This window comes from Herpailurus yagouaroundi, unplaced genomic scaffold (genome assembly GCF_014898765.1).
Source record: "Herpailurus yagouaroundi ecotype Mexico unplaced genomic scaffold, PumYag 189, whole genome shotgun sequence".
NCBI classification, from domain to species: Eukaryota; Metazoa; Chordata; class Mammalia; order Carnivora; family Felidae; genus Herpailurus; species Herpailurus yagouaroundi.
In genome coordinates, this window is record NW_024412420.1 from 3,992,922 (window position 1) to 4,064,785 (window position 71,864).

The 71,864-nt window shown below is 45.4% G+C and overlaps 1 protein-coding gene and 1 long non-coding RNA gene across 2 annotated transcripts; one reads left to right on the plus strand and one right to left on the minus strand.

Annotated features, from left to right (window-relative positions):
- Positions 1–9,370: 9,370 nt before the first annotated feature.
- DYNLL2 (dynein light chain LC8-type 2) lies at positions 9,371–16,530 on the minus strand. Its single transcript, XM_040497028.1, has 3 exons — positions 16,305–16,530; positions 13,281–13,419; positions 9,371–11,433 (listed from the first exon to the last, which is right to left on the minus strand). The coding sequence occupies exons 2-3, from the start codon at positions 13,410–13,412 to the stop codon at positions 11,296–11,298; spliced, it is 270 nt and encodes an 89-aa protein (XP_040352962.1). The 5' UTR covers positions 13,413–13,419; positions 16,305–16,530; the 3' UTR covers positions 9,371–11,295.
- Positions 16,531–29,300: 12,770 nt separating this feature from the next.
- On the plus strand, positions 29,301–35,637 carry LOC121044734 (uncharacterized). The gene is made up of 5 exons (XR_005797449.1): positions 29,301–29,416; positions 29,801–30,019; positions 32,887–33,024; positions 33,629–34,324; positions 34,414–35,637. It is a non-coding gene; the product is annotated as an uncharacterized LOC121044734 (long non-coding RNA).
- Positions 35,638–71,864: the final 36,227 nt, after the last annotated feature.

Sequence of the window (71,864 nt, forward strand, 5' to 3'; positions counted from 1 at the left end):
ACAATATGCAAAGGGGAAGTGAGGGGAGAGAAGAGAGAAGAAGCAAACCATGATCCATACCTCACATCATACACAAAAATTAACTCCAAATGTACGATGGATCTAAATTTAAAATGTAAAACTTTAAAACTTTTAGAAAAAAGGAGGAAGAAACCTTTGTTACCTTGGGTTATCAAAGTGTTCTTAGATTCACCAAAAGCACAATGCAAAAAAGAAATAAATTAGACGTCATGTTTACTTTGTAAAAGACAAGAGAATGAAAAGCCAAGGCACAGACTGAAAGACCATACTTGAAAATCATATATTTGATAACAGACTCATATCTAGAACATAGAAGGAATTCTTAAAACTCAACAATGAGAAAAACAAACAACCCAATAAAAAGATGAGCAAAGATATATATGTAACAATCATGTGAGAAGGTGCTCAACATCGTTAGGGAAATGTAAGGTAAAACTACAATGAGATACTGCTACATACCTTTTGAAAAGTTAAATATAAAAAGAAAAAAATGACAATAGCAAGTGTTAACAGGATAGGGAGCAACTGAAAATCTCACACACTGCTGGTAGGAATGTAAAATGGCGTGGTCCCTTTGGAAAATAGTTCATCAGTTTCTTTTAAGGTTAAACATATGCTTACCATAAAATCCAGCAATCCTACTCCTAGTTACTTCCCCAAATAAAATAAAAACCTACACTAACACAAAAACCTGTATACAAATGTTTATGAGGCTCTATTCATAATTGCCAAAATGGAATTTTAAATGTCCCTGATTTGGAGGATGGATAAATACACTTTGGTATATCTATATAGTAGGACTACTCAACAATAAAAAAAGAATAAACTATGCTACACAGAAGAACAGCATGGATAAATCTCAAAATAATTATGTTGAGTGGAAGAAACTAAACCAAAAAAAAAAAAAAAAAAAAAAAAAAAAAAAAAATACCATATGATTCCATTTTTAAAAAGCTCCAGAAAGTGCAAACTCATCTACCTTGATGAAAAGTAGATCAGTGGTTTCCTGGGGCTGGAAGGAGGCAGGGAAGGGAGAGAGAGGGTTCCAGAGGGTCATGAGAAGACTTTTGGGTTTCATAGGAATGTTTGATATCTTGATTGTGGTGATAGTTTTAATGGCGTATACATATGTCAAAACTTTTCAAATTGTACACTTTATGTGCAATTTAGTGTATGTCAATAACACTTCAATAAAGCTGCTTTTAAAACTGACTTGCCTCTAGGGCACATGGATGGCCCAGTCAATTAATTGTCTGACTTGATATCAGCTAGATCACGATCTTGGGCTCATGATCTCACAGTCATGAGATCGAGTCCCACGTCGGGCTCCAGTGCTGATTGTGGAGTCTGCTTGGGATTCTCCCCCCCCCCTCTCTGCCCCTCCCCTGCTTGCGTGCTCTGTCTCTCTCTCAAAATAAATAAATAAACATTTAAAAGAATGATTTGCCTCTTTGTACGTTTGGATTCCTCTATGAGAAGGTATAACTTTCACATATACAGTTTGCAAACTGTGATGGTGTTCTATGTGTCAATTTAGGTAGGCCATATAGTTAATTATTCAATCAAGCACTAATCCCAGTATTGCAGGGAAGGTGTTTTGGAGATAAGATTAACATCTACAATTAGTTGATTTTATGGAAGGAGATTATCCTGGCTAATACGGAGGGCCTGATGCAATCAGCTGAAAAGCCTTAAGAACAGAACTGAAGTTTTCCTGAGGAAGAAGAAATTCTGCCCGTGGACTGTAGCTTCAGGTCCTGCCAGAGCCCCAGTCTGCCAGTCTACTTGACCTCAAACTTGCCTACTCGACCTTCACAATCATATAAGCCAAGTGCTTGCAATAAAATCTCTTTGTATGTATATTTTTTATAATATATAATACATTTTATATTTTTATAGTATATATATCCAATATGTCTATTAGGATCATATATTATTGTCCTATTAATCCTATATTATCAATAATTATATATCTGTATGTATCATATATATGATAATGGTTCTGTATAGGAGATACAGATATAGATATCTATATCTATATATGAGATAGATATAGATATGAGATATATAGATATCTATATCTATATCTATGTCATATCTATATCTATGTCATATCTATAGATATCTATAGATATATAGATACTATATCTATCTCATATCTATAGATATCTATAGATATATAGATATATATATAGGTAGATAGATCTATCTATAGATATATAGATATAGATATCTATACATAGATATCTATATTGATATGTTGACATATGATATGTATACTCATATGGTTTATGAACATAACAGCCAGGTGGCAGGGTTGGAGGTTATGCATGGGCTAACATGGACTTCCACCCACCACGGCCAACCTGGCTGCAGCAAATGCTGAGTGCCTAACCTGCCAGTAGTAGAGACCAATACTGAGAGCCGGCACCATTCCCTGGGGTGATCAGCCAGCTACCTCATGGCAGATTGATTACATTGGATTACTTCCATCATGGAAGGGATAGTGCTTTGCTCTTACTGGAACAGACACTTAATCTGGATATGGATTTGCTTTCCTTGTATATAACACTTCTACCAAAACTACCATCTGTGGACTTCCAGAATGCCTTATCCACCGTCATGGTATTCCACACAGTATTGCTTCTAATCAAAGAATTCACTTCACAGGAAATGAAGTGTAGCAGTGGGTCTATGTCCATGGAATTTAGTCGTCTCACTATGTTACCCCATCACCCTGAAATAGCTGGCTTGATAGGAAGGTTGAATAGCCTTTTGAAGATCTAGTTACAGCACCAGCTAGGTGACAATGCTTTGCAGGACTGTAGCAATGTACTTCAGAGACCGCATATGTTCGAAATCAGCAATCCAGGTATGGCAGTTTCTCCCACAGCTAGGACTCATGATTCCAGGAATTAAGGATTGGAAATAGAATGTTATCACTCACTGTACCCGCAGTGATCCACTAGCAAAATTTTTGCTTCCCATCCTTGCAACCGTATGCTCTACCTCTAAAGATATGCTTTATTCCAAATGGAAGAACACTTTCACCAGAAGACACAATGGTTCCATTGAATTAGAACTGCCACTTCGGGCTCCTCATTCCTCTGAATTAACAGACCAAGTAGGGAGTTACTGTACTAGCTGGGGTGATTGATTCTGACCCCCGAGGGGAAATTGGGCATTTACCATACAATGGAGGTAAAGAAAAGTATGTCTGGATATAACATAGCCCTTAAGGCATCTCTTAGTACTCCCAGGTCCCGTGATTAAAACCTATGGGAAACTATAACAACCCAATTTTAGGCAAAACTTCTCATGGCACAGACCCTTCAAGAATGAAGGTTTTGGGGCTACAACCACCTGACCAATTACAGAAATGGGGACTATAATTATTATGACTATTTATTCCTTATTTTATTTAAAAATGCATGTATTAATTTTTGTGTGTTTCTTCTTCTCTTATCCCTCTCATATTTTTACATAAAACATATTAATAATAGCTAACTTTACATTAAATTATTGAAGTTACAGGATTATCAAGAAGAAGAATGAACATCACCCAAAGACTTTGCATCCTCTTCTGGGGAAAGGGTTAGCACATTTTATTTTGTACACAGGATAATTGTATAATGTTATGTGGAAATATGACTTGTTATTGTTTTTATTTGGAGATTAAGTATAGTTTTTTTTAATGTTTATTTATCTCTTGGGCGCACAAAGAGAGAGGGAGAGAGAAATCCCAAGCAGTCTCCTGTCAGCACAGAGCCCTATGCAGGGCTCGATCTCATGAACAGTGACAACATGACCTGAGCCCAAATCAAGGATCAGACACTTAACCAACTGAGCCACCCAAGTGGCCCTAAAGATTAAGTATAGTTTGAGGAGAGGCATATGGTGCTGAGTTGACCAGATGTGGACTGAGATTATCAGTTTCATGTGTTAACTTGGCTAGGCTCTAGTACCTAGATATTCAACCAAATACTAATCTAGATATTACTGTGAAATTATTTTGTAGGTGTGATTAATGTCTACAATCAGTTAACTTTATGTAAAGGAGATTATCCTGGATAATCTGGGTGGACCAACTTCCAATCAGCTGAAAGGCCTGAAGTTTCCCTAAAGAATTCTACCTGTGGACTTCAGTGTTACCTCTTGCCTGAGCTTCCAGTCTGACCTTCCTTACAACCTGAACTATATTCCAGACTGGCCTACCTGTCCCCCACAAGTAAGTAAACCAATTCCTAGTAAGAAACTAGATAGAGGGGCGCCTGGGTGGCGCAGTCGGTTAAGCGTCCGACTTCAACCAGGTCACGATCTCACGGTCCGTGAGTTCGAGCCCCGCGTCAGGCTCTGGGCTGATGGCTCAGAGCCTGGAGCCTGTTTCCGATTTTGTGTCTCCCTCTCTCTCTGCCCCTCGCCCGTTCATGCTCTGTCTCTCTCTGGCCCAAAAATAAATAAACGTTGAAAAAAAAATTAAAAAAAAAAAAAAAAGAAACTAGATAGATAGATAGATAGATAGATAGAACGAACAAATAGATATCCTTCCTACCGGTTATGTTTTACTGGTGAAACTGGTACACAAACTACCTAAAAAAAATATTGCACTCCCAAGAGGCAGAGTTGTTTTTGACCCAAAAGGGATCGCCCAGCATATTCATCAGGCATGATCCCCAAAACTCCCAGGCAAATCCTAGTTGTTCAAAAGATTATCCTGATGAAGGAGTCCATTGGGCAAGTCAGGACAATACACGTAGAAGAGTGTTCTGTCTTTCAGGACATGTCTTCAGGAGTCCCAGTCCTTTCATGCTTATTAAACTACATGCAACACATCGGAATATTGTACAGCCACTTAAAAATACGTTTTTTATCAACTGTATCTGAAAGGAAACACAAATCTCATAACGTTAATTGTTTCTAAGGAGGGAAACCCAGTCAATGCTCGGGGACAGAAGTGGGAGGGAGAATTTCCACTTTTTCTACTTTGGAATATTGAATCATGTTAATCTATCTAAATTAGGGGTTAGCAGGGGTGCCTGGGTGGATCAGTCCTTAAGCGTCTGACTTTGGCTCAGGTCATGATCTTGTGGTTTGTGAGTTCAGACCCCATGTCGGGCTCTGTGCTGACAGCATGGAGCCTGCTTGGGATTCTCTCTCTCCCTCTCTCTCTGACCCTCATCTGCTCATGCTCGCTTTCTCTTTCAATAAATAAATAAACATTAGAAAAAATAAATCAGGGTTGGGCAAACTATGGTCTACAGGTCAAATCTGGCCCGCTGCCTGTTTGGTTTTATTGGAAGACATCCATGCTCGTTTGTTTACATATTGCCCACAGCCACTTCCATGCTACAATGGCAGAGTTCAGCAGTTGTGACAACTACGTATACAATGTCATATGGCCCATGAAGCCTAAAATATTTACTATCTGACCCTTACAGAAAAAAATTGGCAATTTCAATACAGATTTTTAAAAAATAGAAAAGTAAACTGACATTAAAAAAATAAAAGATGCGGGGCGCCTGGGTGGCGCAGTCAGTTAAGCGTCCGACTTCAGCCAGGTCACGATCTCGCGGTCCGTGAGTTCGAGCCCCGCGTCAGGCTCTGGGCTGATGGCTCAGAGCCTGGAGCCTGTTTCCGATTCTGTGTCTCCCTCTCTCTCTGCCCCTCCCCCGTTCATGCTCTGTCTCTCTCTGTCCCAAAAATAAATAAACGTTGAAAAAAAAATTAAAAAAAATAAAAAATAAAAAAAATAAAAGATGCTTCAAGGGGCGCCTGGGTGGTTCAGTCGGTTAAGTGTCCAACTTTGGCTCAGGTTATGGTCTTGCAGTTCATGGGTTCCAGTCCCACATCGGGCTCTCTGCTGTCAGCACAGAGCCTGCTTTGGATCCTCTGTCTCCGTCTCTCTCTGCTCCTCCCCCGCTCAAGCTCTGTCTCTCAATAAGACATTTTAAATAAGTAAATAATCAAATATGCCCCCAAGAGAATTAAAAAACATATACAAGAATGTTTACATCAGAACTGGCCTGGGAGTAGGCATCCCAATTGTCCCAAACATCCATGTGATGTTAGGTCAGTTTCTTTCCTTATCTGGTCCTTAATTTCCTTCTCTATAATACAGGTATATTTGGACATGAAGGGGAAGGCTGATACAAGGTGTGAGGGGTTATTTGAAGGCCCTGACTTCCCAGAATCCTTTATTCTTTCCCCAAGCTTTATTGTCACAGAGCCTAATAATCAGTGTCCTCCTCATCATTGCTTTCCACTCTCAGAGCACTTTTGCATACATGTCATATACTTTAGGGTAGATAGGTATCATCCCCATTTTCAGATGAAGAAATTGAACCTCAGAGTGGAATTGAGCTGGGACTCAACCCTAGATCTTCTGATTCTAGATCTGGGTTCAACCCACACTACCACACTGTTTTTGCATGTTTGGCCTCTCTCTGGAAACTCAAGAGAACAACGTCTAGCAGCCTCACCACAAGCACTGCACACCTTTTAGACAAAGCAAGGAAGGAGAGGCACAGGGACCTGGGGTTTTGATCTTTCCTTATGAACCTGTCTATATTGGCACAGCAGCTGTCTATGCATAGGACTATGCCTGTACGTGGATCTAGACACCAGGCCCATTACATCACAAAGATATTCATACAGGTACACTTGACCTCTGCAAGAGGTGACATGGGTCACTCTTTGTTACCAGGATGGTAGGGAAGCTGTACCTTTAGTTCAGGGGAGGCCTAAGAGGTCAGGACTCTGGGATTCTGTTTTTTCTCCCAAGTCCAGAAGACTTACTAGGTGAGACCTCAAGAAGGGAGGGGCAGCTCCTCAATCTTTAGTATATGGGAGGAGCGAGAAGGGAGGATAGTTCCCTGCCCTTGCTGAAGCAGAGCCTGGGAAAGGGAATAGCAGTGCAACCAGGGATTTACTCCTAAGCTCAGAGAGCTGGGCCTAAACCTCAAAGAATATCAGCGAGACCACTGCTGTCAAACCCAGTCCAGCCTTATGGGTCACAGCGCCTGGACTCCAGTGACACCACCACGAAGCTACACGGGCGGCAAGACACCACCCTGATTCAGTCTTATCCAAAAACGCACCTAACGACTGCTGGGTCCAGCCCAGAGGGTTGCTCGGGGGTATCTGGGACAGAAACTGAAATGCTTTAAAATGCACTTTATGAACACATGCTTTCATTCTTCCATAGCTGGCAGGCACAAAGGGCTGAAGCTTGAGCACACTTGGGGAGTGACACACTCACTCCTCTCCAGGCAGCAGGACGATGCACAGGTTGGGCAGCAAGAGGGCATGAAGCCAGACAGAAGTCTCTTCAGGAAAGGCCGGGCTGTCCTAGGGCAGGGGAGCTGCCCTAAGGCTCACTTACACTCTTCCTTTTTCATGTGAACCACCACCATTTATCAAGCATTTACTCCAGGACAAGTGCTGTTGTGTGTGCTCGAAGGAGGCAGTGAAGAAAAGGGAAAATGGCTCTGCTGTCAGAGTTTATATTCTAGTTGTGGGAGACCAACAAGTAAACAGCATGCATGTCTGCATTGGCAGGTTCTGTGCTGAATTAAACTGGGTAATAAGGTTAGTAGTGAAGTGGGGGGTGGGGGGTGGAGAATGCAATTTCATATAGGATGTCAGAAGGCCCTTCTGATGGGTAACAGGATGTCTGAGTAAAGACATGAAGGAAGTGAGGGGAGAGTTAAGGGGACAGCCACCTCTTAGGCCTAGGCCTGTGGACACTAGAGTTCTAGAGACAGACACACATATCCATGGCAACAGAGACAACTCCCTACCATGTTGGTTTGGTTTGTCCCCCTTCGATTTATTCTCCATTCTGTTCCCTGAGAGGGGCTGACCCTTACAGATTGCTCAGCCTTGCCATCTGCCTTTCAGTTAGGTCCAGCCAAAGGCCCCAGAGATTGAACAGGATAAAAGAGGTAGAAGAAGATGGACAATCCCACTCTTTGCCTGGCCCCAGTTCTGACAGTGGCTGCTTTCCTCTACGCCACAATGTCCATCTGCCTTCCACAGTTCCCTCTGTAACCCATCCTCCCATCCTGCCCTTCCTGTGCCCCACAGGGTCATCCTCACCACAAAGCGCTGCAGGATTGGCCTTCCAGATGCACAGTGTACCTACCTGTGCAGGGATGTGTTGTCCACAGATGCCAGCTGGACTGCCGCTCCCACCAGGGCAGGAAGGGGGTGGGGTTTGGGCCCTAGAGACACCCATCACAGACAAAATGTGGACCACGGCCTCGCTCATCCCTCAGTGCTCCAGCTGTCAAATTATTCATCACACCAAAGGCCAGAACAGAATTTGGGGTTTGACAGCCCCTTAGGACCTCACCGCCCCCAGAGACAGAGCCTTCTCCAAGATCCAGCCCACCAACTTCCTAGCTGAGGGAATTCAATCTACCTATCTCTAATAATTAATAGCTCATTACCCAGTTTATTTCCTTGATTGTACATTTATCACCATTGGAAAAAGCTTTTCAATGTGTAGACCTGCTTTGATTAGAAGGTTGTACACCTTGGAAACACAGAACTTGTGTTGTTCTGGGTGACAGCATCCTAGGCGCACATACACAAAAACTCAGGGCATGTTTTTGAGTAAGAAGCAACGGAAAAGAGTACGTAGCACTTCTGTTCCCTGATGCTTCCACGAGGATTGCTAATAATTGCTTGGCATTCGGGGTGGGCAGATCCTTTCAGAAGTATTGCTGATTTCTTCAGGTGTGTGGGAGCAGGAGACCCCATGTGGAACAACCAGGACAACCTAGGGGTTGGGGAATCACTCACGTTCCCCCAAAAGTGTTTCCACTTTTCTAAAGATCCCCTACTTTTCCATTTCTAAGTGGCTAGAGCAGCATTTAGCTAACAGACAGTGTCCAGGTCTCAGGGAAGCACAGAATAAGGAGTAGGAGGGCTATGAGCTTTGGCCAAAAGTTCTAAGAAGCTAAGAAGCTCCTCAGGTCTAAGACAGCAGCTGGAAACCGCCATGTGGACCTGGGGCTGGAAACTGGGGAGGCAACATCTACTACACCAAACACCCAAAAAGTGGCTCATCTGGCCATCTCCACCAAGATACCTAGAAAGCCCTGTGGGTGAGTACTACTGGTTAGTCCTCCCCCCGCCCCGCCCCATGCCATTAAGGGGCCACAGACTAGACCCTACAACTAAGACCTAATTCGGGCCAATCAGTCTCTCTGCCTGGTCTTAACTCTTCAGCCCCAATTCTATTCCACCCTAGATACCCTCTACCCCCACCCATGTGGCATCACTGCCACCAGGGCAACCCTTTTACCCACCATCCCCCCCCCCCCCAAAAAACCCAAACAGCTCAGAAGTGCATCAATCGACCTTTAATGTCCAAAAGAGGCATGGATGCAGAGCATAGAAGATGTGGTGGGGTCTCAGCCCCTGCTCCAGAAATGAGGGAGAGATGAACACAAACCAGACATTTCCAACTGGCCACACAAGTCTGGGAAGGCAGGGGGAAACACAGATCTGGACAATCATAAAAAAACAAAACCTAAAACCAAGCACTCAATCTTGTGCCCACCGAAGGGTTTGATATAGGGAACTCACTCACCATCCCCGTACCCACCCTCCCGTCAGCATCAAAAAGAAAACTCGGCACACACTAAAGGCTTAGGGAGGGGGCATTCTCCTGCCTCCCCACGAGCCCCAAGGATGGACTTAGAAAAAAAAAGAAAAAAGAATGAGCTGGATCCCAACCACCCCCCTCCCATAGTGTCAACCCTACACATGAGAGTTTTAAATGCGATTTACAAGAATCAGCAGCTCAGTCAGCAATGACTGCCCTCCCTCCACCATCCCTGTTTGATCAACAGACAAGATTTCCCCCCACACTCTCCTTGGAATCTCCTGCCACTAGCGGCCCTGCTCCATCGCCTGATACCCAGCTTCACCACTGCAAGACTAATCCCCTCCAAAGTTCCCCCAAAGGTCCTCACAGCCCTTTATCACTTCTATCCCTACCTCCCACAAGAGGCTGCAACCACCCACAACGTCACTTTCCCTCTCCATGGAGAACCAGTTCCAGGGCAGATGGCATCATAGCCATCTCTTCATGGATAATCCTCCCAAAGCCTTCTGGGGAGCAGATAGCCATAGAGCAAGCAGTGTCTGGGCCAGATGGCCTGGGGAGTTGACAACTATCTTCAGCCCCAGAGATTTTTTAACATAAAGGCCCAATTAGAACTAACTGTGCAGCCTATCTACCCATACACCCTAGAGATTCCACACTGTCCTGCCCCTCCCTCCCCTCTACCCCAAACCAAGACACACACACACACATACATACATATACACAGAGGAGAATCAAGGGAGACATTGATTTGGTTTGATTGCTAAGACTTAACTAAGGTACTACAGTCACCAGAAATTCCCTTGCCAGCCAACTAACAGGGGCTGCTCTAAGAGAACTCCAGAGGAATGAGAAAACCAAGGGCTAAGCAGGGAGCAAACAGAAGGAGAGAAGAATGAATCGGAAAAAAAAAATCAAGCTAATCCTACCTCCAACATCCTCCTAGCAGGAGCTCCAGCAGGAAGAATAAAAGAAGGTAATCCACAAAGACACAGCCCTTACTTAGAAACTCTTCTGACAAAGACAGCAAGACAAGTCTGCTCCCCACTCCCACACACCACAGACAAACACGTCTCAGGGCCCCTTAAAGAATCCACCCCCCACCCCACCCTTTGCCCCAAGCCGTGAAATCACAGTTCAGTGGAATATTCTCCCTGGTACTAGATCAATCCCCCTACCTCCTTCCTATCCCTCTCTCCCTGCCAATCCTGATGCTGCCCCCCCTGCAGCCCCCCTGGCCCTCCCAAAGCAGCATCCGCTGCCAGGAGGAGGCTGCTACATTTACTTCCACCTCCAGAAACCAATTTCCTTCCCCAGCCCTCCTAGGCTTACAGACTTTGTGGAGGGCTTTTTATTTTATATAGGGAGAGAAAGAGAAGAGGGAGGAGTGGGAGAGACTTTCTAGTGCAATACAACCAAAGAAAAAAATTTTAAGTCTTGAAAAATAAACATAAAGCAGCCTTCTTCCCCAGGCAACTAAACAGAAAGAAGTTTGGTTTTGTTTACTGCGACATACACATGAAATCGAGTATACAGTCCATGCAGTAGCACAGCCATTGGAGAGGACATCCTGATGCTGGCCCCAGTGCAAAACAGTCCCAGCAACGCCGCCTGCTTGCCATCGCTGCCGCCGCCACTGACACCTTCACTGTGGCCACCTAGCCTGACTTGAAGAGGAGGATTGCAACTTGACCCAAGTAAAAATAGATGAAGTGCTTTGTCTCGTGTGTAACATAGCTGCCAAAATTTCGGCCCACGATACAATGCCAGGTAGGGTTATATTTCTTGTCAAATTCCTAAAAGAAGAATAAAAGGGAGAGAAGAAAGGTGATTAGGACAGCTGGAAGATGAGAAATCAGAATAGGAATCTGATTAATTTAGTTATCATCCCCCACCTACCCCTAGCCCGTGGCCTCAGCTCCCCAAACCTCAGGAGCTCAGGTTAAGGCTGGCTAGGATACTCCTTCCTTCATTAATAATGGAACACCGCAAAGGCTCTGTTATTTCTCTCTAGCACTTTACACCCTGATCATCTCCCCTCCTCCTAGCTACCCTACTCCATAGCCCACCCTGTGATTCTTTAGGAAAGGAGTCAGGGAAGCCAAAGGCATAAACGACCACTCCAGAGTCACGCAGCATGTGGAAAACAGAAGAGCCTCCCTGACTGGACACCCATTGCCTCCCACATTATTAAACCAGCATTTCCAAATGCCAAGAAGCAAGACCCTACAGCCAAAGTCAGGAGTACCAGGAAGCAGTTCTTTGTAAGTCAACATTAAACCCATTCCTATGTGCCAGACACCGTGTGTGCTGTAAGATGCAGAACAAGGACATCGGCCATGAGATCAAGGCAATTTCCTTCACTTCTCTCAAGGGCACAAGTTCAGCACCAAAGCAACCTAGGAAATCCTTATGACCTAATCAGACAGGCAATTCCCGGTCACTCCATGTATGCAGCAGGAAACAGATGGCTGAGTAGACGCACCCTGCCATGCAGCAGCCCTCCACCATGGGCCTAGCAAAGCTGCCAACCCTGGGACTGTCCCCTAGGTGCTCAACATACAACTTGTTTGGACTCCTCACAGCCCCTATACCACAGGACTCCAAGAGGTATTAGGGAACAGTAGAAAGGGCATGGATCACCAAATCTAGACTTAATGCTGACTCTTACTCTGTGTAAGATAGGAGAGCCATAGTCACTTCCCTGGGTCTTACTTTCTCAATCAGCAAAACAAGGAACCTGGGACAGATATAATCTAAGGATTCTCCTGACCCTCAAAGTCCATAATTCCAGATTCCCTGTACAGGACAGATAAGACCATCACTCAGCAAGGAGCTAGCACCCCCAGCAGCCTTGCTGGGTCTGCACCATTGGCTCCTTACACAGAAAGTCTCTCAGGACTCCAGAGTTTCCTCTTTACCTCCATAGAGAAGCAAAACTCTGGAAAACTTAAGGATACCCTACCTTGGTACCAAAGACTGGATTATGTCACCAATGGACATAGATTCTAAACAAAATCAGAGACCCTGGGTACCACTTCTCACTTCTAGCTCAGCTGCTTCTTCACCATGTTAACCATATCCATTCACTCATTCACTCAGGAATTTTTCAGGGACTAAACCTATTGACCATATTGCTCATCCAATATTATATATTCAAGCCCACCCTTTTCTTAAGAAGGTGAGGAGAAAGAGGTGATATAGTACCTGTGTCCTTTTTAAAAGAAAAAGAAACCACCACATGATAGGGATTATTATAGGGATATCTCACTTTAATGATGCAGTTCCCTGAAAATTTGTGTATGATCTTATATTATCTGTTCAAATATCCTTATCTACATTTTGAATACTTCTGAATTAATGGGGTCATATTTGATCCCAAGTTTCTCTCCCCAATGCCTTGCAATAATTATCTATAAATTATCTATTATGACATAACTATCTATACACACACACACGCACACTTTGGCAGAGTTCCTGTTAAGAATTCCTAAGGTGAAGGCTTTGGTAAGAATCATTCCCTAATTTGTCTGCTTTGCAATCTCCTGGGTTTTGTTTACATGGGTTATACCTGCTTTCCTAAGTCCCCAGTTCAGCTGCCCATCCCCATCCCTGGCTAAAAGGCACAGCTCTCTGGGCGCACCTTCTTGATATAGGCAGCAATGTCCTTCTCTATGTTGTACTTCTCCATAGCCTGCGTGGCGCAGTCAACGGCATCCTGTTGCATGTCCTCAGACATGTCTGCGTTCTTGATCACTGCCTTCCGGTCAGACATCGTGACACTGCAGAAGAAGCAGAGAGGTGAAGCTGACAGCCCCATGCGCTAAGCAATGAGCATTAGCAGCTGAATGTGGAGCCTCGAGTACAGAGAGTGAGGGCAACAGAAAACAAAGACACGAGGTATTAATTAGGAGAAGGAGGTCCTAAGCTTTAAGCAAAGACATGGTTCCCAAGGCTGGGAAATACAAGGTAGATAGTAAAAAAGACATAATTAGCCATCAGTTTTTAATCATTTGTAAAAGGAGGCTTTTCTAACTTTAAATTTATTTCTGATATTTTCAAAAGCATCAATTGCCAAGACATTACAATGTATCTATAACCTATTAGCTGTGTCCTTGGGCAAGTTACTTAACCTCTGTGCTTTCATACCATCATCTTAAAATGGAGACTCAGGGTTATCAAGGGTAAACTAGGTGGCATTAACACCTGAACACAATAAATCCTTAATTTAATGACCATTATTGCATCATTGGTATCGTAGTGGAAACAAGATGGGACTAGGAATCAGTAGGCCTGCCTTCTGGTCCTGACTATGAAGTCTTGTAGTCTAAGGACAAGTCACTTAGCCTTACTGCATTCATTACTTCCATTTTAGCAATGAGGATAGCTCTCTATCCTCTATAAGGATTAATTAAGGTTAATATGAGAACACCTGCAAACAAGGACAGTCTACACTGGGGTCTGTCGGCTAGATTCAGCCCACCATCTGTTTCTGTAAATAAAGTTTTACAGAAACAGGCTACAATGACAGAATGGAGTAGTTAGTTGCAAGAGAATGCATGGCCTATAAAGCCTAAAATATTTGCTACCTGGTCTTTCACAGAAAAAGGTTGTCAATGCCCAGTGATAGTGATAGTGAAAGGCAAGAAATTATTAACAGTCTTTTTTCATATCTCTGCTATCTAAGCCATGGCATTCATCCTACAGCAACCAGAGTTCTGGGATACACCTTGCATGGTCCATTCCTAGAATGACAGGAACCCCGATAAAACTAGTCAGGATCCAGCTAGCAGTCTATACCATGTGAGGTGAGATGCAAGAACAGAGATGAGCTGCAAAATCCAATCTTATCCTTGACCACAGTCCCATCACACTGACCCCCCCCCAAGAGGAATTTTGTCATCCAACCCAGTGGACAAAAGATGTCGTCATTCCAACCCTGTCTGATATTAAGGCGGGGGTGGGGGGAGCTGCCCGCTCAAAGAGAGACCCCTGGGAATGATACCTTGATATGGGAATGATACCCTGATATGGTATCAGGCCACCCTGATCTCTGAGTCCACACTAGCCTGTGAGCTGGGTGAACTGAAAGGGAAAGCAGAACTCATGATTACTCCTTCAGCCTGCACCAGATGCAAAGAAAGCATACATGCCAGCTGCCAGCCACACAGCCCTTGACCGCACCCAAGGCCACCTCTGTCTGGCACTTTCAAACTAAGCAGGGCTGGTTCCACTTCAGCAGAGACTGGCAGAGCAAAGGGTTAGTGGACCAGCATCCTCTGCCCCACACCCGAAAGAAAAAGAGCCTCAAGGAGTCTGTGTGCACCACCTGGTGCTGAGGAAAGGTCCGGAGAACCCTGTTCAAGGCCTGACGAGCTACATGACCTTGGGCAAAACAACATCTTCATTTTAAAAACCAATGGTTGAAATGTGATATGGGGCAACTTCAAGGAGTTTGAGCAGATATACAACAGCAGCAGAGGAAGAATGTTCTGATACTATAAGGCTCTTTATATTTGAAGAAAACTAGTGTCACCTGGTACCCTATGCCAGGTTACCACTCAGAAGGGGGCACTGTTTACAAACGCTAGGGTGGGGGTGGGGCCTGGTTAGAGACTGCGAAGTTAAAGCATGAAATTGGCACCGGTTTTCCCAGCAAACTCACCTGCTCCACTGCCTCATCACCAAAGTCCAAAGGAACAACTTTGTCACAATAATTAAAAGCCACCTTACTCTCTAGTAGGAGAGAGCCTGCAGTTACATAACGTTGGGTCTTGTGACTACAATGCTACGATTCTTCACCCCTGGCCCCCCAGGCGTCTGAGAGGGGAGGCCTAGCCCCAACCTGCCCTGTCCAAGGTGCCAATGAGAAAAGGACAGGGAGGTGCCCGGCCTAACCCCTCCCTCCTGAGAAAAAAAAAGGGGACCTGGGCCTTCAGACAGAAGAATGACCAGAAGGCCCCAGGCCAGCTGCCTCAGTCAAGAGCCAGGGGATCCTGTGAAAAGCGAAGAGGGCACTCCAGGACAGCACCCCATCCTCTAACCCCGGTTTTGCAACAGAAAAGGCTAAGCCTCCGAAAGACGGACCACCCTACCCTCCCCAGCCCCCAACACACACAAACGCTTGTATTTCCTCCCTTGAGATCTCCAAGGGGGCTTATCCCTCCACCGTGCCATCCTCCAGAGAGCGGCGGTCCCCAAAGGCCAGCACCTGGGGAAGGAGAAAGCATCCTCCCCCCACCTCCGCCCCGGCCGGTCAGCCGCCCTCCCCCGCCCGGCCTGGAGCAGCGCCGGAGTGACTGGGCGTCCTCGCTGCAGGAAGGACGCCCCAGAGGGTGGCGGCGGCGGCAGGAGGCGCCGCGTCACGCCCGAGCCCTCTCCACCCCCTCTCCCTCGGCCCCAAACACCAGAGGCCTCCACGCAGCGCAGAGACTGTAGGGGTGGGGGGCGGGGAGGAGGCGGGGAGCCGCACCTCCGCAGCCCAGGGCCTCCAGCCGCGCCCAGGGGTCGCCAGGACACGGGGTGGCGCAGCCCCGGGAAGGAGGGGCGCCGGGGGCGTCACGCCGAGGCCAGCCCTGCTCCGGGCCTCGGGGCTGGGCCCGACGCGTGGGCCTACACGCGACAGGTGCGGGCCTCCGCCCCGGGGACGCCCGCACCCACCGCTCACCTTCACGGAGGCTATTCTTTGCGGGGCCCCGGGGGAGCAGCGATGGCCTGAGGCAGGGCGCGGGCAGGGGTGGTGTCCCCTCGGCTCCTCCGGCAGCAGCCGCCGCCGCCGCGGTCTCCGGTTCCCGCAGCCCCGGGCCGAGCGCTCGCCGTCGCCGTCGGCCCTTCGAGCTTCCCGGCCGCCCGCGCTCCGCCTCTCGCCCGCCGACCCGCCCGCCTGCTCCGCGCTGGCGCCTCACAGCTCCGCTCCGCTCTGCCGCTGAGCGCGGCCGACGCGCGGCCCCCACTGAAATAGCGCCCCGCCCCCGCCCCCCCGCCGCGCGCGCCGCCGTCCGCCCTCCCCATTGGCTGCGCCCGCCCGGCCCCGCACTGCGGGCTTCTCCCCGCGCCTCTCTCGCCCCACATCTTGTTTCCTCCCACAATGCCTCGGGGCGGAGGGAGGGGGAGCTGGAAAGGGTTGGGGGAGGGAATGTGGCCTTAAGAAGAGAAAGAAGGAGAAGAATGCAGACCCTACTACCAGGGCTAGGAGGCCAGGCCTAAAAAGGAATAAAGAGGCAAGGCTTAGACAGAGGGAGGGGTATAAAGACCCCAATCCCAAGAAGAATAAAGGAAGAGAGAGGGAAGGAGATTCAGACCCGGGGAGCAGCTGGGCAAGGGGTAGAGATCCTAACCTGAGGAAGAAGCAGGGAAGAAGGTGAAGTCATCAGCCTCAGAGGAAAAGACAGGACCCCTTTCCTCCCCCCAGATCTGTAGGAAGAAGAGGAACAGCCTGCTCCACAGAGAGGTATAGGCACAAACAGCCCCAAGGGCTCCCCCTCCCCTTACATTCAGGAAAAGTCCCTTCCCCACGCAGCTCAGCCTTTGTTCCCGAGTCTCAAGGCCACAGGACCTAAACTCCCAGCTGGAGCTCCAGCTGCTCTTTATCACCAAGAGCAATGGAGGCCGACCCTAAGCACAGTTGTGAGAAGGGAGGTTGGTCTTTGGCGCGCAGGCTCCTGGGATAGAGGTGAGAATAAGCCATTTCTAGTCAGTCTAGACTGGAAGGGGGAGTGAATAGAACCCCCTAGACGTGCGAACCAAAGTATGGCAGAGATGTGAGGAGCTTAAAATTCAGGCCATCCATATTTCTCACCTTACAGAGGAGAGAACCAAAGCCCTCACCAGATCACCGGCAAGTCAGGCCTGGTCTTAGCTTCTAGGCAGCAGCCCCTCTGGTGGCTGAAGGGGCTATTTGTGGGAGTGAGCCTTAATGCATGTGCCCATTGGGAGGGTGCCTGCCTTCCACTCTACCCCACCCACCTCCAGAGAACAGGAAATGTCTGCATTTTTCTTCCCTTCTGTTTCACAAAGGAAGTATCTACCTAAAGGGGTGGTGAGACTCTGTATAGGGAGCTACGCATTTAGGCCACACAGTGAGGATTAAGAAGCTCCCATTCCCATTTTCCCTTCACTGTCCCAAACCATGGTCAGGAAGTCAGACTTGCTCTGGCCCTGGTCTTCTCTGGTGAGGAGCATCATAATTTAATGTTACTTATGTGTTAGGGAAAACCTAGAAATCATGCCCTCCCATTCTGCCCGCCACAGTTCTATCATCTCCCAAACTCTGGGTATTTCAGAGAAATAGACGAGGACTGCTGTATCCCCTCACACCCAGGGTATTCTGATGTCAGCCTCTGTGTGAATGAATGGGGGGCGGGGCACATGTGGGCAGAGAGGGAGGAGATGAAGAAGGATGCTTTATCACCTCAAGGTTTGTGGAGAGCTAATCTCATGGATTACTGGGAGGAGAACTCTTACCCTCCTTCTCCAATGGTCATTAGCTTCCAGCCCCTTCTATGGTCTAAAGATCAGAACAGCCATGTATGGTTGTGCAGGTTGTTCATTGTACAATGACATTCAGCCTAAAAGGCAAGTGAGAGCTAAAATATAGCCTACACTTCACTTGCTAAACTGCGTGCCCTGGTACAGGACAATGTTCACCCAAAAGATGCGTACTTTTTTTTCAAGTGGGCACAGAGGAAACTGAACTAGTGGTGGCCCTGCCAAGGCCATACTGCTGATGTATATATAAATCCTCCCTCTCCCTGGCCTCAATGCTTAGAGTAGAGTAGGCAAGCATTTGGTCATTCCCGGTCCTGGGCTGTGGTGGGGTGGAGGTAAGGGCACAGAGTTAGAACCAGTGATTTGCTGTTAAGAAATATGAATGTCAGTGTGTGTGTGAAATATGTGTGAGAAAGACTGACTCTGTGGGATATCATGGAGACTTGCTAATAATAGTATGGTTTATAGACAATAATTAATATTTATAGAGCCCTCACTCTGCGCCAGGCTCTATTCTAAGTGTTTTAAATGTGCTGTTGCATTTAAATCTGAAACAATTAGAGTGAATATGTATTACCATCTTTCTGCACAGACGCAGAAACTACCCCTTAGAGAAGTTCAGTAACTTGCCCAAGGTTACCCAGCTTTTGTCAGTTCAGGATTCAGCCCCAGGCTGTCTGTTCCCAGGGCCTATACTCTTAGCCTTCCGCTATCCTGCCTCCTAACCGAGAAAAGAAAAAACTGTAAACCAAGGGTTTGGTTTTCTATCTGAATTATACCAGCATTTCGTAAACTTACCTTACTCCTAAGCCCTTTTTCATCCAAACGTTTATTAACGTCTCCAGGAACTACTATTCCACAGGACACAGTTTGGGAAACTTGTGCTATACTAATTACTGCTATTTATGTGAAATGCGTACTGTTTAGGGTAATTACTATGCAACACAGGAACTGCTGTAATTAATACGTCAGCTTAACTTGGTGGATCTTTTTATTTGATGCCACTACACATTCGTGATTGCCCAGTTATCTGTTGCCCGGATGACATAACCATGTCTTCAGATGTAAAAATCACAGGGGACTTTCATTCTTGCCTTATCTGTGGGCCCCCTATCCCCTGCTCCCTTCTTTAGCCTAAGGGTCCCCTAGGGCCCTGATGGTCCCTCCCCCAAATCTCAGATCTCCCCACTGTGGGTGTCCCACGGGCTCCTGAGACTCTTCACATACACACATACAAAGCCTGGTCATTAGAAGCATTGGCCCTGGAAATTCTTTCCACCAGTCTACCAGCTGTGCAGATCTAGTCAAACTATTCATCATCTCAAATTTTCATTTTCCTCATCTGTAAATCAAGAACAATATCTACTTCATAGTTAGGAGAAAATACTGGAAAAACTCTTGGCATGATGCCTGGTCCATATAAGTGATTAATAAATGTTAGCCATCATCCACATTAATTTTCCAGACTTGTTTCCCTTCCCTGTATTTCTTACCTCAGTTCACGGCCCTATTATCCCCCCAGGCACCAAGTCAGAAACCTGCGAACCATGAATGTGGATGAAACTACTCCATGGCTGAGAAATATGGATTAGAAAGACACCCCATCCCTTCCTCCACCCAAAGAACTGTGTTCGAGATCTTCTCTTTCCCTAGAACCCACCATAGGTCTGTCATCACCCACCTCTTGGCTCTTTCTCCAGTCCGTGCCCCCTCTCATCATGAATACCCTGCATGGGGCACTCATCATCTCTTCTAGTTGGTTCCCTGCCCTCAATCCTGGCTCCTCCTCCCCAAATCCACACTGAAGTGTTCTGTCTAAAATGCAAATCTCCTAGGCACATCCTGCTTCCCTGCTCAGAAAAAAAGACTGCTCTTTCCCATAACTTACCTCCCCCATCTCACACCCCTACCTTATCTCCCCGCACTTTCCATCTCCCTCTTTGTGCTCTACTACCACTGTCTACTGCCTGCGGTTTTCCTCCCACCCAGATTCCACACCTTTTTTCATGTGGTTCCCTTGCCTGTGAGGTTTGTGGCTTTCTTTGCTGGCTAACTCGTTGGTATGAGTGTCCTCTATGAAGCCTTCCTGAATCCCAGATGCTTTGACAACATCCAGGGCTTATCACTGACCACATTCTATTAAACTTGTGAGGCTTAAATTTGTCTGTAGTTCTTTGCAGACAGGGATTACATCTTATTTATGTATGGGCTGTAGAATCTAGCAGTTCTTGTTACATGGGAAGTTCTCTAGAAGTATTGGTTACATTGATCATTTCTATTAGGGTAGGGCCTGCAGGACTCCCACAGTGGAGAGGTCAGGACTTAGCGGGCCATCAGGGCCCACATCATGATAAAAACCATGAATGTGGATGAAACTACTCCATGGCTGAAAAATATGGATTAGAAGGACACTCCATCCCTTCCTCCACCCAAAGAACCGTATTCAGGTTTTCTCTTTCCCTAGAACCAGCAAAGCATGCTATTTACACTGGGGCCCTTCCTGCCCAGAACAAGTTGCTGGCTAAGGTAAACCATTGTCAGCACTGGGGAACACCCAGGCCTGATGTCTGAATTGATTTCCTCCTTATACTCCCTGTTGGGTATTTGGCTGATATCCTGACCCTTAGAGGTAAAATAATCAAAGGTTCTTCCACCCCAGCTGACCAGGTCACTGAGAAGAAATAGAGCACGGCAATGACAAAAGTCATTTCACCAAGCCCTTGAGTTGTTGACTTGCTTCAAGGATTTCAGGAGGATGGAGAAGGGTGGGAACATACACCCTCAAACTCAGTACAGTGCAGACCCTGGTGCCAGTTCCCTCTGCCAAGTCCCCATTTCGTGGGGGGGGGCGGGGGGGGAGGGGGAACCTAAGGAAGAAAGCAATGTGACAAGAACGACTGGAATCTGCCCCAATTCCCCACTGATTTCTTGAGTGGCCTTGGAAAACATGTTTCCCTAGGCAACCATTTACCAAGTCCTAAATATTGCCTTTCCTCCTCCCCAAGTCCCCCAAAACCTGGAGGAGCCAGCCAAGGTCAACCATGCGCCCAAGAACTAGTGAGATGAGACTAGAATAGGAGTCAGAGGAGAAGTCTAAGCCCAAATTGGCTCAGTCAAATCATTTTATTCCTCAGAATATGGATTTCTTCATGTAGAAAATGTAGGACTGGATAATCAATAAGGTCCTTGTCAGCCCCCAGACTTCACAGGTCTATGATTCTCTGATTTCAATACCCCATCATAAAGGATACTTGCCCTGTGGGTCAGAGAAATTTCTCTACCTGTAGTCAAGCTTAAATACCCTCTTTTCTGATCTCTCTGATCCTCTTAGAATTCAGAGAGCATTCCTCTATACCCCCACCACGCAACAGAGTTGGGATATCATTCTGTTCATCTTTGTATTCTCTCAACTAACAAAGTGCCTTGACATAGTTAAAGTTCAATTAATGTTTGAGCTTCAATTAAAATATTAAAGCAAGTGGTCATCAAGAAAGAACCAGAAAAAAGATGTTCCAACACAAGTAGTGGTTTCTAGATCACAACTCCTCATAATTTAGGAGTCTTCCTCCTTCATTGTCTGCACAATCCTGAGGAACCCTGCCCCTGCCATGGGAGAACCAAAACAGTAATATGGAATTTGTCAGTCCTTGTGCAAAAGATCAAGTTAGGGTTCTTGAGTGCACGAAACATCTGAAGAAAAAAGCAGGACCAGGGTAGACCCCTGACTCCAGGGAGTAGGAACCATGGAATAGTTTCCCAGGGCATCTCAGTGGGGCAAATCACTGGCATTTTCCTTGAGTCAGACCAACTGTCGATTCAATTCCCAAAGAAGGGCATCTGATTGGACAGATTGGCTCACAGGTCCACTTTTTGGCCCTGGAAGTGAAGGCAGCCTGAAAGACCTTCTGAGATCGAGGGGGGAATATCTGACAGAAGGAAAATCCACATGAAGTTGCAAGAAGCAAGAGAGTGGGTGCTGGGCAGGCAGAAACACAGATGTCTACTCTTGGAGAGCCTCCAGAGTGGGAGGCAAGATTATTTATGAGGGAGAACCTTGTTCCCACTGTCTTAAAAACAAACACTAAGCTCTCACACCCTCAGTCCCATAGAGTGAGGTAGGGAATGGTGAGTGGAGTCCTAAAAAATGAGGTCTGTACAACTTTGCCTTCCTCTCTGAGAACAATTTTGAAGAAAAACTTTGCCTTGCTAGGCATATTGAAGTATATTCCAGTTGGCAAAAACTTAAAAAAAAAAAAATCTTCTCACTAGGATATGGAGGCCCACCTTACATTTCAACGTAATAAGCTAATTCTGTTTTTACATATATAGCAGCTTTAGTGCACGATTCAATGGTTTTTAGTATTCACAGAGCTGTGCAACCATCACCACTACCTAACTTTAGAACATTTTCACCACCCAAAAAAGAAACCCTATACTCATTGGCAGTCACTCCTCCATTTGTCCCCAGTTCCCATTAATCTACTTTCTGTCTCTATAGATTTGCCTATTGTGGACATTTCCTACAAATTGAATCATAAAATACATGGTCTTGGGTCGCCTGAGTGGCTTAGTCAGTTAAGCATCTGACTTCAACTCAGGTCATGATCTCATGTCTCGTGGGTTCGAGCCCCGCATTGGGCTCTGTGCTGACAGCTCAGAGCCTGGAGCCTGCTTCAGATTCTGCATCTCTTCTCTCTGCCCCTCACCTGCTTGCATTCTGTCTCTCTCTCTCTCTCTCTCTCTCTCTCTCTCTCAAAAATAAATATTTAAAAAAATTTTTAAATAATAAAATACATGGGGCGCCTGGGTGGCGCAGTCGGTTAAGCGTCCGACTTCAGCCAGGTCACGATCTCGCAGTCCGTGAGTTCGAGCCCCGCGTCAGGCTCTGGCCTGATGGCTCAGAGCCTGGAGCCTGTTTCCGATTCTGTGTCTCCCTCTCTCTCTGCCCCTCCCCCGTTCATGCTCTGTCTCTCTCTGTCCCAAAAATAAATAAACGTTGAAAAAAAAATTAAAAAAAAATAATAATAAAATACATGGTCTTTTAGGACAGTCTTAGTTCACTTAGTATAATGTTGTCTAAGTTCATCCATGTTATAGCATGAATCTGTACTTCATTCCTTTTTATGACTAATTAATATTCCATCATATAAACATACCGCATTTTGTTTATCCCTTCATCAGTTGATGGACATTTAGGTTGTTTCCACTTTTTAGCTGTTATGGGGAATGCCTCTATAAGCATTCTTACACAAGTTTTGGGGTGGATATATGACTTCAATTCTCTTGACTATACACCCCAGTGTAGAATTGCGGGGTTTTATAGCAATTCTATGCTTAACCTTTTGAGGAATGGTCAGACTATTTTCCAAAGCAATTGCTTCATTTTACATTCCTACCAGCAGTGTATGAGAGTTGCAATTTCTCCACATTCTCACCCCACACCTATTATTGTCTTCTATAGTATAGCTATCCTAGAGGGTATGAAGCCAACTGTAGTTTTCATTCACATTTCCTTGGTGTTCAATGATCTTGAGCATCTTTTCATGTAATTGGCAGTGTGTATATTTCTTTGGAAAAATATGTTCAGATCCTTTGCCCATTTTTATATTTTATATTAGGTTTATATTGTCTTTATATTATTGAATTGTAAGAGTTCTTTATATATTCTAGATACTAGACCCTCACCAGAGATATGATTTACAAATATTTTCTCCCATTCTGTGGATTGTATTTTGATTTTCTTTTTTTTCCCTCGGTTGTATTTTCATTTTCTTGATGGTGACATTTGAAGCACAAAAGTTGTGAATTTTGATGAAGACGAATTTGTCAAATTTTTTGTCCCTTGTGCTTTTGATGTCATTCCAAGAAATCATTGCCTAATCCAAGATCACAAAGATCTACTTCTACATTTTCTTTTAAGAGTTTTAGCTCTTTATAAATGAACCTATTTGAGTTAATTTTTGTATGGTGTGAGATGGGGTTTAACTTCATTGTTTTGCTTGTGGATATCCAATTGTGCCACATCTTTAGTTGAAAAGACTATCCTTTCACCACTAAATTGTCTTGACACCCTTATCAAAGATCAATTGACCATAAATTTGTTTCTTTTTTAGACTGCCAATTGTATTCCATTGATCTACCTATCCTTATGCCAGTATGATACTGTCTTCATTACTATAGCTTAGTAAGTTATGAAATCTGGAAATGTCCTCCAAATTTGCTCTTCTTTTTCAAGATTCTTTGTCTAATTTGGGTCCCTGGCATTTCCATATTACCTTAAGGACCAGCTTACCAATTTCTATAAAAAAGCCAGCTGGACTTTCAATAGAGATTATGTTAAGTCATAGATCAAGTTGGGGAGTATTGCTATCTTAACAATATTAAGATAATTAAGATAATATTAACATGTTCTGATCCATTAACATGGGATTTCTTTCCATTTATTTAGGTCTTCTTTAATTTCTTTTAATAATGTGTTATAATTTTCAGCTGTGTTATAATTTGTTATAATTTTCACTTTTTTGGTAAATATATTCTTAAGTATTTCATTCTTTATTGTATTTTATTAAATATTTTATTTTATTTATTTATTTTGAGAGAGAGAGAAAGTATGAGTGGAGGAGGGGCAGAGAGAGGGAGAGAGACAGAATCCTAAGCAGGCTCCCCACCATCAGTGCAGAGCCTGATGCAGGGCCTGAACTCACAAACCATGAGATCATGACCTGAGCCAAAATCAAGAGCCAGATGTTTAACCAACTGAGCCACCCAGGTGCCCCTCATTCTTTTTTTTAATGTTATTATGGGGTGCCTGGGTGGCTTAATCGGTTAAGCGCCAACTTTGGCTCAGGTACTGATCTAGCCCCATATCAGGCTCTGTGCTGACAGAGGATTTTTGTATCTATATATATAAGCAATATTGATGTATAGTTTTCTCGTGATGTCTTTGTCTTGTTTGGGCATCTGGATAATACTGGACTGCATTGGAAAGTGTTCCCTACTATTCTTTCTTTCTTTTTCTTTTTCTTTTCTTTTCTTTTCTTTCTTTTTTTTTTTTTTTTTTTTGGAAGAGTGTGGAGGATGGATATTATTCTTTAAACATTTGGTAGAATTCAGTAAAGCCATTTAGGCTTGGAATTTTCTTTGTGGGAAGTTTTAAAAATACCAAAGCAATCTACTTCTTTTAGGTCTATTCATATTATCTATTTCATGAAGTAGTTTCAGTAGTTTGTGTCTTTCAAGAATTTGTCCATTTTATCTAGGGTCACCTAATTTGATAGCATATAGTTGTTCATAGTGTTACTTTATAATCTTTTTTATTTCTTTAAGATCTGTAGAAATGACCCTTCTTTCACTCCTGACTTTAGTAACTGAGTCTTCTCTTTTCTCTTGGTCTAGCTAGAGATTTGTCACCTTTGTTCATCTCTTCAAGGTACCAACTTTTATTGCATTAATTTTTCTCTTGCTTTCCTGTGAATAAGGTGGTTCTCCAGCACTCAGATGATAAAAGCTCCTGGGTCAGGGGAAGCTCAGACTGGAACAATTTCTTTGAGCAGCTGGGTTTAAACTCAGTTCCTTGTCTATTTTCCTCTAAATCAGAGTTCTCTCTATTTTAGTGTCTCCCTTGCCCCCCCAATCCCTGAAGTGATATGAAAAAAAAAAACAAAAAAACAAAAAAAAACAAAAACAAAAAACAAAAAAAAAAAGAGACCACACTATTAATTGAAGGCTGTGAGGGACAAAATTTCACTAAATCCATAAACATTTCTTAAACATTTGTAACAAGCTCTGTGGAAAGGGGACACGGATGAGTATCCAGAAGTAGCCTCAGACTTCTCCACCCTCACAGCCTATTAGCTGGGGAGACACACATGTACGCAACCAACTTGACCCCAGGCTAGACTATGATGAGAACTGTGATCAAGAGTGAACAAATGCTCATGGGGGACACAGGGTTGGGTGGTAACCAATCTTTCTGGAAGAATCAGGGAGCAGAAGAGTTGACATTTGAGGTAAGTCTTGAAGCATGGTAGGTTTTGAAGGAAAAAAAAGAAAAGGGAGGAAGTACGTTTCTTTAGTTAGAGAGAAGCTCACTGGCTAAGGTAGAGAATGGTAGGAAGTCAGGCCTGGCAGGAGAGCAGTGTTCTGGAGAAGGAAACAGGGTGGACAGAAAAGTTAAGGCCAGACTTTGGAGGTGGCTAAAGGATATGCTGTGGAGCTAGAACTTTATCCTTAAGAAACCCGGAGCCCACTGAAGGGCACTGAGCAGGAGGATGATGTGACCAGCCTTTGTTGGAACTCAGGGCTGCAACAGAAACCGAAGTTGGTTTACTCAGACTCTCTGGTGCCATCCACACCTACAGAAGCAAGCAGTGAGAGCTGCCATTACCACTGTTGGTCACACCCTCCTTGGGACTCTCTCCTCCTTAAGCTCCATGGCACAGCACTTCCCTGATGCCTTCCTACCTCTCTGGCTGCTCCTTCTCAGTCTCCTTAGCAGGCTCTTCTTCTTCTGCCCATCCTAAGTGCTGGTGTTCCTCAGAGTTCTGTTCTAGATTCTTTTCTCTTCTCACTGGACCACTTTCCCTTGGAGATCTTCTATGTTACCATGGCTTCATGACCAACTATGGACTGGAAATTCCAATCTATGTGTAGCTTTCTCAGACCTGTCTACTTATTTAGACCCATCAGATCTAACCATTAGAGATCTCCACTGAGGTGCTATATTCTTTAAAATTAGGTCCAGGGGTGCCTGGGTGGCTCATTCAGTTGAGCGTCTGACTCTTAATATCAGCTCAGGTCATGATCTCGCTGTTGTGAGGCTGAGCCCTATGCTGGGGCAGAACCTGCTTGGGATTCTCTCTCTCCCTCTCTCTCTGCCCCTCCCCTGTTCTTGTGTGTGTGTGCATGTGTGCTCTCTCTCTCTCTCTCTCTCTCTCTCTGCCTCTCTCTCTCTCTCAAAATAAATAAACATTAAAAAATAAATAAATAAAATAAAATTAGGTCCAGATGTGACTAGAAGGGAAGTCCCAAGTAAAATGGCCCAAATCAGATAGAAGTTTATTTCTCTTTCAGATAAAAGGAGTCTACAGGTATTAAGTTCCGGCCTGGCATGGCAGCCTGGGAGTCATCTCTCTGAGATCTGTCCCTTTGTCTCTATCTCCAAGCCACCATCCACCTCCAGGTCCACTGCAATAGCTCTGCCATTCTTGCTCCTCTCAAGCACACTCTCTGCATCTACACGGTAGCCACCAAACATATGTAGCTATTGAGCACTCAAAACGTGGCTAGTCCAAATTGAGATGCATTATCAGTGTCAAATATGCACTGGAGACTTTCCCTGCTACCCTGTTTCTCTGAGCTCCCTTTACATCTCTACCTTGACCCCACTCTACCCCACCCCCAACTAACAGTTTTGCCAACTAGCTGTGTCCTTTTCCAGACTGATTAGAATCCTGCCTGTTGCATTCACTGTGGTATCCAGAGGAAAGACTACTGACATGGGGCCAGTAGTCAACAAGCATTTGCTGAGCCAATGAACAAGTCAATGAATGACTCACCCCAAAGCCAAATAAACAAAATTTCAGGTAGGGTAACACCAGACCTCATGACTTCTAAGCCTCAAAGAAATGGCTAGGTGACCATTAGGTTCCCAGTCTGGGAAGTGAGGCAAAGGGAAATTTGCAACACATTGCCGGTCTCCAGTCCTGCTCCAGGCCCACATATGTTCATTTATAGAGACCCAAGCCACCACTGTCTCTTCCCCCTTCCCAAGAAGGGCAAACAGTACTGGCTCTCCTCCCAAGGAAGCTCTCTGGCATGTGCCCCCAACATTTTCAGAAAGAGCTATATTGAGGATACTTACCAGAAATGAGCTTCCTCCTGGGTGGGGTGGAGTGGGGTGGGTCAGAATGAGGGAAGGAGGTGAGAAGGGTGCCCATTTTGAGTTGCTGTCTACCCAGCACCAGGAGAATTGATGTACATGTTTCTTATAAAGTGTGAGCCTCTCTGTGAAGATTTCCTTTGAGGAGACAGGAGGTGGAGGAGATGGGGAGATGGGGACCCAGAACTGAAGATAGGAAAGAAATTGGAGTCAAGAAGCCAGAGAGGGAGTGCCTGGGGTTCCATTGTTAATTTACTGTGTGACCCAAAACAAGCCCATATAGCTGCTCTGGGCTTTAATTCCTCATCTATAATCAAAGAGGGGCACCTTGGTGGCTCAGTCATTAAAACATCCAGCTCTTGATTTCGGTTCAGGTCATGATCTCATGGTTATGAAATAAAGCCCTTTGTCCGGCTCTGAGCTGACAATGCGAGCCTGCTTGGGATTCTGTCTCTCTCCCTCTCTCTCTGCCCCCCCCCCCCACTTTTGCTTGCTCTCTCTTTCTCTCTCTCTCAAAATAATAAATAAATAAATAAATAAATAAATAAATAAATAAATAAACATTTATAATAAAAAAAATCAGCTTTTGGGCCACCTGGGTGGCTCAGTCGGTTAACAATCCAACTCTTAATTTTGGCTCAGGTCGTGATCTCACAGTTCATGAGTTCAAGCCCCACATTGGGCTCTATGCTTGTTAGTGCAGAGCCTGCTTGGGATTCTCTCTCTCTCTGTCTCTCTGCCCCCTCCCCACTTGCACATGCATGCTCTCTCTCTCTCTCTCTCTCTCTCTCTCAACATAAATAAACATTAAAACAAAGTTAAAAAAAAAAAGAATCAGCTTTCTGCACCTCTGGAGGGGTTGTTGTAAGAATGAAAGGTGATAATGGATGTAAATGGGCTTTGAAAAGACAAGTATCAGAGTAAAACTACCATGCACAGGCAAAGTTTTTAGGCTGTGGTTCTGTTTGGGCAGGAGATTCCCACAGTTGTGGGATGAGGCTGGGAGTGCTGGCTAGGAACCTACATTCTCTCAACAAAAGTGAGAGCAGAAGGCAAAGCCGGAAACCATTCTCTCAGACATGATCCTCCCAGGAGTCTGATCAGCCTATCTGCCTATTTTGCCTTGGAGCAGAAAAACTGAATCTTTTATTTTTTATTCTTTATTTTTTTTTTTAAGTAAGCTTCATGCCCAGCATGGAGCCCAATGCAGGGCTCAAGCTCACAATCGTGAAATCAAGACCTGACTCCAGATCAAGAATCAGAGGCTCAACCTACTGAACCACCCAGACATGCCCAGAAAAGCTGAATCTTGAACAGAGCCTTGAAGAAAGTGCACCCAGCAGCTATCCTCAAGGCCTTGCAGAAAGCACAGTCCCACTTTGGGGCCCCCTCACTGCTTCTGACACATTCAGGTGAGCATGAGCACACACAAACACCCATATATGCACACACACACAAATACACACCCTTTGTAGATGATACACACACTCCAGGTCCTCCGCCCAGTGCCTTGAACCTCAGAGCTTCCTGTTACTCCTTCTCAACTTGGAAGGACTCCCAGTGGATTGACCCTGCCCTTAACCCAGCTAGAGACCATGAGCTGCTCCATGCGGAGTCCCTGATCCCCCAAAGAGGCCAGCCAGCACAGAAAGGGTTGCTGGAGACCCCTCTGAGCTAATGAAGTGGGTCTTGAAGGTGGGGTGCATGCTGGAGGCCCTTGCTCTACGGGCAGACCCTATACTTGACAAAGCGATCACTCACAAGTTTTATCAGCCTCTTCTCTCTTTTCCTTTCAGAGCCGTGTGAGATCACACAAAGCCATCAGGAATACCTGCAGTTCCCAACCTGGAGAACTGAAAACATTCCCCAGCATGCTGCCAGCGTGAAGAAGCTCTGTAATTACAGACATGCAGGGGTTTGTGTTCCTGACCTCGCTCATCGATGAAACGCTTCCGTCCCCTTCACTTCCCACGGTGTCTTTATCAAGGAAGCGGGAAGCTGGGCCCATCAGAAAAGTGAGTTCTGACTCCCTGCTCCACCATGGGCAAACACTAGACCTCACTACGATTCAAATCCATTCAATCGTGTATTCATTCCCTCATCCAACACACATTTAATGGCCCCCTGCCATGTGCTAGCACAGGGCCTGGTGCTGGGGACACACCAAATGTGACCCAATCCCTACTGTTGAGGAGATCATAGTCTAGTAAGGAAGGTAAGGTATATGATATAAATAGTTACAATAAAAAAATCAAAAAGTGATGTGTGATAAGGAAAGCACAGGTAAGGGGCTCCTGGGTGGCTCAGTCAGTTAAGCATCCAACTTCCACTCAGGTCATGGTCTCATGGTTGGTGAGTTCAAGCCCTGTGTAGGGAGTCTCCACTGACAGTGCAGAGCCTGCTGCTGCTTCATATCCTCTGACTCTCTCTTTCTGCTCCTCTCCAGCTTTCACTATCTTTCTCTCAAAAATAAATAAACATGGTGGGGGGAGGGCAAAAGGAAAGTGCAGGTAAAATCCTAGATGAGAGAAAGATAATTTGGAGAAGGGTGGCTGTTTCTTGATGGTCAATATAGTGCAATGGCTGAGAGTACAGACTCTGGAACAACAGACCTGGTTCAAATCCTTACTTTGTCACCTACTAACTATGTAACCCCATGGAAAAATGAGAATTTTCAGGGGTCCACCTGCTATGGATGTCAGCTGGAAAGTGGCATAGAACATGGTTTTTCTGCATGTGTAGAGCAGGAGGGAAAGGCAGTCTAGAATGATAGGGGCACAGGGAGAGAGTGTGGTGCTTGGAAGGATTTCCTTTTTGCTACAGCATAGCCTCTGAAAAGGGAAGAAAAAGAGTTGAAGTTGGTGAATTCAGTTGGGGGTAAACTTTGGAACACAGGATGCCAAAACGAACGTGTGAAGTATAATGACATAGGGCAGAGTGCCCACCTAGCCCCAAGCAATTGTCCTCATCTTTAGAGCCAAGTTCAACTGGGCCAAAGTGGGGAGGGTCCCCAAAATGGGGAGCCAGCCCTTGGGGCTTGGTACAGTGTTGGCCTGCGTTCTGGATTCTGCCCACTGAGGGAGGCCTGTTCCTGCCTCTGGCAAATTGAGCCCGAGAAACAGGGCTGAGGGAGAGCCCTGGTTTTCTTTCACAAGGACAAGCAGACATGGGTAGCTGTGCCAATCTGAAGGCCAGTGATGGAGCACAGAGGCTGGGAGAGGCCTCTGGAAAGGTGGCTGATGGGGTGGGTGGGAGGGCTGGAGGGTGGATTCAGCCGGAAAAGGCTGAGCTGGTTCATTATCATTGTCACTGGCTTCCATCTTCCTCTGGGGTTATACACAAACCCTTTGATCCCAGGTCAGAGTAGGGGAGACTGAGAGCGATATTTCACCAAGCTCAAAACAAACTAAGGAGCGGCTGCAAAAGGGGCCACCTTCCCAGAGAGGGATTCCTAGCTCAGTGCCATCCCCAACCCGGGGTTGAGGGGCCAGATTGGGAGGCCATGTGGTAAGGCTCTAAGTGTCCTCACCCAGGGGGTATCAGGAGGCCTCCATTCTTGTCCACCTTGTGCGTCTCTCTTTGGGTGACTTTGGGGAAATCACTTCCCCTTGGCCTCTGTTCCTTCTCAGTAAAACAAAAGGGTTTTGCTGGAAGGATCTCAGAGGTCTTTCACAGCTCAGAAATCGAACGCCTGTACCTGAGTTAAGCAACTCCCTGCTGTTAAGATTTGGGGTGTGTATCCTAAATATTGGAAGAAACCCAGAACATTCAGATATGAGAAAAGAGGAAACTAGGGAGGCTGTCCGGAGCCCCCAACCCTCAGTGTGCTCAGGTGTGAGGGCCGCAGAAGGGGGTGGGAAAAGGAGGAAGAACAAGGAGAGGGAGGAGCAGCCTATCTGAGCACCTGACGTCTCAGGGCAAAGGAAGCTAAATGATAAGAGGATTCTTCCCCCAACTCCAGCCCAGGATCCTGTGGAAAAGCTGCATTATAATCGATAGCCTCGTAAATAAATAAATAGTCAACGCATCCTGTCTCCAGCTCAGAGCTTCTTCAGGAAAATCGAACCTCGACCCACTTCTGCTCGCTCATTCTGGATTTCTATGGAGGCCTCCAGAGGGAAGGAACACTTACAGGTCATCTTGGGCATCCCCCTGCCTCTGGGCCGGCCTGCCATCAGTCATGACCTGAAGGAAATGATTAGGAGGGTAAATCTGTAGCTAAGATACCCACAATTTTCCCCCCTCCCCGCCCCCCCGCCGCCCCACATAACACAACAGTGTTGTTTTCAGATTATCTACACTGCGGTTCCTTTCCCCCAGCACTGATAATTGGGGTTTCATTGTCTCAGGGAGGAATTCAGGCCTCAGAAGCAGTCGGTAATCCAGACTCCTGGCTCTGGTGTGGCTATCTCACAGCTGACAGAGGTAGCTCTGGCTGCCCGGAACGTGGCAAAGGACTCATTCCCTGGTACCTTCTAAGAGGCAAAGGTAGCCAGTAGCACAGCGTAATGGGCTCGTAGAGCTGGTTACTAATTTGCAAGGCTGCATGAATGAACTGCCCCAAAATACGAGGAACACATTTATGCAATGGACTTCCTACACTAGGGAAGAGACTATGAATGCAGTACACCAGCCTTCAGTCAGTTCGTAGAGCCAAGAGGGTCTTCAAGAAATTATTTGGCCCGGCCCTCTCCCCATGAGCAGCCCCCAAGGTCCAGCCCTGAAGTGACAGGCCCAGGGTCTAATGTAGGGCACCCAGGTCTGGCCCTAGGCTTCCCGTTCTCCCCATAGCACGGGTTGGGGCTGGTGCTGAGCAAATGGGTTGTGGCTGTCACCAGAGAGGAACTGGCAGCCGACACAGCAGACTCTGTTTTCTTCGCAGGCTGAGGGTAACTAGAGGAAGCTGAGAATTCCTCTGCTCTGCTCTGCTCTGCTCTGCCTCGGCAGGAAGAGGGGAAATGGGAAGGCCAGGGGCTCCCATTCCAAAGGAGGAAATGTTCCAGCTCCTCAAATAAGCCAGGTAGCGTGGGCCAAAGATGGCAGGGAAGACAACAGTAGGGCCCCATGGCGTCCCTGGGGGGGGTGGGGGGGGGCACGTCAGGAGCCTGGGTCCCCTGTTTGGAGTTGCTCTGGGCTAATGGTGAGATCTAACATTTATTAAATGCTTGCTGTATGCCAGGCACTGTGCTAAGAACTCTATTGTACTATGAAGGCAGTTTGTATAAGGGCTGAGAACATGGCCTAAGTGACTCATGACTGGGTTCAATCCACCTTGGCTACTCACTAGTTCTGTGACCTTGAGTAAGTGACTTAACCTCTCTGTGCCTCAGTTACTTCATTAATAAAACGGGATTAACAGTACCTACCTGATAAAGTCATTTGAAGATTAAGTGCATTCACTCACAACAACTCTTCGGACAGTGTCTGCCATGTAGTGAGCTAAGTTTTGCTATTACCACCTTGTTGAACTCTCACCTAGAGTAGCTATTAATCTCGGAGGCTCAAAGAAGTCAAATGCTTGCCGAAGGTCCCAGGTCTGTTTGGCAGACAGCATGGGTGCTCTCCTAAGATCCTCTCTCTCTCTCTCTCTCTCTCTCTCTCTCTCTCTCTGTCTCGGGAAGCAGCTCCAGAACTCGCCAGCTCCCACCCAGGTCCACTCCAGTTTGGAAACTCCATGTCTGCTTCCACAGCAGGAACAAAGATGGACCTCTATCCTGCCGGTGAGGCCTGCCTCCTGGGGCAGAAGGTACCTACTGTCGCCTCTGGCAGGACCCAGACCCAGGAGCCTCCCAGAGGCCTCCCTCTGCACCACTGCCCCGGGCGGGCCTCGCCTAGAGCCTCCCACCTTCCCGCACAGTCTCCCCTCCTCATGCAAGATGCCGGCTGCTGAGACGGGAGGGATAAACAAACTGTGGCTCTGGCCCAGCCCTCTGCCGGCTGGCTGCTCCCCGCCCCCCTCAATCCGCAGTGCACAGTCGCTCTGTTCTCCTGCCAACTTGGCAGCTCGTCTCTGCTGTTACTATCAACACCTCCCAGGGAAGAGGGAGAGGAGTGAGCTCTGATCGCCTGGCACACCGAGCAGCAAATTCGTGTCAGAGCCAGCCCCAGAATGTCTCCCAAGCTCCCAAGGCTCCTGGTGGGGAAGGAAAGGTGGGCCTGAGCAGAGAGGCCCCCACTGCAAGCCAGGCTCCAGCAGAGTGCCTGGGCCTGGCCAAAGCTGCAGCCCCCAGGAGCAGGCAGCTCTGAGAGAAGGGACCGCCAGGCCGGGCAGGTGCACAGGAAGGGGTTCTGTCTCACCCCGGCACTTGCCACAGTCCAAGGTGGGTTGGTAGCTCGATTCCTGACATGGTTGGTCAGGGGTGGGGCAGCCTATGGCCAAGATAGAAGAAACAGGTCTTTCTCTCCGCAGGCCATGAAGCCCTGGAGTGCGTGGACTGTACCTCCTTTCTTCCATCTTTCTCGGACTCATGCAGAGCTCTTGCCCTCCTTGTCAGATTGGATTGGGAAGCCCAAAGGGGCCACATTTTACCCCCAAATGGAAACTTCTCGCAGACAGAAACCATATTTCCTTTTCCCAACCCTCTTCCCCAGGCTCTTACACCCTGCCTAGTTGGCTCCATAAAGCAGCTGATACCCTTCTCAGCTCCTGCTGGACTCCTGGGGCCCAGTTAGGAAGAAGAAAGAACCCATATTTCCAGGGGCCCAGTGCTCCACCTCAAGCAAGGTCCACTCACAGTACAGGACTGGGGGTGGTCACTGTGTGGCCTCTCCCAGGAGGCATGGCCTTCTTAGCTTTGTCACTGCTCGTGAAGGGAAGACCTTTGTGCCCTGCTTTGGGCACCAGCAAAAGTGGTAGGTTCAGGGGAAACTTCCTAACGCTCACACCACTCAGTCAGCTAGTCTACCCAAGGATGAGTTATATGCTCCCAATCTTTATGTGCTACCAGCCTGTCTCCTCCTCTGTAACGCAGCAATGACCTTTCATAACTCACTGGGTTCTAGCTGATGGTGATAAAGACACAAAGACGATGCTTATACTTCTAGGGGTGCACCTGGCACTTGGAATCAGTATGTTTTCCTTCCTTCTTTCCTATCTTTCTACCTTCCTTCCTTTCTCCCTTCCTCCCTCCCCCATTCCTTCCTTCTTTCCTTCCTTCCTTCCTTCCTTCCTTCCTTCCTTCCTTCCCTCATTTCTTTCTCTGCTCCTTCCAGGACCCCGTCTCCCAAATGTGAAGCCAATCCTAAGACCATCTCCATTCCCTGCTCCAAAAAAAGTCTAGAAACTACCACCAGGAGAGATATAGCCATTTCCTGGTAGGAACTCCCTAGGTCCCAGAGGGCCAGCTGGCTTTCCATGGCCAGGAAACAGGAAAAGAGAATTCATTCAGTGGGCTGGGATGTAAATAATCCATAAAAGGCTGCACCATTCTAGGCTGCACCTGTGAGCATCCCTCGGCTGAAGCCCTGTCAGCGTTTCCATGACAAACTCGTATTTCTGGATGCCTCTCTTCCAGCTTCAAGAGCATGCCTTGTGCTGAGACTTGACACTGATAATGCTTTCATGTTTTTTTCCCCTTAAAAAAGATTGCACACTCTAAAAATCCACCTGCTCATTATATGTGTTTGCTTTTCATTCTGAGAGTTTTGTGGGTATTATATTTGTATGGTAGACACACAAACATATGATAATACACGTGGGGGTTCTGTGGTGGAGAGCTGCCTTGGCAAATACACAACCACCACACAGCACGGTAAGATGCCTCCCCTCCCTAAGACATCTCTCACACCCATTTGCCTGTTCCAAAGCCTGAAATTCTATCATTAGAGATTTACTACTTTTGAACTTGGGTGATTATCCATCCCTAAGACTCTACTGTGACAATGCACCAACCCCTAAAAGGGACTAAGCTGCCATCTGATGAGGGGTTAGCAAAAGAACCATGAGGCATCAGGAAAAATGGCTAAAGGATAGAAGAGCCCTAAAAAAGTAGATGAGAGGCATCCAAGAAATGTTACCTATTTTACAGTTTGTTAGGCCTGCCTATTGGATACACCGTGTGCATATATAGAAGCGCGCGTGCACACACACACACACACACACAGTGCTCTTTATATACAGCAGTTGTTCCCAAAACCTAAGTGATGTTCGTATTCACCTGGGAATACTTCCAAAAATGCAGGTGCCCAGGCCTTGCCCCGGACATACTGAATCGGCATTTCTTTTTTTTTTTTTTCTTTTTTTTTTTTTTCTTTTTTTTTTTTTTTTTTTTTTTTTTTTTAACGTTTATTTATTTTTGGGACAGAGACAGACAGAGCATGAACGGGGGAGGGGCAGAGAGAGAGGGAGACACAGAATCAGAAACAGGCTCCAGGCTCCGAGCCATCAGCCCAGAGCCCGACGTGGGGCTCGAACTCACGGACCGCGAGAAGTCGGACGCTTAACCGACTGCGCCACCCAGGCGCCCCTGAATCGGCATTTCTAGGGCTAGAGCAGAGCCCAAGTTTCCGCATTGGTCAGTCAGGTTTAGAAACCACTGACAGAAAGCATAGAGCACCAGAAGAGAAAACAGAACACCTGAATTTGAGTAACAGCATCGCCGTTTATTGAGGGACCCTGGGCCCTGCACTCTCTGAACCTGGGGGAAACACCCAGTTCCCATGGCCCATATGAGGCAGTGTTACAGAAATGCCCATTGAAAACCAGCTGACATTGCAAAATTAGTTGTTTTCCCATACACACATGGCACATGGCATGCATTGATACACATTCATGGGTATCCATGTTCCCGGATGCCCTACAGAGAAGACAGGGCTGGTGTTCATCACTGTCCTTCACCTTAGCTTATGTCTGCCTTCACTTCCAGATGGACTTTCTCACTCCAGGACATGTGCTCTGCTCACCTCTCCCAATAGCTTGGCACAGTCCTTGATCACTGAAACATGATTTTTCCATCTAATGGCTTTATCTACCGTCTATAATCTCTCCGATGTTCATCAGTTCTGGGGAGAAAGAAGGAAGAGGAGTCACTCCTCTGCTTTATGATAAGGGGAAACCCAAACAAGGGGGTTTATAAAGAGGGCTTTGTACTACTTAAACATAGAGCAGTGATTATTTCCTTTTGAAAACCTGGTGACAATGTGCTCACAAAAATTCCGCCTACGGTTTCAGGGTTTCATGGACTTCCTGATGTCTTTCCATGGACCCTCTAGGAGTCCAAGGAATCCCCTGTAAACAACCCCTGCCCCACGTGGCTCTGGTAGCCCAAGACCTCTGAGCTTCTAGAAGGTCACATTCAAGCACATGAGGCACCCTTTCAGCTGGGCCTTGGCTGAGTGACTTCTCGCCCCTCACCACAAGCCGTGAGATGAACTTGAGTGAACTCCCCTCCCTCCCCACGAAAGAGAGTTAAAACCCAGTGACACAGTGACACATCACCTGTGTTGAACAGAATCTTCTCAGACTCAGACAATGCCTCCTTGTTCCTGATCCTGCAGCACAGGGTCTAAGCTGCCATAAGGTATCAGGAGGATGGATGGTCTTTACTATGATGACAAAAAACACAGCTCAGACTGGTGTAAGCAATAAAAGGAATCTATTGGTCCATGACAATAAAAAATTTCAAGGTGGCTGGACTTTTTGCCCATCCAGGTGAGATCCATCTGCTCTGAGCTGTTTTTGTTCATTTGCTTGCTTGCTTTTGGTCTCTCCATCCTCCTCCGTGGCATCAACCTCATCCAAAAACTTCCAGCCTTCAAGGTTGCAATGTGGTCTTGCCAGCAGCAACCAAAACTGTACGCACCCTCATTCCTACTTGGGAGAGAGAGCAAGCTGCTTTTTTGATAGTACCCATGAAAGAAAATGGAAGCTTCTTTCCAGAACCTCTCAGTCAGTGTCTCCCACATTCTATCAGCCTACATTGGGAAACATCCCATCCTGATTAGAGCCTCTGATGATGCAGGACTGCATGGCTGGGAAATTCAGAACATAGTATAAATGGCATGCCTCATTGCTCAGACCTCAGGTCCTTGGGCTTGGCCTCCCACCCTTACACAATTCAAACTGTTTTCCAGAAAGAGGTTAATAACTCAAAAGAAATGATTTTACAAATGCTAAGGCTCCAGTCTTGTCCCACACTTGGCCCCTTGACAAGAGCATGGACCTTCTCAAGAAGGTAAGGGGGAATGGATTTTCATTTTCTAGAGAAAGGGAAGGAAACACAATCTACGGCCAGTCAGCTGAGCAGAATGCAGGCCACACAGGGGTTCAGAGGCCTGGGATGGGCCTCCTTTCTCCTTTAAGCTTTTGGGTGACCATGAACAACCTGTTTACCCTCTTTGGCCCCAGAAAGAGTCAAATTGTCATACCTTCCATATGTAAGGAGCAACAGTGTGGAGGAAGCTGGGTCCTCAGAAGATTCCAGGCTTGTGTGCAACTGCTCAGAGCATAGAGATCATGGTGTGTGGAGTGGTTTCTGACCGGTCCTCACTTGCCGATACCATCCAGAAGGTATTTTAGTATAACTCCAATAAAATTACCGGCTCTGTGTGGGCCCTGGCTCTGCTCAGACACTCATATAAAGAAATATGGTTCAGCAACTGAAAGTCATTTCAAAAGGAATTCCAATTATTTATTAATGTCTTTTGAAAAGATATAAACACTTTGCAAAGTTGGTCTGAAGCCCCCTTTTGTCCTCCTTAATTCTGTCACATTGATAGCTACTCAAGGGCCTTTTACACATCAAAATCTCCTATAGTCTCTCCAGCACCCAAATGTCTCCCTTCTTTCCGAGCTCTTTATTATGGAGGTCAATCAAGTTAGTCTCTTGCGTCAGGTCCTTCCTCTTTTCCTCCAGTCTCTCTTCACACCCATTACCCCAATTCTACATCTGAGAAGATCTGGATATCAAAGTTATTAACACAGAACTCTCTGTAGAATACTCTCACTTTAATAAATCTTGTCCTGTCACATAAGCATTATTGGGGAACAGACTTCCAGTCTCATATATGCATAGATTATTCTCATAGTGTGTATTAAGGTTCTCCAGAGAAACAGAATCAATAGGATATAGACAGATACATATAAGATTTTTATTAAAGGAATTGCTCACATGGCTATAAAGGACAAGAAATCCATGATCTGCCATCTATAAGCTGGAGAAGGAGGAAAGCTGGTGGTATAATTCAGGTCAAGCCTGAAGGCCTGAGAACCAAGAACTCCTGTGTCCAAGGGCAGGAAAAGATAGATAAAATCTAGCTCAAAAAGAGAGAGAGAGAGGTGCCTGGTTGGCTCAGTTGGTAGAACATGTGACTCTTGATCTTAGGGTTGTGAGTTTGAGCTCCATGTTGGGTATAGAGATTACTAAGTAGAGAGAGAGAGAGAGAGAGAGAGAGAGAGAGAGAGAGAATCCACCCGTCCTCCATCATTTTGTTCTATTTGGGCCCTCAAAGAATTTGATGATGAAAGCCCACATTAGTGAGGGTGGATCTTCTTTACTCAGTCTACTGATGCTCTTCCAGAAACATCCTCACAGACACTCCCAGAAATGTTTTACCAGCTATCTTGTCATCCCTCAGCCTAATCAAGTTGACACATAAAATTAACAATCACATACCCAATCTTGAAGTAGAACATCAGCTTTAGTTGTTTTTGTTAGTGGGGTCAGGGGTCATAAACCCCTGGATTTATGGATATCTTGAGAATATTACCTTACAATAGCTTCGACACCAGGAGTTATTTTTCAGAAAAAGTCTGCAGAATAATCTCCACTGGCCTCTCCTTCTCCACTCTCCAGCTGTGTCCACCCTGCTCTGAGATCCAGGAGGCTGAGCTGGTGATCCATACCAAGAGGCTTTCTCGTCCTCTGGTTTCTGGTTGTCTGAGAGGCATTGACAAGAGATGAGAAGGAGAAGGAAGTCAGGGTATTTATTCTGCCAGATCCTACCCTGGTGAGCTGATGGTTGGCCAAGGCTCCTGTCCCAGGCCCTCTCCCAGCTGCAGCTACCCCTGGGGTCTTGTTACTACTCCCCACCTGCCCCTCAGCCTAGAGGTGGCAATGGTTCCCTATTGTTTCTGGTTCCTGGAACTCATTACCACCTTCCCTTGCTTTCTCCCCATTGCTGCTTCCCTGAGCCCTATGAACAGCTCTTTCATCCAAGCCTGCTCACTACCTAAGTGTGCCCCTGACCTCCACGGCATTGTCACCTCACTGAGTCTCATCTTATCAATGTAAAGTAGACAGGGAAGGGAGAGAGGATTATACTTTTTTTTTTTCATGGAGGATCTAACATGTGAAACTTACAAAAATGATTCAGTCAAGTGTCAAGGTCTAATTGCATCTTTGGACTGGATTATCCACCATTTTGGGCCAAGTTAAGGGCTTAGTCTGTGGTTGAAGAACAATGTCTCTCTGAAAAGCTAAGTGGAAAAAGCTTATCACTACTGCGATCTAATGATGGACTGCCACAACCAGGCAGCAACCACTAAAATTCAGCGTGTGGCTTTGCTGCTCTCAACCTTCTCCTGATCACAGCAAGACCATAAAAGAGAGAGAAACGCCGAGTACCTCCTACAGAAAGACTGAGTCAGCGATTGACAAAAATCCACACACATCCTCCTTGTCCATCCCAGGCCTGATTAGGAAGAAACCATATCCACCCATATCTGAAATTTCATCAGTAGAGAGGCGTAACTTTGCCTTTAGGCCGGATGTAAATATTGTTTCCTGAAAGGAGTAATTTAGTTACATTTGATTAATATTTCCATTATGTGCAAGGCACTGTGCTGAGCGCTAGTTAGCATTGTAATCCTATCAGTTACACTTGAGTATGAATAAACTGGATATCAGAAGAAAGAGGAAGTGCAGAGAGGTGGGGAGAAATGTGCTCTAAAGGGAGGAAGCTGAAGACACGCTTTGCCTTTTAATCATCCTGGCTCAGGAGACAGGCTCTGGGTGAGAGATATAAGGAGGGGATCTTACTGTGTGTAGATGGTGCTTAAAGCCGTGGGACTAGATCAGGCCATCCCAAGGGAAGGAAGCAAGGAGAGGAGAGGGGAAGGGCAGGGAAGAGAAGAGGGAAGAGGACATCTAAGAGCTAAGCCCCAGGGTATTCCAATCTTAGGGCTAGTGAAAGGGGACAAGGGAACCAAGAAAAGAAAATTGACAAGAAACAGCTGGTAAAGTAGGAGGAAAATTGGTAGAGTAGGGTGTCTGACAGCACCTAAAGAAAGTATTTTTGGAGGGCAGTGATCAAATGACAGAAATTGCTGATGGGTCAAATAAGAACAGAGTGCCGACTGTTGAATTTGTCAGCACATTGGGAACCTTGATAAATGTGGTTTCACTGTCATGGTAAGGGGAACAAGCCTGATTGGATGATGTGTGATGGAGAATAGGAGGGGAGGAGATAAAAACAGCACAAGTGTTTTTGTTTTTGTTTTCATTTTTTATTTAACTAATCTCAACACCCAATGTGGGACTTGAACTCAGGACCCTGAGATCAAGAGTTGCATGTTCCTCTGACTAAGCCAGCTAGGTGCCTCAACACAGTACAAGCCTTAAAAAAATTTTTTTTAAGTTTCACTATGAATGGTTAGCAGAAAAATGATGAAGTAACTAAAGGGGGAAGGTAGAGCCAAGGATTTCTTTTTTTAAAGATGAGAATTATGTCCCATTAATTGCTGATGGGAATGATCCAGGAGAGAGAAAATTTAAAAATGCAGATGAGAAAGCAGAGAATTACCGGATTGACACCTTTTAATAAGCAAGAAGGGAAGGGATCTAGTGCACAAGGGAAGGGCCTGGCCTCAGACACATGGATTGTCCATTCATCATAAGAGGAGGGAAGGCAGATTATGAGAGCCTGAATCAGGAAGGTTGGTATTTTGGGTGGTGGGAAGATAATGATTGTCCCCCAACCCCGACCCCAGTTTCTGTTTTCTCAGTGAGGAAAAGATAATATCAAGGGCTGAAAATGAGAAGCAGGGGGAGTTGTGTGAGGGCCTGAGAAGGGAGGAGTAAGACTCAGTTATCCCAAGGACAATGACTTCCTCAGGGACAGATTATAGGATTTCTGGGCAGCATGTGGTCCTCCTGAGGTTAAAGTTCATGAGTTTAAAGGGATACCTTTCACCACATTCAGCAGCTGGGGTGCAGGTGTGGAAGAGGTAAAAGATTTGACCCATGTCGGGGTTTTGCTACTTCTAGGTTGGGAGGGAAAAAGGTCAAGATGGTTGCAGTTATCAATTGCTGGTAAACAAATTATCCCAACACTTAGTAGCTTAAAACAATAGACATTTACTATCTCATAGTTTCTTTGAGACACAACTTGGAATCTGGAAGCAGCTTGGCTGAGCAGTTCTGGCTTGGCATCTGTAATAAGGCTGCAGCCAAGATGTTAACTGGGCTGCAGTCATCTGAAAGCTTGACTGGGTTGGAGAATCTGCTACCAAGATAGTACACTCATGACTAGCAGAGTCATGGGGTGGTTGTTGGCAATCAGACTCAGTTCCTCTCCAAAGGCTGCTCGAGTGTCCTCACAACCTGACATATGGCTTCCTGCAGAACGAGCAATCCAAAGAAGGACTAAGCAGAAGCTGTCCTTTTATGACCTTGACTTGGGTCACTTTGCATTACTTTTGCCACATTCCATTCCTTAGAAGCAAGTCACCAAGACCAATCCATGTTCAAGAGGAGGAGAATTTGACTCCACCTTTTGAATAGAGGAGTATTGTTATGGACTGAATGTTTGTGTCTCCCCAAAATTCATACATAGACTCTCTAACCCCCAGTGTGGCTGTATTTGGAGATGAAGTCTCTAAGGAAGTTATTAAGGTTATATGGGGTCGTGAAAGTGGGGCCCTGATCTGATAGGATTAGTGTCCGTATAAGAAGAGACACAGAGCTTGCTTGCTTGCTTCCTCCATGTGCACACAAGAAGGAAAAGCTATGTGAGGACATAGCAAGAAGGTGACCATCTGCAAGTCAAGAAGAGAGCCTTTACCAGAAACTGAACTGGCTAGAACTTTGACCTTAGACTTCTAGCCTCCAGAATGGCAAGAAAATACATTTCTGTTGTAGACGCCATCCAGTCTATGATATTTCATTATGGCAGCACGAGGAAGTCTAAACAATTGTCAAAGAACTTGAAGACATATCTTAATATTACAAAGGACAAGGGTATGTGCAAATGTATTTATTGTGAATCACTGATTGGAAGAAGTCCCTGAGTGGGTAGGGAAATGTAGGAATGGGAAGCAACTGAACAGATATGAGGTAGTGGCCAGAAAAGAGTGACTCGAAATGGAGATTTTGGACATGGCACAGCTGAGGCTGGTGACAAGATCTAGGATGAGATGATGGAAGGAGGTGACTCAGTGAGAGGGAAAAGAAAGATCTTTGGTGGCAAGAAGATTAATTAGCAGAGAGGCAGAATGTTGGAAAGATCATTCAAGAGATGCTGAAGGGACCAGGATGATACTGAGTATAGGGATGGAGAGAAACAGTGAACCAGGCGTTAAGTTCTTCAATGAATGGGGAGTAATCATACCCTGCTACATAGAGGGTAGTAGCAGGGGGCAGAACTTGACAGCAGGTGGGACTCAAAGGGACATTTCAGGTTGTAGTCTGAGAGTCTGGGGGAAGGGTTGTGGTGTTAGTACTGAAGTGGCTACTAAGGAGCCAAGTGCATAGCCAAGATTCCGAAAAAGCTTGATAGAAGAGGAGGAGAAACAGAGGATCTGAGCACAGACACACACACTCACAAACAACCAGATAATAGTACATATCTCAGAGGGTTGTTAAAAGGACTGAGTGGGGTGCCTGGGTGGCTCAGTTGATTAAGCATCCAACTCTTGATTTTGGCTCAGGTCATGATCTCATGGTTCACGGGGTTGAGCGCTGTGTCAGGCTCTGCACTGACATTGAGGAGCTTGCTTGGGATTCTCTCTCTCCCTCCCGCTCTCTGCCCCTCCCCAGCTCATGGGCACTCTCTCTCAAAATAAATAAATAAACATTAAAAAAAAAAAAGGACTAACTGAGCTAACACTTCATGTTTAGACAGTGCTTGTGTGGGGTTTTTTTCTGACACAAACCAATTCTCCAACAGCACCTGGGTGTACAACAATTCAATTCTTACACTATCAACATGCAGTTAACATCAGATCCCACAGGTTAAAGGGCTCAGTCCCACAAGACTGCCCCCACTTCAAATGCCAACGGTGAACGGGGTGCCCAGACTTTCCACACTTCTGCCCAGATGACTACAAACTTGGGAGTTCCCACGATGCCCGCTGAAGTTCAGTAATTTCCTAAAATGACTCACAGAACTTAGGAGAATGCTTTGTTGGTTCATTATAAAGAATACAAATGAACGGTCAGATGAAGAGATTCATAGAGTGGATCCGGAAGGATCCCAATGCAAGTGCCTCTGTCCCTGTGGAGTTGGGGTGCACCATGCTTCCTGTACATGGTGCATTCACCAACCAAGAAGTTCTTCAAAGTTTGCTGTTCAAGAGTTTTGATCCTGAACAATCTCTAGCCCTCCTCCCTCTCTGAAAATTGGGAGGTGGAGCTGAAAGTTCCTTACTCTAATCATACCTGTTAGTCTTACTGGTGGTGGCCAGCCTCCATCCTGAAGCTATCTAGGGGCCCCACCCTGAGCCATCTCAGCATAAACTCAGAAGTGGTCAGAATGGGCTCATTAGGAATAACATAACACACTTCCTATCACTCAGGAAATTCCATGGTTTTTAGGAGCTCTGTGCCACAACCGAGTACTTATTTATTATACCACAGCCCGCCATGTAGTAAATGCTGTATAAGGTATCAGTAATCCCTTGTTACAGATGAAGCCACTAAGGTACAGAGAGGTTAAGTAACTTTATGGGCACATAGCCAATAAGGGCCAGCGTTAGGGACTCAAACTCAGAATTATGTTAAATGAGAGAAAGAGACAACCTATTGGAAATGCAGCCTACGCAGAGGATTTTAGGCAAACCCTCCCTGCTACCGTTCTTTCTCCTCCCCCTCCCCTGCCTCTCTCCCCCTTCTCCCCTTCCTCCTCCTTTTTCTTCTTGAGATAGTCTGAGTTTGTTGCTGTTATTTACAACGAAAAATGCTCTGATCAGAGTAACTACACCAAGGGGCAGAAGAGTCTATGTGAGTGGTACAAGCTCTGAGTGGCTAAAAAAAAATACTGTACTGGCCGATGACAAAATTCCTCTTTAAGAAACAATTGTCTGAGTCTAAAATACGGGCTTTTGGACATAAGCTGGAAGTTGAGGGCAAGGCAAAAGGGAGTTGAATTGCTTTGCTTAAAAATCAAGAGGATTTTTTTTTTTAATAATTTGGTTTCCTATGAGGAAATTTTAGGTTGCCTCCAACTTGACTTTATTATGAAGCCATCATGAATAAATAAGCATCCTCATACCCAAGACTTTGATTATATCTCTATTTCCTTCAGACCAGATTTTAAGACATAGAATTATGTGGTCAAAGGGCATGGATATCTTAAAGACATTTTTTTTTTTTTTTTACCTGGCACCAAATTGCCCTCCAGAAAGATCAAAACAGTTTAGGGGTGCCTGGCTGGCTCAGTCCATGGAACATGTGACTCTTGATCTCAGGGCAGTGAGTTTGAGCCCCACATTGGATGTAGAGATTACTTAAAATATTTTTAAAAAATGAAAACAGTTTATATTTCTATCAGCAATGAGTGAGACTTCCAGTTTCCCAAGGTGTTCATATATTTTAAAATCTTTAACACATAGATGAAAATTGCTTTAGTTTGTATTTTGATATTACCAGTAAGACTTTTTTGTGTGTTTATTGGCTGCATCTATTTCTTCTTTTAAGAATTGTCTTCCCAGGGCACCTGAGCAGCTCAGTCAAACATTTGACTTTGGCTTAGGTCATGATCTTGTGGTTCATGAGTTCCAGCTTCATCTTGGCTCTGTGTTAACAGCTCAGGAGCCTGCTTCTGTGTCTCCCTCTCTCTCTGCCCCTTCCCTGCTCAAGTTCTGTCTCTCTCTCTCAAAAATAAATAAACATTAAAAAAAAAAAAAAGAAAGAAAGAATTGCCTTCCCACAGGCTTCTCTCTGGTGCTTCCCATCTTTCTAATGAACAAAATCCAGCCAATTCCTGTTGGCTTCCTCCTCTGCCCACATTGGTTTCCTTATCACCGCTGCTGACAAGGTGACCAACTAGTTTGGTTTTAAAAGTGGAAATCCCATGTCCTGAAATCCTTTCAGTCCCAGGTAAATGGAGACAGCTGGTCACCCAGCTCTGGGCCTTAGATCTTCACCTGCAAAATGAGGACCAGAGGCCCTCACATGTCCCTCTCAGATGTTCCTTCATTCACCCCATAAATATGTACCATGCTACACAGCTCTGGGCAGGTGTTCTGCTAGGGAGGCATTACAGATTCCTCAGGGAATGGGACCCGAGTATCCCGAACATCCATGATGGTTCCCCAGAGGGAGAATATCTTGATGAATTTTCAGCTAAGACCTGCGTGATTGGTTGATAGCGGACAAGGAAGCCCTAATATGGAGGCAGGAAGAATGGTCTCCAGTGCACACCTGAGGGAAGTTAGATGCCAGGAAAGGTAAGAGGGGGGTGAAGGAGCAAAAGATAAACCTGATCTACTTTGAAGTTTGGCCAAAGATCCACCTGTCCACAATTCAGCCCAGGACCGGATAACAGCGTAAATTTCCCCCCAACCAGAAGCAGATGCTCCACCATCTGGGGCTGTCTGTTCCCTCACACCCTTCCCAAAGTCCTGAGCCCTCAAATTAGGCACCTGAGGAATTCTTCTGGGTTCCAAGGCCTATAATGACTTCATGTGTGTATTTTTTTTTAATGTTTATTTATTTTGAGAAAGAGTGCAAGCGGGGGAGGGGCAGAGAGAGGGCGAAAGAGAATCCCAAGCAGGCTCCCCGCACTCAGTGCAGAGCCCAATGCAGGGCTCAGTCCCACGCGTACCATGAGATCATGACCTGACCTGACCTGAGCCAAAACCAAGAGTAGGACACTCAACCGACTGAGCCACCCAGGCGCCTCCATGTGTCTCTTTTATTGACCCCACTTTACACTTCCCAAAATTCTGAGAGTCCCTCTCCCTGGGACGTCCTGTAGAAATGAGCACCACTAGACATCCTTTACCCAGAGCAAGCACTTTCGTGCTCCACATTATTGAACAGCAGAAAATAAATTTTCGCAGCATCCAAGAAAGGCCCTCAAGATAGAAGCAGCCAAGGACACAAAACTTTCCAAAACCTTTCTCTTCTCTGCCAGGCTCAAGTGGGCCTGGCTTTTTTTGATTCCTATCACAAGACTGCTGGGCGGACGGTGAACTCACTGAAGCCAAGAGCAAAGTTCTGCCTCCGGTACCCCCTGCAGCACTGAACACAGCACCCACACGGGGCAGGAGCTAGCTTAAGCCCCACTGCAACCGGGGGCCCAGGCTGGGAGGAAGGGAGGAGGGGAGGAGGGAGCTGGAGCCCAGAGTTCCTGCCGCCGCCTTCAGGCCGCCGGGAGGTTCTAATGAAAAGCCTGCCAGACCTCTAACGAGAGCTTAACAGCCAGCAGGCTGTGATTGCTCATTGTTTGGTTATAATTAGCAGCGATTTCTGCGGCGGCAAAGCTGCAGCCTACTGCCAGCAGGAGCGGGGCTGGGAGAGGGCTCCGCCACCCTCGCAGCCACCAGCCCCTGGCCCCGGGGCTCCCAAGCCTGAGCTCCTTCACGCCCTGGCCCCGCCTGCCCTGTGCCCACAGGCAAGGCCCCTGGCTGGCAGAACTTGATCATTGATACCGGGCCAATACCAGACCCCTCCCTCAGGCCAGAGAGAACCGCCAGCTCTGATTGCAAGAGAACGTGGGCTGAAAAATTGGGCACACCCGGGTGTGAGACCAAGTTTTGTCTGCTAGGCACAAGCTGTGTGTCTTCAGGCAAGTTATTGAGCCTCCTGAGCCTCAGTTTCCTCATCTCTAAAATGGAGGTGGTAGGGTCACCTGGCTGGCTCAATCAGTAGAGCATTTGATCTGAGTTGTGGGTTCGAGCCCTGTGTTTGGGCATCGACATAACTTAAAAAAATCTAAAAATAGGAAAAAAATGGGGATGGTAAGGACAGTACTCATCTCCCTTAGGGGATGTGGTAAGACTTGAAAAGGATAATTCACTTAAGGCACTTGGCGGAGCGCCTGGGGCGCTGTTGGCACTCAGTGCATCCTGGCTGCTCTGGCGGAGGTGACGAGGAGTGGGCTTTGGCTCAGGCCCTTTCCTCTCTCCTCCTGCACCCTCTGTCCCCCTGCCCTTGGCCAGGCTCCTCCCACACAGGTGCTGGGCAGCTTGCTACTCTTTCTGCCTTCCCGGTGGAACCAGCTCTCGGGGACGGTCTGCCTTAGGGGTTTCAGTGTCAAGGTGACCTCTCCTAGGAGAGTGGTCTCCAACTTTCTTACTGTGACTCACAGGGAAAAACTACATTTTACATAGTGACCCACATGTAAGACACACATACATATGCATACAGGTAGATAAGACAGAAACAAACGTTTCATGAAGCCGTACTTACCCGAATCAAGTGTGGTGTGTACTAATGTGTTCCTTTCCCTTCTCTCTTCCATTATGCATCCACATCTATATGTAGAGCTATATCTATATCCATTTTTAGATAGAGTTTTGAAGTGTTGCCAAAGGTCAGGACCCACTAAATTGATTTCATGACCCAACCGTGGGTTGAAACCTTCGGTGTGAAGAACGGTGCCCCAGAAGGAAGAGGGCCAGTTAACTCTCGTCTCTCGTTAGAGAGTAAAAGGCTCTGTTCTCTATTCAAGGGACTTGTATGAGGGAGCCAGGGGGAGAGAGAATTCTGAAAAGCTGAAAGCCACATGACCACATCTGAGGTTTACAGGTGAAAACAAGTCTTAATCGTCATCCATAATGAGGGTGGGCTTTTGCATACATTTTGGGGGGCTTCGGAATCAAGCTTCAAAAAACGGGAGGTTTGTTCCTACACCAACCTGCAAGCTAATGTTTCCTTAGCTGGGATTCCAGCGAGTCTGCTAAACGCCACTACGCCTAGGTGCCAGGGAAGGGCAAGATTTATGTAGACTCAGCTGGACAGGAAATGCTCTGAGCTAGGACTGTACTTACAGTTTTTTTCCATAACAAAATCAGGGCATGTGGCCTCACAAGTACTTGTGAGGACAATAGGATACAATATTTAAAACTAGAACTGTCCTGGAAAGCCTCCAACTTGGGATCGCAAGTTTACCATGAGAATTGGAGAATTTGATACCAAGAGAGTCAGAAGGAAGAAGTCCTCTTTCCCATGCACCCAGGTCTTGCCTCCTGATTTGGGGAAAGGAGCCTTGGACTTCCAGAACGTTCTGGAGTACCAGAAACTTCTCTTAATACCCTTGAGGATATTCAGTTATTAAACACATTAGTGGATTTGTAGGAAGACTGGATCCTAACTGTAAGAGGAGAGGTAGGGTAAAGGGAACTGGGAGGCCTCCGAGGCATTTTATAATTTTGCTCACACATGTTTGGGCTCCCAGCTTCTTGCTCACCCTGCCTTGCTCCAGTCACCCTTCCCCCGCCCGCTGCCATATCCTAATTGTGCCCTCAGTCAACTGTGCAACTTGACTTTGGCCAAAGGCGGCTGCTATTATTTAAGAATGAGGGGACAGGGCTGTGCTGAACTTGCACACTTGGCTCTTTTCTTCCTGGATCAATCCATGTCAGGGTGTGATATAATAGTTTCCTTGTCATCTGGGGGCTCAAATACTGGGCTTCCTCCTTCCTACACTGCACTCCAGGTTTCTGAGGCTTAAGTAGGACAACAGTACTATGGAAAGGTCTAAGGACACCCTCCTCAAATCTCCTCTACCTCACGATGCCTCCTACTTCTAGCCCTGGTTGTGTCCACCGTCTACATCCAGACTTCCCAGTAGGACACATAGCCAATGGGAATGGTATCTCCACATCTCTGTGAGCCCCTCAGAAAGAAGGTTGGTTTCAACATATATTCAAGAGCTTTCTTTGGGCCCCAAGAGAGGAAGCCAGATGAGACAAAGAAACACCTCCTCTGGGGGTCCTCTCTGAGACCTTCCTCCCACAGATTCCAAGGAGAGAAGGTGAAGGGGACATGGGGTCACTTCTTAAGACCTCTTTCAATCCCCATTGCTGTCAAACAAGCCCAGCTCAGCCTAGTCCATCAGATCAATGCCCCCGTAGACCCCAACCCCAGTACCAAGGAGTAAAACGTGAAGTCCCTTTAATCGTTTGCCCAGTTACCTCATTCTGAGCCCTAACCTCCCTCTTCTCTGGCCCTGCACCCTCTGAAAACAGTGCCTTCGACTGGAACCCCTGGCTGCTGTTGCTTTCTGCCATCTCCCTCCTTTGCCCACTTGTTTTCTATGTCTGTGTTTCTAGGAGTCTAATTGTGATTAAATTACAGGGTAATACTAATAGGGGGGTGAGAACCAGCTAATGGCTCACTGTTCCACGAGGCAACAATTGTAGTAATCACCAAACTAAAGACTCTGTGCATTAGCTGGAGGTTGCTGGGATTTCCTGGCCTACGCTTTCTCCACACCCCTGTCTGAGCAAATGAATACAGGTCACAGGACCCACTAAAAACCCAGAGGCAGGTGAAGGTAAAAAGAACATTATTAAGAGAATAGGGGGAAAAGCAAAGAAACTCGGGAAATGCACCTTGAGTTGCAGCAAAAGCAGAAGCAAAGAGAATTGGGCTCAACATTTCAAAAAATATCTTGGAAAAGGAAACAAAGTAATCACATCAATTATTAAAGGGGCTTTGGAGTGGGTTTCCTGGGATGTGATGAAGCTGGGGTAATTACTGGTCCTTCACTCACTTTCTGCAGGTTTGGCCTGATGGAGAGCACACGGGAAAGAAACATGTGGCTCTGTAGAGCAAATCCACGCCACAAACATCCAGGCCAACAGCACCACAATTCCATCCAGTAAATTGTGGTCCCATCGAGACAGAAGGAAAACAATTTGACATGGGCCCTGACTTTCAAGGTCCACACGGTCTGAGATGGGAGACTAAATCGAGTCTAACTGTCGATACCAATTCTGGACACTCGTGACCCACTTCTCAACTTCAGATGCACTTCATAGGCTCTTGGCTCTCAGCAACACAGAGAGTCTTATTCTCATCCCACAGAGGTGGAAACCAAGGCTTAGAGAATTAACTTGCTCAAGGTCATGTATGCCCTACGTTTCTGAATGCTTTTTGCTCATGCGTGTTCCTGCAGGGAATCCCCAGCACTGTCTCAGTCTTCGGTTGAAGACGTCTCCCTTTGCCACTGCTCTATCACCTCTCGCCACATCCCAGAGATGCTAGAAATCCGAGAGCAACTCTCCTCCAGAGTTAGAGGACCATACAGGTGTTCCCCCCCAGGGCCTTACAGTTTGGTTGAAGTGCTGCCTCTCTCTCTCTCTCTCTTTTAAATTAGAGCCCCCTTCTCTCACTAGAACACTATAATCCAGATTTGCATCTATAAGGGTGGAGCCGGGGAAATAAATCCAAATGGTAGACAGCATCCTTGGCTTGAAAAATAGAGGTAAATGCATGAGCCAAGGGAGAGAGAGAGAGAGAGAGAAACCAAGAAACAGACTCTTCACTGTAGAGAACAAAACTGATGGTTACCAGAGGGGAGGTGGGTGGAGGGGCGGGGGAAGTAGATGATGGGGATTGAAGAGTACACTTATCAAGATGAAAAAAAATGTTTTAAGTAGAAGTAAATATCATATTAACGCTCAGGATTCAGATAAGAGAAGCATTTTGGTTCAAGACGTGTCTTAGGTGAAACAAAATCAGATGTTAAAATAGGAGCTTTAACTGGGTGTTGTATGGAAACCAATTTGACAAATTATATTATGAATGAATGAATGAATGAATAAATAAATAAATAAATAAATAAATAAATAAATTGATTAATTAAAATAGAAGCTTTAGTCGAAGCACAAGAAATACCAATTTCCAAAGTGAAGTGTCAGACCAGGATTTACAAAGTAAGTGGCAAAGAGTATTTAAGGTATAAACAAGCTGACAGTAAGATTTTCGATGAGAGTTTCTTTGGAGAAAGCTGTGCTGTGAGTTCCTTTCCACCCCCATCTCACAGGTGTCAAGTCTGAGAAACCAAAACAGCAAGAGGCACAGTAGGGGTTATACTTGGGCAGTAGCTATCCTCACAGTTGTTGGGGCAGAAGAAGAGCTGTGAGTGAGAGAGATGCTCGGCCTGGGAGAGTCAAAGGTGCTATCTAAGAGGGCAGCCCGGAAGGGCAAAGAGATTTCAGCAGGAACCTGGAGGTATGGCTGCATTTCTAAGGATGGATAAAGCAGTAAGCAATGAACCAGAGGTAAATGCATCACCCAAAGAGAACCAGAGGTGAGAGGTCCCCAGCAATGGGGGTGTTACGAACGAAATGTGTCCCCTACAAATTCTTTTTTTTTTTTTTTTTAATTTTAAGTTCATCTATTTATTTAGAGAGAAAGAGAGAGTAAGCATGATTGGGGTAGGGATAGAGAGAGACACAGAGAGAGAGAGAATTCCAAGCAGGCTCCTCGATGTCAGCGCAGAGCCTGACGAGGGGCTGAAAGACAGGGTGGGGGAGAGGGGGGACTCAAACTACGAACCGTGAGATCATGACCTGAGCCCAGATCAAGAGTCGGACGCTTAACCCACTGAGTCACCCAGGAGCCCCCCCACCCAAATTCTTATGTTGAAATTCTACCCACGATGTGATGGTATTTTGGGGGTGGGGCCTCTGAGATGTAGTTAGGTCATGAGGGTGGAGCCCGCATGAATGGGATTAGTGTCCTCATAAGAAGAGGCCAAGGAGGGGCGCCTGGGTGGCGTAGTCGGTTAAGCGTCCGACTTCAGCCAGGTCACAATCTCGCGGTCTGTGAGTTCGAGCCCCGCATCAGGCTCTGGGCTGATGGCTCAGAGCTCAGAGCCTGGAGCCTGTTTCCGATTCTGTGTCTCCCTCTCTCTCTGCCCCTCCCCCGTTCATGCTCTGTCTCTCTCTGTCCCCCCCCCCATAAAAAAAAAAAAAACGTTGAAAGAAGAGGCCAAGGAGCTAGCTCTCTGTCTTTCTGCCACTTGAGGATACAGTGAGACTGGTCAGCAGTCTGAAACCCAGAAGAGTGCTCTCACCAGAACCCGCCCCTGCTGGCGCCCTGATCTCAGACTTCTAGCCTCCAGAACTGTGTGAAATTTCTGTTGTTTATAACTCACCCATTGGTACTCTGTTATAGTGGCCCTAACTGATTAAGACAGAGAGGGATACAAAGCACACAGAGGTATCTGCTTAAAACACCTGCCAAGTGCAGAGAACACCAACGCCAGATCCCCATGCCAGGACCAATCAAGTGGAAACTTTCCTGCTTCTGTCCATTCCAACACTGTAAGCATCAGAAACCACAGCCAGAAAGCTGGGAGAGGAGGGACAAAAGGGTTGCTGACCACGTGTGTCCAACCTGACCTAAAGGACAGGGGAAAAGCCTTTTTCATATTTGGAATTTTTCATATTTGGAAAAAGCCAAATTCATATTTGGAATTTTAATGATTATATAAATATTTTCGTCACCGAATTGCATCTATATTCAGACTTAGGGTGAAGACAGACTACAATTTTTTGTGCCCCAGGAGGGGGACCTGGCTGTCTCCATCAGTAGAGTGTGCAACTCCTGATCTCAGAGTTGTAAGTTCGAGCCCCAAATTAGGGGTAGAGATTACTTAAACGTAATTTTAAAAATCCTAAAAAAAAAAAAAAAGAAAGAAAGAAAAAAAGAGGGGTGCCGGGGTGACTCAGTCGGTTAAGCGTCTGACTTCGGCTCAGGTCATGATCTCACAATTTGGTTTGAGCCCCCCTTCGGGCTCTATGCTGAGAGCTCAGAGCCTGGAGCCTGCTTCAGATTCTGTGTCTCCCTCTCTTTCTGCCCCTCCCCTGCTTGCACTCCGTCTCTCTCTCGCTCAAAAGTAAACATTAAAAAATAAAGAAAAAAAAACCAAGAAAATTATGGGGACTGTCTCAATTTTTATCCAGGTGCAGCAATCCTACAGCCCCACTGAATTTAAACGGTTAACAAGAGAGAGAACCCAAGTTTATAATTACATCTCATCAGTTGTGCTTATTTAACCTAACAATTGCTCAAAAAATGTACTGATTTGTTAAATTGCTTCCCTAAGAAAGCTAGAAACACTTATGCCATTCATAAATAGACCCTGCTCTTCAGACTGGTGGCCGGCGGTTGGTGGGGAGATTAGCCAATGAGAGACAGGCCTCTGTTGTCGGGAACCATCCAGTCAGGGGTAGGCCTGCATCTACAGAGTGGAGCTGGGGGAACTGGTACCCCCGGTCGGGCCCTGGTCACAGTCTGCAGCTGATGGAACACTGCCAGCCCATTCTGAGGACGCCCTGAGTCCTAAGACTCCACCAGCTCTCCTGGGACAGGAGACACGGAGGGTCATGCAGCTGAGGCTCAGTGCGGGAGGGCCCAAGAGCACAGAATCTGCTCCAAGTGTCCAGGTGGGAGGAATCCCACCCTGGGCTGGGCGAGAGGGGGCACTGGGCAGTTGCCACTTGTTCCCTTGTTCACAATGTACCATCAATAGACCTCTTTGTACATTTGAGTGCCTGGGGTAAAGTGGACTCATTCCACCGGAGGCAGGCAGGTGGGCAGGGGAGGATGGAAACGGACCATCTGGAAATTTCTCAAGGGGTTTAGAAGTCATGCTTCTGGAAGGCAGCCGAAACCACTCATCAGACATGTCCCAACAAGTCTGAATTCTAGCTGAGTGTGAGGCTGAGACCTCTCCGTCTCTCTCTCTGTCTCTCTCGTGTATTTAAGAAGCAAAAGGACTTCTAGCACACGCCTTCTTTTTTTTTCTTTTAGTTTATTTTTATTTATTCTGAGAGAGAGATAGGAGTAAGTGGGGGAGGGGCAGAGAGACGGAGGGAGAGAGAGAGCATCCCAAGCAGGCTCCACACTGTCAGCAAGGGGCCGGACTCAGGGCTCAAACTCACGAACTGTGAGATCATGATCTGAGCCTAAATCAAGGGCTTGACTGACTGAGCCACCCAGGCGCCCCATGTACACACCTTCCTCCACAGTATCCTCACTGGCCTCCCTGCCTTAAAATATCCCTCCTCAAAGGCAGCCTGCACAGTTTCACCAGACTAAGATTTTTCCTCCCCCTTTTGACCTCACTCCTTCGTCAAGCATGAATCTCCCAGATTCCTCCCAATAACTTCCGGCTCCAGTCCAAGGCCTAGAAGGGCTTTAAATCACCTACCTTTTCAACCTCCTATGGCACTTTGCTTCCACACAACCCTTCTCCTTCTGTGGCTACTCTTCTGTGTTTACTGGTCCCCGAGGATGCTTTGTCCTTTCCTCCTTACTTATTCCCAGGCTTCCCCTGGTCAGCCTGGTGGGTAGCTGCTAGCAATAGAGCCCGAAGGAGGCCTGGCCACCACTTCTGGCTCTGCCACTGCCTCTCGTCAGATCCATGACCTTCAGGAAATCACCTCACTCTCTGAGCGAGCCTCCTTTCTTCTGTCACAAAATTACTAAATTGAATGATTTTGAACCATTGTTTTGTTTTTTCTCCCCCTAGCTCAAAGTTCAGTGATTCTCCCATTTACCAGGCTTTTACGCAAACCTATGCCTCTCAGGTAATTCCCAGGCCCGAGTGACCTAAATCTAATGACATGTCACCGCCGCCTTTCCTCTGTTACCCTTTATGTACATTTTTTATCTTCTTGGGCCCTGGCCAGAGATGGGCTGGCTTTGCTTTTACGAGCATCTCTACAGCAAATGAAATTTCATCTTTTTTTTTTTCTCCCTTAGTATCTTCTGGGTCCCAATATTTATGCTTTTATGGCAACAACTTGACTTGAGGTCCTGCTTCAAATGGTTCCAGTATTTTGAAGGTTCTGCTTTCCAAGCTTTACCTGGACACAAAAGACTCTGGGTTCATTTGGGGCCACCAGAACAGGATTCTAAAGAAGAGTATGTTGGTTACTTAGTTGCAATGATATTTTCCAAACTCAAACCAGACTGAAATTTCATCATTCAAGAAAGGCTGGAGGGGCGCCTGAGTGGCTTAGTCAGTTGAGTGTCCAACTCTTTTTGCGGCTCAGGTTGTGATCTCAAGGTTTGTGGGTTTGAGACCCATGTCCGGCTCTGTGCTGACAGCATGGAGACTGCTTGGGATTGATTCTCTCTCTCCTCTCTCTCTGCTCCTCTCTCTCTCTCTCTCTCTCTCTCTCTCTCTCTCTCTGGTCCTCCCCCGCTCACTCGCTTTTGGTCTCAAAATAAATTAATAAACATTAAAAAATATATAGAAAGGCTGGAGACCCCCACATTCCAGGCATCTTGCCAACAGATGTTAGGATTGCCTGCTTGCCTGCTACTGAGTGACTATTTGGGTCCCACTCTGAGTATCAAGAGTCATAACACCTATTCTCCTTCCCAAACATAAACCCATTTGAGAAGCCCTTTTCAGATGGACATAGGATCATCAGAATGGACATTAATCCTCAGACATGCAAACATTCGCCTTAAGGATTTAGCATCTCTGGGTACAAATCCTAGACAGCTATTTTACCAGCTGGTTGCCCTTGGGCTAGGGTCTTAACCCATCTGTGCCTCAGTTTGTTATCTATAACATGAGAAGTAACGTTAGGATTATATTGAGGATTAAATAAAATAATGCTTGTGAAGTTCTTAGCACTATGCTTGGCCCTGGTGGTTCATATCACAATAACATGAATAACCACACCAAGGGCTCATGGTCACCTGGCTTTGTGCTCGCTCCAGAGTGGGGTTGGGTAACAACAGATGCACCGAGAGAACAGAGCCCAGGTTCTTATTCCTGCCCTCATCTCCTTGCTTTCAACGTGAGTTCCAAGGCTCTCCCATCCGGCACCAATGCTATAAAAATCGGAAGTAACATACAGGCAGCAGTATGATCAGCTATTATGAGTCGCTGTTAGAAAAGTTTGCAAGTAGGTGAAGATGAAACGTAAGAACTGGAGGATCCTCAGAGAATCTGGACTCCATTTACCCCCCACTCACCTCTCTTTACAGATGAGCAAAGCCCAAAGTCTAACACCAAGTCAACAACAGAACTGATTCAGGGAGATCTTGGTAAATTACAGACTCAGGGAAACATTGTCCGATCAAGTTTTAGGCAGTTGTGAAGAAATTAGTATTTACTGGTGGTTGTTGTTGTATTCAACTTTAAGTAAGTTTTTACCAGTGGGCCTACCTGATGTCCAGACAGGAAGAGCATTTAGTCAGGAAGGGAGCTGGGGGGAGAAATGGAAAGAGAGGTGAAGGTGAGGCAGGCGTGAGTCATGGAAGTCTCCAGCTCAAACTGTGAAGTGACCCCAGGGAGAAGGGTCCACAGAAGCAGTCCCTGTAGAGCCTGGGGGATAAAGCTGTTTTAAGCTAGTCTGTGTGGCTGCTTCCTTAGCAATCAAATGAGTGTTAGCAGAGCCTGTCCTATCCCCTGGGAAATTCCTTTGCTGATTGGTGGCCAGCGGGTATCGGAAAAAGGAAGGGCAAAGTCTAAAGGGTATGACATGTGTCTGGAGAGAGAAAACCCTGATCACCTAGACGGTGGTGGGTAAACGTCCTGTCAGAGGTGAAATAACCTAACAATTCTTTCAGGGATAACCTGGGTAGGGAAGTTTGGGGAAGAGGAAAGAGAAAAAAAAAAGCAAACTTTTATTTCAGCCTCTACCGTAGGCCAGGCACAGTTGTTTTTTTTTAAAGTAAACTCTATCCCTAAAGTGGGGCTCGAACTCACAACCTTGAGATACAAAAAGTCACATGCTGTATCTACTGAGCTAGCCAGGCACCCCATAGACGGCATTTTTTAAAATAGCAGTTTTAATAAGATATAATTCACATGCCATATAATTCACCCACTTAAAATATACAATTCAGGGGGTGTCTGGCTGGCTCTGTTGAGCATCTGACTCTTGATTTCTGCTCAGGTCATAACCTCTCAGTTTGTGAGATGGAGCCCTGAGTAGGGCTTGCGCTGACAGCACGGAGCCTGCTTGGGATCTCTCTCCCTCTCTCTCTGCCCCTCCTCATACTCTCTCTCTCTCTCTCTCTCTCAAAATAAATAAATAAACTTTTTAAAAAGTTTATTAAAAAAAAGAAACAGAGATAAAATAGACAATTCAGAGGCGCCTGGCTGGCTCAGTTGGAAGAGCCTCCAACTCTTGATCTCAGGTCATGAGTTCAAGCCCCACGTTTGGTGTAGACATTACTAAAAAAATAAATAAATAAACTTAAAAAATAAATTAAAATAATAAAATATACCATTCAATGGTTTTTCGTTTATTCAGAGTTGGGCAACCATCACCACTATCTAATTCCAGAACATTTTCATCACTCTAAAAAAGAAATCCCATACCCATAGGCAGTCATGCCCCCAACACCATTTTGGCCCAATCCCCACCCTAGGCAACCACGAATCTACTTTGTCTTGTTTGTCTGGTCTAGACAGCTCATGTCAGTGAAATCATAAGATATGTGGTCTTTTGTGACTGGCTTTTTTCACTTAGCGATAATGTTTCCAAGTTTCATTCCTTCATCTCTTTTGTTTTTATAGTTTTTTTTTTAAGTTTTAAGGGTTTTTGGTTTTTTTTGTTTTTTTTTTTTTTAAGCTCCACACCCAACAGGGGGCTGAAATTCACGACCCTGAGATCAAGAGTCATGTGCTCTACTGACTAAGCCAGCCAGGCTCCCCACTACCTCATTTCTTTTTATTGCCAGGTAATATTCCATTGTCTGGATATGCATTTTGTTGATCTGTTCACCGGTTGATGGACCTTTGGGTTAGCCCACATTTTGGTTACCGTGAGTAACGCTGCTATAAACATTCATGTACCGGTTTTTACGTGGACATATGTTTTCCTGTGTCCCAGAATACATACACAGGAGTGGAAGAGCTGGGTTGTATGGAGAACCGATGTGTAACCATGTGGTGCAGGGCCAGACTGTTTTCTAAAGCGGCTGCACCGTTGTCCACTCCTACCAGCGGTATAGGAGGCTCCTAATTTCTCCACATCCTTGCCAACACTTGTCATCTGACCTTTTTATTATATGCATCCCTAGTAGGTGTGGAGTGGTATCTGATTGCTTTCCCCGATGCTAATAAAGTTGAACATCTTTTCACGTGCTTATTGGCGATTTATATATCTTCTTTGAAGAACTGTTTATTCAGAGCCTCTGACAATTTAAAATTTGGGTTATTCGTCATTTTCTTACTGAGTTGTAAGAGTTCTTTATGTATTCTAGATACAGGCTCCTTTATCAGAGATACGACTCGCAAACATATTCTCCCGTTCTGTAGGGTTTTTCACCTTCCTGATGTTGTCCTTTGGAAGCAAATGTTTTGGCTTTTGGTGAAGTCCAATTTCATTATTTTCTCCCTTTTATCACTTGTGCTTTTGATGTCATAGCTAAGAAATCATTGCCCAACCAACCCAAAGTCACGAAGATAATTATTTGCTTCTCTGGGCATTCTGTTGGTGTGTGGCAATTTTGGGTCAATTATAAAATAGAGACAGAGTTAATTAATGCATTATTATATCTTTGTTCTATAAAACTAATTTTTCTTGCCTTTATGTCAGCAAAATCATGAGTTATATCATTATAATCCATATTTTTCACACAATTCATATTGTATTGACAGTAATGATCTAAAGCAAGGGTCAGCAAATTAGGCCCACTGGGAAAATTCAGCCCACCGTATGTTTTTGTAAGTTAATATTTACTGTCACACAATCTCAGTCATCCATTTATTTATTGTCTATGGCAGCTTTCCCCACAACAGCACAGCTGAATAGTTGTGGCAGATATCACAGGCCCCGTTAGGCCTGAAATATTTACTATCTGGCTTTAAACAGAAAAGCCTTGCCAACCTTCGATTTAAAAGATTAAAAAACAAAATGTAATTGTATTCAAAATATATACATTTCATCAAAAATGTTAAAGTAAGTGTCAAATATTTAAAATGTAACGTTATAGTCATGCTTCGGAGTTTCCTCTAAAAATTAAAAATTATCTATGGAAATTCAAATCCAAATTATAATTGGGGACCTGGGTGGCTCAGTCGGTTGAGTGTCCGACTTCAGCTCAGGTCATGATCTCACAGCTCGTGCGTTCGAGCCCCGGGTTGGGCTCTGTGCTGACAGCTAAGAGCCTGGAGCCTGCTTCTGATTCTGTGTCTCCTTCTTTCTCTGCCTCTCTCTCTCTCAAAAATAAACATTAAATTTTTTTTTAATTAAAATTATGATAAACAAACACCAACCTTTAAATTAAAATACTCTAAGGGTGCCTGGGTGGCTCAGTTGATTGAGCATACAACTTCTGCTCAGATCATGATCTCACGGTTCATGGGTTCAAGCCTTACATCAGGCTCTGTGCTGACAGCTCAGAGCCTGGAGCCTGCTTCAGATTCTGAGTCTTCCTCTCTCTCTGCCCCTCCCCTGCTCACACTCTCTCTCTCTCAAAAACATTAAAAAAAAGTTTTTTAAATAAATTAAAATACTCAAACTGATGTTTTAATTTCATTTTTTTGGAAATTTTAATTAAATCTTTTTTTTTTTTTTAGAGAGGGAGCACGAGTGGGGAAAGGGGTGAAGACGGAGAGGGGGAGAGAGAGAGAGAGAGAAAAAGAAAGAATCCCAAGCAGGCTCCATGCCCAGCGAGCAGCCTGATGCGGGGCTCCATCTCACGACCCTGAGATCATGACCTGAGCCAAAATCAGGAGTCGGAGGCTTACCTGCCTGAGCCAGCCAGGAGTGTCAAACTGTAATATTATTACAAAAATAAAACTGTTCTCAATTCTAGCATTCAATGTCCATCTAGTGATAATGTAAGTTATCTTTATCATGCTTCACGTCATATTACCTACATACATGCGCATTTAAGAGTAATAGGAGTTGTTTAATATTTCAACATATTTCTCAGTCCCTCTGTGTAACTTTGGCAAATGCCACACTAACCAGTGTGGACCACAAACGGAACATGAAGAGAAGCAAGAGAAATGGATCTTTACCACGACTGGGAAATGCTACATTATGTAAAAATCTATTGCATTTATGCCGTCTGAGAGAAAGGACTTAACAAGTTAGTTTGTCTTTTCTCTTACCTAAACCCTGTGCCACTCAAATCCACAGCATTCTGTCCCCAACACAGAGAGCAGCACAACCCATTCTGTTTCACAGACACTGGGCACAAGCTGTGGAGAAGTGCCAGTCTGGGGCCTGAAGAGCATCTGACACGAGGGTCGATATTTAGAAGTCACGCTGGTTCCACACTGAGCATAGAATCGAGAGTAACAGAGGCACTCGTGGGTTTCTTTTGTTTTTTTCTTCTTCTGTATGTAGCAGGTACTACCACTTATGTGGAAAAAAAAAAAAAGTTACCACATTCAGAGGCCTGTTTATGCCTAAAATAGGCATATCCCCTTTCCTAAGGGGAAAGGGGATTTTTTAATACTTGGTAAAATCTACATAACAAAATCGAGGCACCTGTGGTTTTGTTTGTTTAAGATTTTTTCAAAGTTTAAAAAAAATATTTATTTCTGAGAGACAGAGAGACAGAGCACGTGTGGAGAAGGGGCAGAGAGAGAGGGAGACACAAAATCCAAAGAAGGCTCCAGGCTCTGAATCGTCAGCGCAGAGCTGGACCTGGGGCTCAAACCCCCAAGCCGTGAGATCATGACCTGAGCCGAAGTTGAAGGCTTAACTGACTGAGCCCTCCAGATGCCCCTAAAATTTTTTTTTTAATTTTTTTTTTGTTTATTTATTTTTGAGAGAGACAGAGACAGAATGCGAGTGGGTTAGGGGCAGAGAGAGAGGGAGACACAGAATCAGAAGCAGGCTCCAGACTCCGAGCTGTCAGCATAGAGCCTGACGCGGGGCTCGAACTCACAAGCTGTGAGATCATGACCTGAGCCAAAGTCAGACACTCAACTGACTGAGCCACCCAGGCACCTCCCTAAGATTTTTTAAAAGTAATCTCTACACCCAGCATGGGACTCGAGCCCACAAACCCAAGAACGAGAGTCACATGCTCTAATGACTGAGCCAGCCAGGTGCCCCAAGGTGCCTGTGTTTTTAAAATAAATGTGTATTTGTGCTATGTGCTGAGACTAGAGCCGGAGCCTCTCCTGCCTGTGTCTGAAGGCCGCATTCCTGGGACAGGAAGAGATTGGCATGAAAACCTGAAGTTTAGGGCGCCTGAGTGGCGCAGTCGGTTAAGCGTCCGACTTCAGCCAGGTCACGATCTCGCGGTCCGTGAGTTCGAGCCCCGCGTCGGGCTCTGGGCTGATGGCTCGGAGCCTGGAGCCTGTTTCCGATTCTGTGTCTCCCTCTCTCTCTGCCCCTCGCCCGTTCACGCTCTGTCTCTCTCTGTCCCAAAAATAAATAAACGTTGAAAAAAAAAAAAAACACCTGAAGTTTAGTTAGAATCATTGTGGAATTAGTAACTAGGAACCAATGTCTCAGTACAGAATATCTCATTGTAATTCCAATCTATAACCATATTGTGGTCCTCAGTCTTTTTTTTTTTTTATTTTTTTTTCAACGTTTATTTATTTTTGGGACAGAGAGAGACAGAGCGTGAACGGGGGAGGGGCAGAGAGAGAGGGAGACACAGAATCGGAAACAGGCTCCAGGCTCCAAGCCATCAGCCCAGAGCCCGACGCGGGGCTCGAACTCACGGACCGCGAGATCGTGACCTGGCTGAAGTCGGACGCTTAACCGAATGCGCCACCCAGGCGCCCCAAGGTCCTCAGTCTTTAAACAAGTCTGGTCGGTTGGCTTCTCTTAGGTAAGAGATCTTACCATCCCATAAAGGTATAGAGGATGTAGATGTTTGAAATGTTTTAGAAAAGCTAACATATTAGAGAATTTAACCTATCAAATTTGTGATTTTAATTTGAAATGTTTAATGTCATTGGATTTTTTTAAGTTATATTTCTTAAGCTTATTTATTTATCTTGACAGAGAGAGAGAGAGAGAGCAAGCACGGGGGAAAGCAGCAGAGGGAGAGAGAGACAATCCCAAGCAGGCACCTTGCTGTCAGCGTGGGGCTCCATCTCACAAACCTGTCATTAGATATTTTAAATTTTTTATTAAAGTACTCCATGCCTATGGGGTGCCTGGGTGGCTCAGTCGGTTGAGCATCCAACTTCAGCTCAGGTCATGATTTCTCAGTTCGTGAGTTTGAGCCCCGCGTTGGGCTCTGTGCTGACAGCCTGGAGCCTGGACCCTGCTTCTGATTCTGTGTCTCCCTCTCTCTGCCCGTTACCCGCTCATGCCCTGTCTCTCTCTGTCTCTCAAAAATGAATAAACATTAAAAAAAATTTTTTTTTTCTTTTTAAGTACTCCATGCCAGGGCACCTGGGTGGCTTCCAACTCTTGATTTTGGTTCAGATCAGAGTCTCACGGGTCATGGGGTTGGAGCCCGGCATCAGGCTCCGAGGTGACAGCACGGAGCCTGTTTGGGATCCTCTCTCTTTCTCTGCCCGTCCTCTGCTGGTGCATGCACCAGCACACTGCCTCCCCCCCCCCCTCCTCTCTCTCAAAAGAAAATAAATTTTTAAAAAAGTATTCCATGCTTTGCAGTGTAAACTATGTTCTTTTTAAAATGTTATTTGTTTGTTTGTCTGTTTGTTTTTATTTGAGAGAGAGAAAGAGACAGACAGACAGACACATGGGGCTCGATGTGTGGCTCGATGTGTGGCTCGATCCCACAGCCCTGTGATCATTACCAGAGTCAAAATCAAGAGTCTGGCCGCTTAACCAATTGAGCCATCCAGGCGCCCCAATGTAAACTATGTTTTTAAACATAGTTTAAAAAGTAAAACAGCGACTTGAGACAACAAAAAACAATTGCTCCTGGTCAATTCCAGTAGTAAACATTTTCCATTCTTTTAGCTCTTGTAATTGCCTCCACGTTTCTGTGATATACTCTTCTTTGGATTCATCAATTGCAGATGATATTCAGTGACTTCTTATGATGTATGAGAGTGTTTACTTTCTTACATCCCCTATCCAACTTCCAAATACAGTAAAATCACAATTTTTGCTCGGATCCACATTTCACATTTTAGTTACCATGACTATGTAAATATTGTTCAAGGCTGATCCAATAGTATATAATGATTTTACTTCATCTCTTGTAAGTCTGTTTAGTTTTCCTGGAATTAATAATTAACTCAGTTTTAAAAGAAACATTTCTATTTTAGAACAGTTTTAGATTTACAGAACTATTGCAAAAATATCACAGAGAGATCCCATAAAGCCCTCACCTAGTTTCCTTTATTATTAACAACTTACATTACTTACACTAGGGTATAGTTGTCACAATTAACGAATCAGTAATGATGCATTATTAAACTTAATATTCTATTCAGTTTTCCTCAGTTTTTCCCTAATTTTCTTTTTCTGTTCCAGAATCCTGTATCCTTGGACTTCTCCTGGTCCTAAGAGCTTCACAGACCCTCCTTCTTTTTATGACTTCGACAGTTTTGAGGAACGCTAGCCAGGTATTTTGTAGAAAACCATCAGTTAAGATTTGTCTTATGTTTTTATGATTAGGCCGGGGTAATTTATTTCGGGGAAGAAGACCATTCTCATCACATCATGCCAAGAGTATGTTATCATCAAGCATATCATGTTATTGATATGTTGGCATTAACCTTGATCCCCTGGCTTAAGGGAGTATTTACCAGCTTTACCGCTATAACATTAACTCTTCCCCCCGCCCCATTTCTATACTGTACTCTTTGGAAGGAAGTCACTATGTTCAGCCCACACTTAATGAATGAGGAGTTAGCTTTACATAAATTATTTGGAATTCTTCTCTATGGGAGATGTATCTATTATCCCCATTTATTCAATACTTATTTGTACAGTATGGACTCATGGATATATCTTTTAAGTTTCTTTATTTGTTTTTGAAAGACAGAGGTGGGGGAATTCCAAGCAGGCTCCCTGCTGTCAGCACAGGGCCACAAACTGTGGGATCATGACCCAAGCCAGTATCAAGTGTCAGATGTGTAACTGACTAAACCACCCAGGGCCCCGTGGATATATATTTTTTATACTTTGGGTTATAATCCATTACAAGTGTTTTTTGTTTTTTTTTTTCATTATTGTTTAAATTGTCCCAGCTTGGCCATTGGGAGTTCTGTCAGGTACCACCTGTATTCCTTTGACGTATCTCCATTGTAGCAGGATTTTTTTTTTTTTTTTAAAGCATTCTCTTACTTTCTGGCACTGGAAAATGCTACAGGCTCATATTGTATTTTTCCTGCTCCAGTTCTAGAATCAGTCGTTTCCCTAACGAGTCCCCGGCTCCTTCTACTGGAGAATAGTATTAGAAGCCAAGATCTGGGGGCGCCTGGGTGGCGCAGTCGGTTAAGCGTCCGACTTCAGCCAGGTCACGATCTCGCGGTCCGGGAGTTCGAGCCCCGCGTCGGGCTCTGGGCTGATGGCTGGGAGCCTGGAGCCTGTTTCCGATTCTGTGTCTCCCTCCCTCTCTGCCCCTCCCCCGTTCATGCTCTGTCTCTCTCTGTCCCAAAAATAAATAAAAACGTTGGAAAAAAAAAATTTTTTTTAATAAATAAAAAATAAAAAAATAAAAAAAAATAAAATAAAATTTGTATGCATTAAACTTTATGCTCTTTATGCTATAAAGTTCTATGGGCTTTTGAAAAAGTTCTACAGGTTTTAATGTCTTATATTCACCATTAGAGTATCATACAGAATAGTTTCATCACCCTAATAGTTTCATTCCCCTCCTCCTGAGCCCCTGACAACCACCAATCTGTTTATCATTTCTGTAGTTTTGTCTTTTCCAGAATGTCATATAAATGGAATCATACAGTATTTAGTGTTTCAGACTGGTTTCTTTCCCTTCTCAGTATGCATTAAGACTCACCCATGTCTTTTCATAGCTCATTTCTTTTCATTGTAATTAAATTATCCCACTGTATAGGTACACCCATTGTATAGGTACACAAATCTCATTTTTCATGCACTTAAATTTCTTTGAACTTACCATTAAATCTTGTAATATTCCTCAGTGTTGAAATGTTTCTTTTTCTTTTTTTTAAGTTTATTTATTTTTGGGAGAGAGAGAGACAGAGAGAGTGAGTGGGGGAGGGGCAGAGAGAGGGAGAGAGAGAATCCCAAGCAGGCTCTGCACTGTCAGCACGGAGCTCGATGTGGGGCTCGAACTCATAACCCTAGAGATCATGACCTGAGCTGAAACCAGGAGTCGGATGCTTAACTGACTGAGCCACCAAGGCACACCTGAAATGTTTCAGTAGAAGTTTAACATGATCAAGTTTTTTAGATGATCTGTCTGTTACTTTTTTCCTGTTAGAGACACCACACCTGCAGTTTTCCAGTCCTGCTCCAATCTAAACTAGCTGTCCTCAAAAGAGCTGCAGCACTGTCCTCCTGGGTTTGTCCTCTGACATCATGCTGGAAATTCCTTTGTCTCTTTCTACATAAACTTCTTGTTTTCTGCAACCAATGTCTTCTTTTTTCTTGGTTTACTCCTTTTAGTGAAACATATCTTCCGGCACCTTGCTGAGAAATAATGAATGGAAGGTATATCACTGAAAATTCTGGCTTCACTCATGATCAAGAGTCTGGATGTGTAAAGAATTGAACGTTGAAAACAAATGTTTACTCAGAAACATCAAGGAATTGTTCCATTGTTGTTGTTTTAGCTTCCAGTGTTGTTAATGAGAAATCTAATAATGTTCCGATTCAGGGCTGGGAGTGGGGGTAGGTGACCTGTTTTTTTTTGTTAAAAGCTTTTAGAATATTTGATCTATAGGATTCTAAAATTTCACAATGATATAACTTGGTAAGAGTTTCCTTTTTGTTCATGGTGCTAGGCATTTGGTGGTCTCTATCCATTTGAAGACTCATACCTTTTAGTTCTGGAAACTATTTTTGTACTATCTCGATAACATTCTCCCTACCATTTTGCCTTTTTGGGTGGGGGGAGGACACTCAGTAGTACTTTTTAACCTCTTGAATCTCTCTGATTTTCTTACCTTTTCTCTCCTTATTGTCATCTATTTGTTTTTCTAGTTTCTGAGAGGTCTCCTTGATTTTCTCTCTCAATTCTTCTGTTTTGTTTCTTTTTCTTCTTTTTTTTTAATGTTTGAGAGAGGGAGGGAGAAATTCAGAGTGTAAGTAGGGGAGGGGAAGAGAGAGGGAGACACAGAATCTGAAGCAGGCTCCAGGCTCTGAGCTGTCAGCACAGAGCCTGACGCAGGGCTTGAACTTGTGAACCATGAGATCATGACCTGAGCCGAAGTCAGATACTTAACCGACTGAGCCACCCAGGTGCCCCATGTTTTGTTTCTTTAATTCTTACTATCATACTTTGAAGTTTCAAGAGTGTTCCTTTCTTAGGCGCCTGGGTATCTCAGTCAGTTAGCCGCCACACTCTTGATCTCAGCTCATGTCTTGATCTCAGGGTCATGAGTTCAAGCCCCATGTTGGGCTCTGTGCTGGGCATGAAGCCTACTTAAAAAAAAAAAAAAAGTGTTCCTTTCCATGATTGTTTCATATATACACCATATACACATGCATGGTCTCCTTCTTTCCTATTTATTTTCTTTAGTCTCCCTCTTTCTTGTTGGACATTTTCTTTAAACATCTGGCAGTTCTTGAAAGAATATCCAATGGAAAAAAGACAGTCTCTTTAACAAATGGTGTGGGAGAACTGGACAGCAACATGCAGAAAAATGAAATTAGACTACTTTATTACACCACTCACAAAAATAAATTCAAAATGGATGAAGGACCTGAATGTGAGACAGGAAACCATCAAAACCCTAGAGGAGAAAGCAGGCAACAACCCCTTTGACCTCGGCCACAGCAATTTCTTACTTGATACATCACCAAAGGCAAGGGAATTAAAAGCAAAAATGAACTATTGGGACCTCAGCAAGATAAAAAGCTTCTGCACTGCAAAGGAAACAATCAACAAAACTAAAAGGCAATCGACGGAATGGGAAAAGATATTTGCAAATGACACATTGGACAAAGGGCTAGTAACCAAAATCTATAAAGAACTCACCAGCTCCACACCCGAAAAACAAATAATCCAGTGAAGAAATGGGCAGAAGACATGGACAGACACTTTTCTAAAGAAGACATCCAGATGGCCAACAGGCACATGAAAACATGCTCAATGTCGCTCCTTATCAGGGAAATACAAATCAAAACCACACTCAGATACCACCTCACACCAGTCAGAGTGGCTAAAATGAACAAATCAGGAGACTCTAGATGCTGGAGAGGATGTGGAGAAACGGGAACCCTCTTGCACTGCTGGTGGGAATGCAAACGGGTGCAGCCGCTCTGGAAAACAGTGTGGAGGTTCCTCAAAAAAATCAAAAATAGATCTACCCTATGACCCAGCAATAGCACTGCTAGGAATTTACCCAAGGGACACAGGAATGCTGACGCATAGGGGCACTTGTACCCCAATGTTTATAGCAGCACTTTCAACAATAGCCAAATTAGGGTAAGAGCCTAAATGTCCATCAACTGACGAATGGATAAAGAAGATGTGGTTTACATATACAATGTAATACTACTTGGCAATGAGAAAGAATGAAATCTGGCCATTTGTAGCAACATGGATGGAACTGGAGAGCGTTATGCTAAGTGAAATAAGTCAGGCAGAGAAAGACAGATACCATATGTTTTCACTCTTATGTGGATCCTGAGAAACTCAACAGAAGACCAGGGGGGAGGAGAAGGGGGGAAAAAAGTTACAGAGAGGGAAGGAGGCAAACCATAAGAGACTCTTAAATACTGAGAATAAACTGAGGGTTGATGGGGGGGGGGGGTGTGGAGAGGAGGGGAAAGTGAGTGATGGGCATTGAGGAAGGCACCTGTTGGGATGAGCACTGGGTGTTGTATGGAAACCAATTTGACAATACATTTCATATTAAAAGATAAATAAAAATAAATAAATAAATAAACAAATAAACAAGCATCTGGGAGTTCTTGACTGGCCATTCACATTTATAAGTAGGCACCACATAGTTGACTGAGAGCAGCATATATATATATGGGTAGGACTTGACTGTAGGAAGAACTGGCTACAATTCTTCTGCTTTTGGTCAAATTGAAATTTTCCAGAGATTCTATCATGGTGTCAGCCTCTACCACCTACGAACATGGTACCCTGTTCCTCTTCCATGGGTTGTGTGAGGGAGTTCGGCTTGTGGTTCAGGTGCTTAGGTTTGCCCTTCTGGGACTCCACCAGTCTGCTGAGTCATCTGCTGCCCCCTTCCATGTTCAATTTTCTACTTTTCCCACTTTCTACTTGCCTGGATGGCTTAAGGCCTCAGATGTCTTGTACGTTTTATCCAAGATTGATCTTGTATTTGGTCTTTATCCTCATGTTTTTTGAGATGAGAATGGGACCGAAATGTCCACACTGGACCGTCTGAAAATCTGAAGTCTTCTGGAATCCTGCTTGTTTAGAAAGGTTTAATATTTATGATTTTAATCTGAAAAGTTGAAGAGAATTTGGTTAATTTTCTACATGGAATTTTATAATTATTGGGTTGGTAAGGAGCGTTACGTTAGGAAATTTCGTTTTGTATTAGATTTTCATGATGGCCATAAGTGGCATATATGGGTACCATTCCCAGCACACTTCTGCACCCAGGGTTCTGGGTTCAATGAATTATATCAATTAGATGTACTGAAGCCCTAATACAACAAACCGTAAGACTTTCTGCTACAGACAACCATCTATTATCTAAACATCTATTGTCAGCAGCAAAATAGCTACATAGTAATGTCCACACTGAAGGTCTCTGACCAGTTGCCAATGGAAATGATCCAGCTCTTCTCTCCCACTTCAATAATACTTACTGCACACGCTCAGTTGCTTATGGTTGGCATACCAGAAATTAAGCTGAAGGAGGTGGAAGATTGGGATAATCAGTCAAAGCCAAGACATCAAAATGACAGTATCAAATGTCAATATACTGAATACCCAAGCATCGGTGTGTATTTACTGGGCAACCTCTTTGTGCCTGTGCTACAGGCTGGAAAGAAGAAGGCATGACAACTTTCCTCTTGAGGGTTTCAATTTACTAGAAGAATCACGACCGACCCCTGAGTGACAACGACCAAGTAAGACAGAAGATAGAAGTGTGGCAAGGTCCATCTTCCTGATAGACACTTTGCGGTGTGTAGTGCTGGTAAAATCTGAGGTTGCCAGTGTCCAGTCTCTAGCTTCTCGGGTGTTGAGAAGCAGTTGCATCAGTGTCAGTCAGATAGCACAATTCAGTGACAAGGCAATGTGGTGGTGGCTACTATGACTTCCGAATGGCATCCTAGGCAGCATGCTGGATTTTTTGTGTCTCAGTAGTTCAAGTTCTGGCCTCCTCGTCTCCGCTTTCCTGATGCTTGTGGCGGGGGAAGCAACATTCTTGATGGGTTCTGCAATGCTCCGGGAGTCTCACCAAGAGGTATGCCTTGAACCCACTCCTCCATTGCTCCCAACAATTTTGCAAGTACCTAATTTCCTGTATTTAACCCCTTTCTGCTGAAAACACCCAGAGTGTTTCAGTTTTCTGCACCGAACCCTAACTGATGTAGGAGTAACATTAGGAATCTGAAGGGTTTGAGAGAATCAGTTAAATATGTAATTACTTTAATTTCTTTAATGTTTTATTTACTCATGAGAGAGAATGTGTGAGCAGGGGAGGGGAAGAGAGAGAGGGAACGGAGAATCCCAAGCAGGCTCCACGCTGTCAGCACAGAGCCCGACGTGGGGCTTGAATTCACAAACCATGAGATCATGACCTGAGCCGAAGCTGGACACTCAACTGACTGAGCCACCCAGGCACCTCGATATATAATTACTTTAAAAGTTGATGACCAAACAATTAAAAAAAAAAAGGGGGGGGGGCGCCTGGGTGGCGCAGTCGGTTAAGCGTCCGACTTCAGCCAGGTCACAATCTCACGGTCCGTGAGTTCGAGCCCCGCGTCGGGCTCTGGGCTGATGGCTCAGAGCCTGGAGCCTGTTTCCGATTCTGTGTCTCCCTCTCTCTCTGCCCCTCCCCCCTTCATGCTCTGTCTCTCTCTGCCCCAAAAAATAAATAAACGTTGAAAAAAAAAATAAAAAAAAAGTTGATGACCTACTTATTTAGCATGCAAAATGTTGAGGATTTTATCTTTTAAATATAAATATTAATTGAACGTTAGTCATAGAATAAGTAAAAATAATGGATCTTATCAACCTAAGGTTGATCTTAAAGACTTAAGAGAAACTAAACCTTAAAACTTAAGAATTTTGGGGGGCGCCTGCATGGCTCAGTCGGGTAAGCGTCCGACTTCGGCTCAGGTCATGATCTTACAGTTCGTGGGTTTGAGTCCCGCATTGGGCTGTGTGCTGACAGCTCGGAGCCTGGAGCCTGCTTGGGATTCCGTCTCCCTCTGTCTCTACCCCTCCCCTGCTCACGCTCTGTCTCTCTCTCCCTCAAATAAACATTAAAAACATTTAAAAATAAAAAAATAAGGGGCGCCTGGGTGGCTCAGTCGGTCAAGCGTCAGACTTCAGCTCAGGTCATGATCTCATGGTCCGTGAGTTGGAGCCCTGCGTCGGGCTCTGTGCTCTCAGTTCAGAGCCTGGAGCTTGCTTCAGAGTCTGTCTCCCTCTCTCTCTGCCCCTCCCCCAGTCACTCTCAGTCTCTATCAAAAAATGAATAAATGGTAAAAAATATATA

Excerpts from the sequence above, each read along its gene's own strand:
- DYNLL2 (XM_040497028.1), bottom strand. The coding sequence starts at position 13,412 with ATGTCTGACCGGAAGGCAGTGATCAAGAACGCAGACATGTCTGAGGAC. Across the intron at positions 11,434-13,280 it reads TTGCTGCCTATATCAAGAAG|GAATTTGACAAGAAATATAA; the intron begins GTGCGCCCAGAG and ends TTCTTCTTTTAG.